The sequence below is a fragment of the Emydura macquarii genome, unplaced genomic scaffold (genome assembly GCF_026122565.2).
Source record: "Emydura macquarii macquarii isolate MOO-44397 ecotype Brisbane River unplaced genomic scaffold, CSIRO-AGI_Emac_v2 contig_1876, whole genome shotgun sequence".
Classification (NCBI taxonomy): domain Eukaryota; kingdom Metazoa; phylum Chordata; order Testudines; family Chelidae; genus Emydura; species Emydura macquarii.
In genome coordinates this window covers 31,790,585-31,862,673 of record NW_027132013.1, presented here as the reverse complement: position 1 = coordinate 31,862,673, position 72,089 = coordinate 31,790,585, and positions in this window count along the sequence as shown.

The following is a 72,089-nucleotide window of genomic DNA, read 5'->3' as shown; positions in this document are numbered from 1 at the left end:
AGTGTCCTCAGCTTTATTGCAGTGTCTGGAGATGGCTGGGAAGCACCTGCCTTGTTCCCAGGGCAAGTCCAGGGAGTTGGAGACCAAAGCCTGGGTCAGGCTGCTCCCTACACTTTGCTGCTAAATGAATGCTGCACCTTTCCCCTGCCCCCATACCTGCAGGCAGGATTCTGTAGTGTAGGATCTTTCCAGGTCCCTGAAGTAAGACAGACTCTCCTTCCTTACTCTTCCCTGCTCTTCATCTTCCTCCAGGCTGCACTCTGAAGCTCCTCACCTAACCAGCCAGGCATGTCTGCTGGGTGAGTCCAGCACTACGATGGGAGGGGAGCCTTGGTGGCATGGCTCTGGCTGTGGAAGGGAGGAAAGAAGGCAGAATTCCCCCTCTCTGCCTGGTGGCAGATGTGTTGAGGAGGGCAGGGGGGTAGTGGGAGAACTTTGGGTGGGGTTGGGTGCTAATTGGGTGGGCTATGGCCACACCCTTGGAACGGTGACCTATGAATGGGATTGAAAGACTGCTGTGTTGTAATGTTATTTTACTTTAGGGAGTTGGGAGGAACTATTTTAACCCTGAGGGATATATATGGACAACACCACTTTATATGCACTTAAGATTAAGTTAAGTTAAGGTGCAGTTTGCCACAGGGTGGTGCTTCAGGTTGAGGCTACTTTCTGAGACGGGGTCTGACACAAATCCTTTTGTGGATCTTGCCTCAGTTTTCCTTGGTATTTCAACAGTCCCCCTGGAGTGTCTGGCTTTATAGCTCCATGTGGTCTCCATATGATGTCTTAAACATTGTCTATGTTCATTTTTCTGGGGGGGGGAGGGGATATTGCTTACTGTTAAACACTGCAGCTCTGCAATTGGTATCAATGATGGGTACACTACTGTGGACACAGCACAGGTGTTTTTACTGTGGTGTAATATAGATTTTCCCCCATCAGGGTAAGACAGTGAGGTGATAAATATATGCATGCCCTATCTACCCAAGGGGTTTCTACCATTGCTAACTTCATGAAGCTGCAACAATGGAAGACTTCCCATAAGAAAGCTAGTGCAGATGTGGGTCAGATCCTTGGTAGGTGTCCATTGGTGTAGCTCCAGAGAGGTCATTGGAACTGCTGATTTACACCAGCTGAGGGTCTGACTCAGTCTTGGGGCCTGATCCTATTAAAGTCCAGAGCAAATCTCCAGCTGATCTAGGGTTGCGTTCTTTGGGGAAAGGGAGAGAAATCTAGGCCTTGCTTACACTATGAAACTTCATACCAGTCTCCTGTTGCCAGTGCAGCTGTTCTGGGATGGTTTCCATGACATGATAGTGAAAGGGTCCCAGACCAATCTATGCAACAGATTACAGCCTTGCTAATACAGATATAGGCGTATGGGTGTGGGAGATAACAGACAATTCAGCCTGGATCTACTTCTTCTCCCATCATATCTCATTTAGTAAACATAAACTTTAAAATGAAAGGATTCAGAACAGTAAAAATGAACCTTAAAGCTTTATCATTTTTATATAAACAAAGAAATTTAAACCTGGGCCTGCAAAGAGCTGGGTGTGAGCAGATCTCTGCACCTTTCGGTTTGGAAACTCTTTGCAGGACCACTGCCTTAGAGGAACATGCTGTGTTTTATAAAATGTCTCTAAACATTTCTGTCTCTCAGAAATGGTTAATCTTCTCTCCTTTTGTTACATATTTTATTTAGGGAAGGGAGAAGCTGGGTCTTTCATTGCTTTTCCCCATAGTCCTTTGGGTAGAGGGCAAGGTAGTCATGTAAAACATGTTTTTATACTATAGTTTCTTTAAATAACAGAATGCCTTATTACTGTGGCCAGTAGGGGCCTGATCCAAAATGCAGTGACATTAATGGAAGGATTCCAGTTGGCTTTGAGCCACAGCTTAGGACATTAAGAAATACAATTTTCCTATGTTATCAAACAGCCAGTCCCCCTTTTGTGAAAAAGTGATTTTACAATCTTCTCCTAAGATTTTCAATCTGCAGTACAAACTCTTCCAAATACAGCACGGTACATACTTCCCTGCACATTGATTCATTGCGGGTTCCTGAGAGGTCAGTTGCTTAATGACTGATATTACTCATAAGCACAAATTGAAAATAAGTGTGGTTGGTCTCCCCTCATGTTCTGTACAGTGGAACCCTCCTAAATGGAACAACCTGATCGAACTAGACATGTCCAGACTAAGCAATTAACCAGAGTATCAGAGGCTGACAGGAACATATTGCGTTGATAGCGTCACTTTTATAATGTGAATTGCTTTCTTGTTTTTTGACCCCCCACCACCATCAAGCACAGGGAGGAGCTGTAAGGCTGAGGAAATACACCTGGGAACCATTCTGTCTAAGAGTTTAAAGTCCCGACCCCTTACTACTGTGCACCTTGCATGGCCATTTAAACCTCTCCAGGGTGAATGGGAAGGGGCTCTAACATGCTACCAGATCAGAATGGTAGCACTTTACACTAGTGTAAATGGCTTCACAAGTACCAGGCAGTGGAGAATCATGCTCTGAGGGTATGTCTACACTGCAACAAAAGACCCACGGCACAGCCACAGCTGGCCCAAGTCAGCCCTGTCAGGCTCGTGGGGCTCATGCTGAGAAGCTATAGAATTGCATTTGAGCTTGGGCTGGAGCCTGGGCTTTGGGATCCTCTCCCCTTGTGGGATCTCAGAGCCCAGAGCCTGGTTTCCAACCTGAGCCCAAATGTCTACACTGCAATTCTATAGCCCAGCAGCCTGAACCCTGTGAGTCCAACTCAGCTGACCCAGGCCAGTTGCGGGTGTTTTATTACAGTGTAGACATACCTATACGTTGAGCTTTTGCTGATTGTTTGCATTGCTCTTCCTCTGTGTTATTGGAATTAGACATATCATGTCATTTTACAAGATTATTCAAACAATTAAATGTTTTAATCCTTTGTATTATGCTTTTTAAAAAATAATATGAAGTTTAATATCCACTCATTTGAGGAAACAATCTGAAGGGTACAAAGAGGGTTGTCTTAAACACCAGTTTTCTGCAAACTTCTGGATAGTAGTTCACACCAGGAAAGCTCTTAACCTAGGACTAGTCTACACTTGAAAGTTGTTTCGGATTAAGATTGCATGTGAATTCAAAGTGCAATAGCTGTTCCTGAATAACTCCACATTTGGCCAAACCGCTACTTTTTGTCCACTGTTTTGAGTCACTGAAACACTTTACACTGAAAAGAGCACCTGGAAATTGCCAAGTTAAACAGAACAAACTTTGTGGATGACTGCTAAATTAAATTGAGCCTAATTTATCAATATTTCTACAATGCTATTTTTTGTGTGACACCCACCTGCCTCCCATAGCTGGTCAATAGCACACATAGCAATGCTTAACTTTCCAGTCAGTGACTCCCTCCTAGCCTCTCGTTTAAAATACTCCTTAAACTGTTTGAAAATTGAATGATCTCCTCTAACCTTTTCCCTTTTGAGAGGAGGGTCCCACCCCACCATGTGTGAAACTTTCTGAAGTGGACAATGTTTGTAGAGTAGACAAAGTAGCATTTTCCTGTAACTTCCAAGACTGACCCTTATTAGTCTTCTAAGCCAGAGCCGGTCCAAGAAAGCTGAGTTATACAAAGCATAACTGATGGGAGAATAGGGCTGTTGGATTCTAGCCTCCTGGGAAAATAAAAAAAACAAGTAGCATTTCAGTATCTAATAAAGGTTGTTTTTTTAAAAAAAATTGTCACACAGTATAACCTTACTTCATCCCTCTGCGTTGGCAGAGGAATTCAGAACTCTTCCCAACTCTTGCCAAAGCTGTTAGTCCTTCACGCTCATGGGCATTAAATCCCCCCCGTAATACCTTTGTGAACCAGAGGCAGGAATGATGTTCCTCAGGCTTTTTTTTTTTTTTTCGGGGGGCGGGGGGGGGGAGGTTTGCACAAAGCAATTTTCTCTGTTTGACCCACCCATATAACCGCTCAATTTCATATTGGAATCTGACACAGTAGTAGATCAAATGTGATTGATTTAGTGTCAGACTAATGAAGTATAAGCTTTTATTCCTTTCTTATTCATTAGCTTATGCAAACTCCTGCCAAAGACCACTATAGCTTTTCCTCTGATAACTTGCTGAACTAAAAGGTCTCATGATGCAATTTTCCTCCCAAGGGATGATTTCACTTCTTCCTATTACAGTTCATTATCTCTTCAATTACATTATCCTCCTGGTATATATTTTGCAGTACCTAAGTTTGATATACTGTAGGCATTTAATTTTAAGTAGCAATTTGCTATAAAATAATCAATGAACCTCTATAACTAAAATACAATTCAGAATTAGGGGGAAAATATCTCTTTACGTAAAGGAATCTATGGTGTTAAATATTAAAAGCAAACTTCTCAAAGGTTTATTTTGACAGTATGCATCATTTGGTGTGACAGAAGCTAATTTCCTTGTAGTTCTGAACTTCTTCCTACTATAAATCTGTGCTAATAAGAAGAAATAAATGTCTTTTGTAGCTTAAACATTCTTTATCTTCCAGAATACTCAGATGACTACATAGATTTGTATCAATTCTGCCCAGAGCTCAGGCAGCACAGGCATATTCTAGTTCAGCTAGTTGCAGTGGTTTATTTGCTTTCTTTGGAGTTGTTAAATTAGGGTCTTTAAATATTTTTATTTGAAAACAAACTAATTTAAGGCCTAGATTTTCAAAAGTGACTGGTGATTGTGGGTGCACAAAATGAGATAACTTAAAAGGGCCTGATTTTCATTAGGTAGATGGCCAGTGCTTTCCAAAAAAAGAAAGCCCTTTTAAGGTGTCTCAAGTTGTGTAGCCAAAATCACTAGTCACTTTTGAAAATCTTGGCCTAAATGTTATGTAAATTATTAATATAATACAATCCAGATAATATGTAGGAAAAAGCAGCACTCTGATGGTTCAGTTCTCCTGTGCCTTGATGTAGTATCTAACTATAGTTGAGATTTGAGACTTGGTGAATTTTGCATATACAAGTTTGCTCTCTAGAACTCCCTGCAAAATAAGGGCTAAAAAGTATCAACTCACAAAATGCTGCACTACTGTTTGCCTGAAAAATTATTCAGTTCTTCAAATTGATCTAACCAGGCCAACTACTACAACTCTCTCGGTAAGTTATGACTCTAATAAACAGTGCAGGATAGTGTGGGATCTATCCTTAATGACATATCAGTCAAAATCCTCAAGATAACATCACATTTCTGATTAAAAAATCTATGTTAGGTATATATATGGTCCTCATCACCACAGTATCCGCGTGTCTCACAATCTTTCATCTATTTATCCTCACAACACCCCTGTGTGGTAGGGAAGTCCTATAAATTGATACTAGGGATAATAATTAGGGAATTGAGGCACAGAGGACCAAATGCAGATGGGTGCTGTTAAAAATCCCAGTCAGAACCTATCTGCATTTATAGGTATTTGAATAACTTTAAAAGTCTGGCCCTGAGTGACTTTCATGAATGCTAAGGCCAGAAGGGACCACCATCATAATCACTCTGCCCTGCTGCATATCGCCCAGAATAACACATCTCCAAGGTAACACAGGTTGTCTGTGGTGGAGCAGAAATTGAATGCAGGTTTTCTACAGCCCACGCAAATGTGCTAAGCACTGCTCCATTCTTTCTTTAAATAAGAGAAATTGCTAGATTAGGCCCTACACTAGTAAACTTTTAGTTGCATGGCTAATTTTGCACACATGAAGTCAAGGAGACAGCTCACATGCCTAACTTTACACACCTGTGGAAATGATCACCGGATTGGGGCCTTAACAGCAATTCTAAGGAAGGACTTGGTGGTGTCACTGATTCTTTGAACTAGTAAGAGGGGCAGGATGGTTTGGAGGTAAGTGGGGAGATGTGCTGCAGGGGTGTTAACTGGAAGTGTGGTGGATATTAGAGATAATATTAAAGAATTTTAAAAGCTAGAAAGTAAGCTGGAAAAAGAGGGTGGAATAGGTTGAAGCATAGAAAGGAAGTAAGGGGTTAGTACTTTGATTCTGCTGAGGATGTGTGTAGAAAGCAGGAAGGATGGGCTAAGGCTCTGAGGGAGAAGGAAAGTGGAAGTAGTCCTCCAAAATAGCCAGCTACTTTTGAAAATGTAGGTCCTTTACATTAAAATGCAGCCAATTCTGAGGCTGAGTAACAGTAACAGATTGAAGAACAGTAGGGAAGGGGGGAAATGGATTTTTCTATGTGATCCTAAGACCTTTAAAAAAATGGGAAAACTGTGTTTGATATATAGAGAGTTATCAAGATAAGAGAGAACATGAGACCTTCCAGACTGGTCACCTTTTGGATTTTTTTTCCTTTTCTGTGGGAGGGAGGAAAAAGTTGAAGAATCCTCAGTGTCTGGTATGTGATAAGTATCTGCTCAGAAATAAATCCAAGACAGCAAGCTATCAAAGAAGAGCTTCTACAACCCATGCTTTCTGTAGCCACAACTGTAGCACCCTGAGTTACTGCTGCACAGGAAACCTTCAGTTAGTGCATTTTAAAATATGGAATCATCTTCATGATTGGTAAATGCCAATAACTGGGTATCATTTAACCCATTGATATGTGCTCTGATATTGCCCTGTTGAAGGACACTGTCAAAGAGTAACACGTATGTTTCAATATATGAGCATCAGAGTAATGTTTCCCTAATTATAATGTCCATAGATAAACTCTCTGAACTGCTACCATTCTCACTATGTTTTAAAATAAATGGATAGCTTACGTATTTCACTGACTGATTATATGCATGAGTCCAACCATGAGGTCAAGCATTCATCAGTGCAATTAGAGGTGCCATTCCTTAATGTTGTGGCTACAGAAGATGAGCATCAGAATAGCCACCATCTCAAATCTGACAGTGAAGCCTGCTAAGTTACAGCTCTCCTCACTGTGACCAACCAGGTCATATATTGTCTAAAATGTGGCGTGTGCATTGATTACACTGCTCTGAGATACAAGCATCACTTTCTGTCACTTATTCAAACTGTAACAGGGATCACATCACTGAAATGCAATCTCCTTTAGTTTGAAACTCATCGTTGTTTAGATCTGCTCAGGCCACTACCAGCATGGATTAAGAAATAGGGCCTAGTACACAAGTTAAACAGAACAGGGACAGGCAGCACTGAAGGGTTGTTGTGGCACTCACTGAACAAGTGGAGAGACAGCCAGAGGGCACCTATCAGAGCTTCAGCAAAAGAGGGTTTAGTAGGCGATCCTTTTCGCCAGAATCATGGTGATCCCCTGCATGCCTTTTCTCTCCACAATTCCCAGAACAGGGTTTGCTTATTGTGTGCCCATCCCATATTTGGCTTGTGCCCTCTCTCATACTGCCTCTTACCCAGACAATCTTCCTGACCTCCTCCTTCATGCATTCTGTCTCTCTCTTTTCAAATTCCTCTGTAACACACCTCTCTAGAAAATCTTTAATTAGCAGTACAAGGATTTCAGGGTCTATAAATCTAAGAGATCATCTTTTTTATGAAAATGACACTTGTAGTGCATGCAAGAATTAATAAAACCCCAAATAAATACATATTTCTGTACATTTTCTCACTTTTGAGGTATGCATTTATGACTTTTTAGCATCCTGTTTTAGCAGCACATTTATAATTGATATGAAAAGTTTATTTCCTTGCGGTATCATATACTTTAAAATAAGTGAGCCTCCTTCCTAATTGGGTTCAACTCTTACAATCTTTTTACAATCTACTCTGAGAAAAATTTTATTGATAATTAACAGCACTTCAGATCATCTACTGATGGGACTTTAAAAAAATACATGAAAAGCTGACAACTCATTGCCTGAATTTAAAAAAAAAAAAGTGTACACAATTAAATATAAAGAAAATCTTGATTGCCTAAATCAAAGCTTGCTATGTTGCACAGATGATTGAAATCTGTTACATGAAGATTTCTTTTAATGTCCAAATTAGTATTTAAGTAGCAAATATATCAACCCTTGGTGCTGCATTACATGTTTCACCCTGTCAGAAGTGGAGGGGAGTGATGCAGCACATCATGACAGGTGAGAATCATTGCCTCCCCTGAGTTATGGATTCCAGCTGCAAGCTTCTGGAGCTAGACACAAGAAATCACAGCTTTCATACCACACAATCATTGATGAAGCATTCTCGTTTTGATGCTTGCAGAGCCCATTGGCCTCTAAGGCAAGAAATGAATTCCTTGTATTCCATGTCTGCTGTGTAGCTGATTTACCAAGATACCTGCATTTATGCATTTTGGGAGTTATAATAACAATCGGCACTCTTATTGTACTTTTTCTCTATGGATCTCAAAGCACTTGAAAATATTAAGTCTCGCCGTATCCCTGTGGGGCAAATATTATAATCTTCCATTTTACAGATGGGTAAACTGAGACCCAGAGGGGCTGAATGACTTGCTGCAAATCATACAATGTGCTTGTAGAACCCAGGAGTTCTCCCTCTTAGGTTGAGAGCTATTGAGCAGATTTGACTCCAATCAGAACAGAAAGCGTTGAGGTAGAGATGCTGACAACTTTGAATAGCAATGTCCCCCCAAAAGCAAAAACTTAAGCCCCTGTGGCGACAAAGCCGGGAGTCTTCCCTCTAGTCTCCTTACTTTTATGAGAGGGCTCGGTAATTTCTTTCTATCTATGAAAGTGTATTTGTGCATACTGTTCAGTGTGTCTGTGACATTCCTATGTGCCTCCTTTTAGCTCTGTGGGAAGATAGGCAGCCCCTTCTGGGCTAGGCAGGGAGTCTCATCTTCTGGAAGCATTAAACCTGAATAAATATGCTCCTTTTGTTAGCCATCTTTGGAGCTTCTGCCTATCTGTTTCCCTGCTGACAACACTCTATGACAAGTTCAACTACATAAATGAACACTGTGAAATAACTGGAGGACTCTTTCCTCTCATCCCCCTCCCCCAAAATGCTATTTTAATTCTATTTTATTTCAGCTGGGAAAATGTGTGTCATAAAACTCATTTATAAATCAGAACACTGAATAGAGAAATAAGCCCGCACAAGAAATGCATGGAACACCAATAAATGTAAATCTCATTTGTACCTTGCAAGCCAGTTACAGAAAAATGAGCTGTTAAAAGAAGAAAATCCAATAATATTACAGCTGACTTATTTAAGGACTTTGGGTGGAATCCACAAAGGGACTTAGGTGTTGCAATGCTAAGCGTCATGGCACCTCGGAAAATCACAGGGACAACCCTGTGATCCACAAAGCTGAGTTAGGTGCCATGCTTAGGCGACCTATACCATGAATAGGTTGTGAGAGGCACCTTAGCATATGATCAACAAAAGCCAGCATGGTAGGTGGCTTCCTGCCTAACTTAGCAGCACATCAGCATCTCCCATTGGCTAAGTCCTGCCTCTTTCTCAGAGATGAGTGCCTAGCGATCCACAAATGGGAACCCCTCGCCTGGCTGCAGGGACTATGTAGTTGCTTGCAGGAATGAGCCTGGCTCTACACAAAACAGACAGAAGAGGAAAAGGAGCTGCTATCCACCTTATAACTTTTGTCCTAGTGGTTAGAGCCCTCAGCTGGGAAACACAGGTTCAATTCCCCCTCCCTGGCAGAGGGGGAGAAGGGATTTGAATGGTGGTCTTCCACCACTCAGGAGACTTATCTAACCACTAAGATATGGAATATTCTGCTGGGGGAAGGGTCCCTCACTCTCTTCTGTGATTGGCCAGGGAGAGACAAAGAGAGAGTGACTGTAGTCCAATGGTTAGGGCACCTTTGGAGGAGGGGGGACAGGAGATGCTGGGTCCAGTTCCTCTGCTCCAAAACTTATTTATTTAGCCAGAGTGCACAGCTTGAACAGGAGACACTGAGGGACCCTCTTCATATACATATCAGACTATCCCATAGCTCCCTGGTTAGAGCAATTCTTGTAAGAGGCCCCTGTTCAAATCCTTTCCCTCCCCTGCCAGAGTGTGGGGAATTGAATCTGGGTCTCCTGCATTCCAGGTGAGTTTTCTAATCACTGGGCAAAAAGTTATAAAGTGGGCACCAGCATCTAATCCTCTAGCCAGATTTTGAATGGGGGTCTTTCAGATAGATAGGTGTTCAGAGGTTACCTCCCATATTGGGCCCCATGGGCGACTTAGGCGACTGACCACCTGTCTTCAAAAACCAGGGGAATGACTCTGTGGGTTAGTTGGGAATTAGGCATCCAGATGCCTAGAGAGAGATAGCAGTGCTTCTGCCCAGAGGCAAAAACTTAGAAACCTAGGGAATTTTTACTTTGAAAAACTTAGGTATTGCGTGAGTTTAGATGTCTTCAGGTTTTGTTGGGGGTTTTAAGGATTGCATTGGGGGATTTAGGCACCTAAATCTAGGTTTAGGCACCTATGTAACTTCATGGATTACACCCTTTGAGCCCAGTCTTGCACCCACATCACATTCAGAATTTACACTGACCTTTTGGCCCTAAACCCTATCCTAAGCCCACTGAAGTCAATGGGTGTCTTTCCATCAGATCAATGGGCTCTGGATCAGGCTCCTATTGAACAAAGAGATTGGGTTTATGTATAAATAAAAGTTTAGGACCTTTTAGAGCACTGATACAGATAGTGAAACCCTCATGAATTACGACAAGAGAAAGAAGTCTGATCATATGGTTGTTACTGAATATTCAGATATTGCATTTTCAAAGCCTTCTTTGTGTTATTTTTATTAGGGTTGGTCTGAAGCTCAAGTTAAGTCAGGAATTAAAAACAGTGTATATGGGGATTGCTTGTTCCTTTTAAATTCATATAATTTATTCACTACCATCCTCCACGTTCATGCTGCAGTCTGAATGTTGGCAGAAGGGAACCATGCTTTATTAGTATTAATTTAATACAACGTATTACTTTAAAATCAGATTCGGTGGTTTTGCTTGTGTACACTAACTGCACTCCAGAAAAACAATGTGACTGAGGGAAATGCAAGAGTGTTCTCTTGTTTGTTTCATTTATTGACTTTCCCAACTGCACCAACAGAAGCTATTTTATAACCATTAGAAATCATATAGAAAGATGATCTTTTCAAAGGAACCAAAGGGAGTCAGATACTCAACTCAATGGGGTTTGGATACCTAATTGACAGGCTCCCAGTATCTCTCTCATATGAAGTCTCTGTCTCTATGTCTCTATTAGACACACACATATGAAAGCGAGATTTCCTATAGTTTGAAACCAGGATTAAGGATTGTTGTTTGTATCACTCAGCAAGCAGATTAGGTGATGAATATTTAGCAGAGTAACACAATGTTTGAAATGACCAAATCTTTCTAAAGAAAAGGAAATAACATTCTGTCTGATTATAGACATTGTAGCTGAGCAAGCATGAGAGATGTTGTAAATCCATTAGAGAAATGCCGCTTGCCTTCATTTCTGTTTAATATTTCTTAAAGCTATAAAATTGTATTATGTTAATGTAATATACAGGCCAAGTGATAAAGGCAGCTAATGTGATTACCACTTGCTGTGTTATAAACCTTTCAGTAAAGCTGCAGACAAATCGGTGTCCAACTGTTTCTCGTGATGATGGTGTTACATAGAGCAGATCACATGTTGCAGACATCGTTTAGTTGATGGAACTTGCCTAATTGTCCAAAGGGCTACCTTGGTGCCAGGATAAAATACTTTAGATCCTTTTAAAGTCTCCATCCTATTAACAACATTAATGTTGTAAGCCAAGCCTATAAGAACACTTGCTCATCTTTGTCTCAAGCACTAGCAATATTCCTACTTCATCTACTATGCTGATGGTGTGCTAGAAAACCTTAAGATAAAGAGAGACACCCTGATTTAGCAAGGTAATTAAGCATATGCCTAATCTGACATAAATGGGACAACTCACATGTTTAAATAACTAGCTGAATCAGAGCCATAAATAGGAATGTCACAAACAGTGCTGCTTACAAGTCTAGACCCATTGATTTCAATGGGAGTTAGACTCCTAAATATCTTTGAAGATCTGAGCCTAAATGTATATGTCCAGCTACAGACACACCGACTACCCCTGAAGTAGCTGAGTGTCATTCCCATTTTATCTTTGGATTCTTTGTTTTGCACAGGAATGTCCAGTTCTTCTGTCTAAGAATGTAAGAATGGCCATATTGGGTCAAACCAACGATCCTGTCTTCTGACAGTGACCAGTGCCGAATGCTTCAGAAGGAGTGAACAGAACAGGGCAACTTATCAAGTGATCCAGCCTCTGTCATCCAGTACCAGCTTCTATGAGTTAGAGGTTTAGGGACACTCAAAGCAAGGGGTTACATCCCTGACCATCTTGGCTAATAGCCATTGATGGACCTATTTTCCATGAATTTATCTAATTCTTTTTTTAACCCAATTATAATTTTGGCCTTCACAACCACCTGACAATGAATTCCACAGGTTGACTATGCATTGTGTGAAGAAGTACTTCCTCGTGTTTGTTTTAAACCTGCTGCCTATTAATTTCATTGGGTGATTGCTAGTTCGTGTGTTATGTGAAGGGGTAAATAGCATTTCCTTATTCACTGTTTCTACACCATTCATGATTTGATCGTCCTTTACCTTACCTCTGCTCAGTCATTGCTTTTCCAAGCTGAACAGTCCCAGTCTTTTTAATCTCACCTTCTATGCAATCCATTCCATACTTCTAATAATTTTTGTTGCCCTTCTCTGTACTTTTTCCAATTCTAATATATCTTTTTCGAGATGGGGGAGACCAGAACTGCACACAGTATTCAAGGTGTGACCGTACCATGGATTTATATAGTGTCATTATGACATTTTCTGTCTTATTATTTATCCTTTTCCTAACGGTTCCTAACATTCTGTTAGTTTTTTTTTTGACTGCTGCTGCACATTGAGCAGATGTTTTCAGAGAACTATCCATGATGACTCCGCAATCTCTTGGGACGTTATAGCTAATTTAGACCCCATCATTTTGTATGTATGGTTGGGATTCTTTTTCAATGTGCATTTGTACTTTGCATACATTCAGTGTACTTTGCATTTATCAACATTGAATTTCATCTGCCATTTTGTTGCCCAGTCACCCAGTTGTGTGAGATCCCTCTGTAACTCTTCACAGTCGGTTTTGGCATTAACTAGCGTGAATAATTTAGTAGCATTTGTAAACTTTGGCACCTCACTGTTTACCCCTTTTTCCAGATCATTTATGAATATGTTGAACAGCACTGGTCCCAATACAGATCCTTGGGGGACCTTGTTATTTACCTCTCCCCACTGTTTAAGTTCTACCCTTTGTTTCCTATCTTTTAACGAGTTACTGATCCATGAGAGGACATTCCCTCTTAAGCAAAGTAAGGAGTCATGGGTTAAGAGCCTATGGTGAGGGACCTTGTCAAAGACTTTCTGAAAGTCCAAGTACACTATATCCAATGGATCATCTTTATTCATGTTTGTTGACCCCCTCAAAGAATTCTAATAGAATGGTGAGGCATAATTTCCCTTTCCAAAAGCTGTGTTGACTCTTCCCCAATGTATTGTGTTCATCTATGCATCTGATAATTTTGTGCTTTCCTATAGTTTCAGTCAACTTGCCTGATACTGAAGTTAGGCTTACTGGTCCGTAATTGCCAGGACTGCCTTTGGAGCCTTTTTAAAAAATTGTCTTCACATTAGTTATCCTTGAGTCATCTGGCAGAGGCTGATTTAAGTGATAGGTTACATATCACAGTTGGTAGTTCTGCAATATCAAATCTGAGTTCCTTCAGAACTCAGGTGAATACTATCTGGTCCTGCTTACTTATTATTCTTTACCAATTTGTTCCAAAATCTCCCCGTTGACACCCCAATCTGGGACAATTCCTCAGATTTGTCATCTAATAAAAGAATGGCTTAGGTGTGAAAATCTCCCTCATATCCTCTGCAGTGAAGACCAATGCAAAGAATTAATTTAGTTTCTTCTCAATGTCCTTGTCTTCCTTGAGAGTTTTTTTAACACTGTGATTGTCTAGTGTCCCCACTGATTACTTGGCAGGCTTTCTGCTTCTGATGTACTTTTAAAAATTTTTTAATTTTTGTGTATTTTGCTTGTTGCCCTTCAAATTCTTTTTGACCTACCTAATTATGTTTTTACACTTGACTTGCCAGAGTTTATTCTCCTTTCTATTTTCTTCAGTAGGATTTGACTTTCAATTTTTAAAGACGTTTTTCTGTTTCTAATAACCTCTTTTACTTTGTTGTTTAGCCATGGTGGCATTTCTTTGGTTTTTTTATGATTCATTTTTTATTTAAGATATAAATTTAGTTTGAGCCTCTATTATGGTGTTTTTAAAAAGTTTCCATGCAGCTTTCAGGCATTTCACTCAGTGCTTAATTTGTGGCTAGGGCTTGCCAGGGCTGAGCCTCGGCACCTCTAGGCTTTTGTAGTTCATAGCCCCAGCACTTCTGGGTTTGCTGCATCAGTTATGATGTAAAAAAATTGCTTGAGCCCCAGTACCTAATTGCTTGAGCCCCAGCACTTCTTTCGCTAGAAATTAAGCACTGATTTCACTCTTGTCACTGTTCTTTCTAATTTCCATTTAACTAGCATCCTCATTTTTGTGTAGTTCTCCTTTGTGAAGTTAAATTCTACTGTGGTGGATTTCTTTGGCATTTTCCCTCCACAAGGATATTAAATTTAATTACACTATGGTCACTATTACTGAGTGATTCAGCTATATTCACCTCTTGAACCAGATCCTGTGCACCATTTAGGACTAAATCAAGAATTGCCTTGCCCCTCACGGGTTCCAGAACTAACTGCTTCAAGAAGAATTAGACTAAGAATTAGAGTTTACTAACTCATTTTATATTGTATATTGAACAGCAATCAGATGGTTTCAATTTTTAATCAGTGCTCATTACTTTCTGTCTAAATATTATAGCACCACTTTGTGGGGTTTCTTTTGGGGGAGGCAGAAGGGTAAAAAAAGAGAAGGGGAGCATGTTATCCAAAGGTACTATTTATATCCAGTAAATTTCCCCTACCCTTTTTCACTATGCAATCATCAAGGTCATATTTTCCACCCTTATGTGCTTGCATACAGTTTCTCTCTGCTCCCACCTCAAGGCTGTGGCTGAAAGTGATTATTGAGTACAAAATAACTTAAAAACAAAATAAGGATCCAGGAGAACAGGCACATTAAGTATTTTATTTAAGGAAAGATGGGCCTTAACCATAAAGTCTGGATCCAGAACTAGATTCCTCCTGGTGCTCAGATCCAATGGTTTTGATTGTGGTTCATCTCTAATGTCAAACAAGCTACCAGTGTATTAAAGATTGAAAAGTCAGAGCTACACTTTTCAATATCTTTCTAATGATGATTAATTCCTTTTGTATTCATTCTAGTGACATTAATCATGATTAATTCATTTAGGATGAATGTGGATGGAACATTTAATTTCTCCAGCATTTCAGGAGAACCTATTGAAATGAATAATTGGACAAAAATGAATAACGGAAGGAACAGAGCTAGAAGTTTGCGTGCCAACCATAAATTGTACAATGAAATAGCATAATCTGTGAGTGCTTTAGTTTAATGCAACTTTAACAAGTGATTGATTCAACTGGATGCAAATATGGCCTAAGAAATATATAGTCAGACATTATAGGAAATGAAACCTTGAGATGCAGTTATCTGAATAGGCTCTTGCCCCATTTGTTGCTTTAAGTTTTAGTGGTGCAAATCAATAAAACAAAACAGGGCAATGCCACAAAACTCAAAGATAAATTTTAGCAAAAAAATGTTTTATTAAAATATTTTAGAAGATTCATTAGTTTAATGATATAGAGTTATGGGGGAAAAAAATCATGGTTTCATCAAATCTTTTTTGTAAGTATGTGGGAGCTTGCCATTTCTTTCCTAGCCATCTCTACCAAAAGAAGAATTATGCGACAGTTACATTATTATACCACTGAATCTTGAATAATACCCATTAACACTAAGCTTTCAGCTTTTAAGCTTTTTGTCTTAGCACATGCTACCCACATCTGCAATAATACATGCATGTGTGTGTGTTTATATATGTGTTTATATAGATATAATATGCATTCATATGTTATATGCAAGAGGAAATATGAGTGTGTATGTTGTTGCAATAGTCCAAAAATCCTTTATTAGATTAAAACAATCTGTTTGTTTAAACAATGCTATTTCTAATGGACATAACTCTGTTGTCCCTGAATCTATGCCATGTAGGTGAAATCCTGGCCCCAGTGAAGTCTCTGAGAGTTTTGCTATTGACTTCATTGGGGCCAGGATTTCACACTGTATCTTAAATAAATCCTCAGAACTCCCCTTGACACAATTCCTCAAACAAACAATGATCCTTTGATTAATTCTCTTGAAACAAACACGCTTTGCTCTGCACTACCCAATCAACTCCAGAATGACTTTCTCCTTCCATTTTGCCTCCATCCCTCTTTCCCGTTATCTATCCCAGCATCTTGTCTTGCCAGGATCAGTTTAGATTGTATGCTCTTTCGGACAAAAACTGTCTGCACTCACTGTGGGCCAGTTTCTGTGGGACTACTTTTAAAGTAAGGTGTTATTCAACATGAATATAGGTTCTGGCCCTATGGAAACACTATTTTATATACAAAAGTGAAATAATACATGATAATTATAAAGATATGCCGAGCATGTCTTGCTTCAGTTTAGGATTATTTTGGTTTGTCATGCTTTGGTTACATGCGAACTGGCTTCCTGAAGTACCCAGCAAATAGCACTAGATCAAGGTCCTTAGGTACTCTATTGGCAGTACTCTCACTTTTCTTTCTTTAAAAACAAAATAACAAGCAGATAGTGCAATATGCAGGCAGAAACCAAGCACCCGTGTCAGTAAGTGCCAAGTTAAGATGGAAAGATCCACCTTATATGCACAAGGGGCTAAATTTGTCTTAAAATATGAAGTGAATTCCTCACCTCATTATTTCTAGAGACAGACGGTGAACCCTTCAATCACCTTGGTAAACAGCTACTTACCTAGCTCTTCCCACTGGGGTCAATAGAGCAACTTATCACTAATATGATAAGGGATTTATCAGTCCGGCCCTTAAAATTATGTCAAGTAATACAATATCTAGTACAAACTGGGGTTTCTTATACTACAATGCATACAGTAAATAAAGTACAATTATACTACAGAAGTGTGAAAATTCCAACTTTAACACTTCAAAGCTGTTCATCTGATTTTCTTCAAAGTTTCTTACTCCTCAAGCCCACTCCCATATTTTTGGCTACAGCCATTGTTGTTATCTATGCGAGATATATATGATCAGCCATATTCTGGAATGTAATTTGTTTCATACTCGCAGAAATCAAAAATAGCTAATCAGATTTGGGTGAATCTTTAAATTGAAAAAAAAAAAAAAAGCCCCAATGGGAAGAAAATTGGGTATTTTTTAAAATGATGAAAACTAAAGTTGGATGGTCCAGCCATTGTTACAGCTTCCTGGGCTTTGTGATGTGTTTTAAAACAGTCATGAGGAGCTCTCAGCCAGTCACTCCAAAGCTTCAAAGGACCTAAGAGAAATGGAGCATCTACAAATCTGAACCATTCAAATTTAAACATTTGTATCTTTTAACCGACTGACTTTGCTCAGGCTTGGCTTATTTTACTAAATGTCACTAATGCTTACATATCAGTCAGCCTCTGATGCCTATACTGAGTTTGCTGATTGTAATGACATATTTTCAATTTCTTATGGTTTTGGACATAAAAATCTTCTGAAAGTTGCCAGGTTCAACTGAATTTTGCTTTGGGATTTTTGGCGTCCCCAAACTCAAAGTAAACTAAGCAGGTGAATTGAAATGAGAGGAAAATAAATATATATGCCATATGATCTGAAACATGTAAGTTACCAAAAGCTATATGAAACACATAGCTAAGGAATGGGGGTGGGGGGAGGGGAGGATGAGGTGTTAATGTAACAGACTTCTGAACAGATGTATAACATATAGTGCTGTTAATTTATTGCAGCTCAGACATATTTCAGGTTTAGATATAAGAGAAATAAAGCAAAAACCACCCATTATTACTTATTGTTGCTGGTGGCAAAAACACAAGCCTCTTAATACACTGTAGAAGGGGGATGGAATCAGCAGCTGTTTTTCCTGGGAAACAGACTTACCTAATAGGCTGATTCTTGATTGCCCAATCAACAATGGATGAGGCATTTACTACCTTCAAATGATGACAAGAGGCTAAGTTGGTTCATTACCAGATGTACCCAACCCTTAGCAGATCCTGTGACATTTTCATAACATGCAGTTGATAAGTCTTGAGGAATCTGAAAAGCGCTGATTAGAGATGTGTGTGCCTGTGTCTTATAAACAATCCGTGTTGGGGGAAAAAATTAAAACTCTGAAGGGCAATTTCTCAGATGGCAGCTTGCAATGACAGTTTGACAGATTGTGTTTTGGGGGAAATTCTCTGCAATAACTATATGTATCATTCACCTTTCTCCCATGAGTATATATTTTAAAGAGCATCATAAATGCAAAGCTGTGGGATGCGCTTCTGGGAAGGAAAATATGAAATTCATTTTTATTTCCCTTACAACCCATCTACATAACATAATCCGGAAGGTTGCCTTTATCACTTGTGGGAAGGCAGTTTAAACAAATGCTCAGCATATGCATATCATCATCAGTGAAAGGTCATCGTCTTAGCAGGCTGCTAGAAATGTAAACAAAGGTCAGTGTGTCTGCATCTTCCTTGCATCATATTGACAGCGCATAAGAGTTCCCTAACAAAATCTCTATCATCTTGAAACATTTACTGAGCATTTTGTTCTGTCTAGCATAGTGTTCAAGTGAGTCATTACTTCAGGAGGCAGCTACTGCCATTTCAAAAGGTATCTTGAGATTACAGCAATTTTATATTATTGTAATTCAACAGCAAAAAAAAAGTGCTACAGGGTCCATCCTGTATTAATGTTTCCATGGCAATCAGATGCTTGACATTTTATTGAAATCTATTAGTCTAGAACTGCTTGCCAGCCCATTAGAAGCTGTGTAGTACTCCTTAGACATTTCTGTCCTAGAACCAATAGATTGCCCAGTAGGTATGGTGAATAATTAGCTTTCATCATTTCCAAATCTATATCATGTGATTCTAGCGATACACACCACAAAAACAGCTTGATAGCATGTGTTTGGACTCCCTTTGTTCCTTATATTCAAAGAGAGTTGAAATGCATTCTGACAGCTATTTTTTCCCCTTCATCCTGACATGCACTAGTGAAATTACCCAACAAATTCAAAGCATATACCCTATGTAAAAGGGCAATATTCCCCAATGATACTGGACAGTCTATTTGCTGAAGGATTTAATAAAGAATTTCAAAGCAGGCATCTCCCAACAAAGAAGCCACTCATTTGCCAGTCTGTATGTTCTTTCCTCAGCTCGCAGTGATTTCTGGGTGTGAAGCAACTTTCCTTCATGAGAACTGCTGCAAAATGAGACATTCTAGCCATTCACAGGGAAAGAAAAAACTAACAACTCAATTCCATTGATAAACTAAACAGAGCATTAGAATAATTATTTTTTATGCCTGTTGTTACTCAACCCTTCTACTAAATAGTCCGTTTATACGCCAAAGAGCAAAAGACAGGTACTGGTTTTAATCTCATATTCCATCTGCCTTTAGAACTGCTGCTAAAGGCAGGTGACAAATGAAATCCTGAGCTTCTTTGGGGGCCGGATTCTGCCACCCGTATTCAGGTTGAGTAGTCTCTTACTAGGCCTAGGGGCTGCTCACAGAGAGTGTCATGTATAGGGTTTCATGCATATGTGACATGTACAACTTAATATGAGGCAATGACTTCATTGGGAGATTTTGCATAGTAAACTTGAGAAAGGTTTAGAAGCATTTGCTTCCTTAGCAGTGTCTTTAGTGTGGTGCCTGCACATACTCCTTATTCTCATTTATGTTGCTGCTAAAAGTAATTGTGCTATGTTAAATATGATGTTACAAATGGGCATTTCGAGTAAGAAAGATCTTTCACCAGCTTAAATTAAAAAACAGGAAACATCATGGTAACAAACAAAAAACCAACCCCAAAATAAAATCCAGGGATTTTTTTTATTGATGCATTTTATTAAATGCAAAACTCAAGGCAACCTTTACTATGGATCAATGCTGATGACTCCATAATATATGATGTGTGTGTGAATTATTCTCACACATACACACGCACACACACAATGTATGCATATATCAATGTCAGAGACAGTGAGGGAAAAAAGTAGATGATTTTCAATAGACTTATTTGACATACTCATCATCCATTGATCTCAGTGACTTATTGAGGGCTCATAGTGATATAGCCCAAGGGGAAGAAGCCATGCTAGGATCCCACATCAAAGGGGTTAGCTCTTTGCTCACATAGGTGCTGAAGCCACGGCTTAATTCCAAGTAAAAGTGCCTGCAGCAACATTTGCTAATTACAGGTTGTGTTCTACTGTTTCCAAACAGGGTGAAAGTGACAGAAGTTTAACTGTGAATAATTACACACTTGAATAAGTATGTGATTAGCCCTATTTGTTGTGGTTGGGACTAGAGTGACAGGACAAGAATGGAGTGATTGCATTATTTACAGCTTAATTGTAGACAAGTAATTATTTATGTAAGCCGGTTGTGAGGTCATAAAAATTCATATGATTTGAATTGAAACTTCAGAAATTGGATTCTTAAATAATATAGTGGAAGAGAAATTTCTGTGCATTTATCTAATTGTGGAGAGGTTTTCTTGAATTAAATGTCTTGGAATGTTAAATGTCTTGTTCTCTCTAAAATAGGGATTAGATGAAATATTTTAAACCATAGCTTCCAGAGTAATAAATCACAAATGCCACCTAGTGGCTCCTGGTATCCAGTGAATCATTGCATACATACCAAAAATAAACAGGTCAGTGATTTATCCGCTTAAGATTTTTTCCCCCATTGATTTGGATATGGCTGATGGGGATATATGTGAACAGTTTTTTCTACTTGGTTCTTAATTATAATTTTATATGCTTTGGACCAAATTGTGAAAACTTTACTCATGTTGCCTAGCAGTTACTCACATGGATAATCCCATTGAAATCTACTTAGATAAATTCCTTCCTTTTGGAACTGTCTTTTTATTCTAATTTATGTGTGTATGCAGTGCTTAGCAAAATAGGGTCCTGGGCCATGGCTGGGGTCTCTAGATATAAGTACAATATAAATATAAATAATAATATTTGTATGAATAACTGCTCATTCAGGTAAAAAAAAGCCAAAATCTGGCTCTTAATATATTACTGAAATTGGGTGCTGTTTCTCCCAAATATCAAAAATAGTCTGACAAGGTGAGAAACAATGTCCACCCAGAAACCATCTGGATACTTATAATTCTGACCAACTAAACTGATGGGAAACTAATTAATGGATGAGGGTCCCATTCCACAAGCAGTCCACAGGCAGAACTATCAGTAAAATCAGTGGGAGGAGGAGGGGGTTCACGTGCAGAGAGCATACAGAATCAGACTAACATGTTTAGACTTTAAATATTTTGACACAAATCTTGGTTCCTTGCTATTGCTAACTCTTTATCATGCCAAACAACTCCTTTTATTCCATTTCTGAAGAGGTTTGTACAGTGTCCAAGTATTAGAAGGCGTTTACAAGCCTGCCTAATATCAGAGTGTTTGTTTCTCTCTCAGCAAATTGAGGGTCCAGAAAACTCCTCTTCTGATAATGATAAATAAGGCAATTCTTGGTCTGAAGGGAATAAATAATGTTTACAAAATACAGCAAGAAAATTCAACAAGGAACTTAGGCCAGATTTTTAAAGGTATTTATGTGTTGCAGTGTTTAGCACTTCAATGCATACAGATTTAGGATCCTAAATCTCATTTTCAGAAGACCTTAGGCATGCAGGAGCCAAAATCCCATTGATAGTTGGAGAGATATAGGCTCCGAAGTGCCTAATTTTTTTTTTGAAAATGAGATTTAGGCTCCTATATCAGTTAGATGTTGCAACACTGAGCACAGCAATTCCTAAAAACTTTAAAAAAATCTAGGCACTTTTGAAAATCCCAGTAGATGCCTTTCTATTTCTTTAAGGGATAAAATACCTTTGAAAAATTTGGCCCTATGTACCTTGCTGAACTAGGGCCTTATAGCACTTTTTCATATCTACCATGAAAAAAAGAACCATCATTACCTTCATTTCATAAGAACATCTCTTTTTTTCCATGATAGTGAGAACTGGCAAATATAAAAAATACACCTTCATGACTATTATATTGAATTTCCAGAAAAATTTTCCTGTCACTCTTTTTACATTTTTGAACAATTGAGTTTTGTTGTCTTCAGGAAGCAAATTTCAAAGTCACATGTACAGAAACTGAATTTGAAATACTTTTCCAGAGGTGCTTATATTCTCATCCTATCAGAGAACAGAAATAATACCATGGTGACTTAGGTGACTAATTGCAACTGAGTAACACAGCTATACAGAATATTCATGACGACTCCAGAGCCTACACCACTTGAAAATGGTTTATTTTGAATGGGATTTCCAAAGGAACTGAAGGTTGTTCAGTGGTAACTGGGTGCCTTTGGAAATTCTCATCAGAATAAGAGAGAATCTGAGCAAATTGCAATCTTCTCATGGATATTCCCAGAGCAGAAAGAAAGGAAATGTTGGATAAGTTCTTTGTTACAGTGTTTTGGGGTTGTTTCCTTTTTTGCTCATCTCTAATAATATTAAGTAGAACAATTTGATAATTAACACTCTACACTTACTTAGGGCCTGCTCCAGTAAGGTGCTGAGCATTTGAGCCCCAACGCTGTAAACCTCTTTAAGCACAAGCATAGTTTTGTTGAATTCAATGGACCTACTCAAATACTCAGTCGCTTGCAGGATTGGGGCCAAATTGCTCAGGACTTTGCAGGATCATACCCTTGGTATCTTTCAGCCAATGGTCCCAAAGGGTTTCTACAAATGTTATTGTTCTTATTATTTCTATTTTATAGATGGGGAAACTGAGGCACAGAGATGCTAACTGACTTGCCAATGTCCCACAAGTCACTGAGATAATCTGGAATAAAAACCAGGTTCCTTGACAATTTAAACAATTAGGAGCTGAGTTTTTGTGAACATTTCAGTAGTTTAAAAAGGCAGTATACTAGGTTTAATGTAGTTGGGAGCTATGGGTCTGTAAAAGGCTTCAAATGAAAATAATGTTATGACCCTCCCCTGTCCCTCCCTGTTTGTAATATCAAAAAGCAAAATACTGTAAAGCAGTGAATGATTTATGAACCTTGTTATGGTAACTAACTGTGTCTTTTTATGAAATCCTTATTTTCTCACAGGGTATCTCCGTCTTGCTTTTATGTTTCTTTTATTTTATCTACAACAATGAAACCTCAGTAAGGCATTGTATCTCTGATCCTTTGGGCAGAGAGAGCCACTGAATGCATCCTTCAGAAAAAACACTAAATTGCTGTCAATTGCTAAAGCGTAAGATACCTTTTGCTCATTTACTTTGAAGTTTAAGATATAAAAATACAGCATATAGAAAAATCAAAATGGTGCATTAAAATGGGATTCAGTGTAATGTAGTTATTTTTTAAAGCAAATAGGTTTCTTTGAAGAGCCATAGAGAAAAAGAAAATTGCATAACAGGATTTGGTTAGAAAGTAAGAGGAAACTAACAGATGGATAGTTCCTTTTTGGAGGGTAGGATATAGCAACCTTTCCAAATTCCATTGCTAGAGTGGATTGTGGGTGACACTTTTCATTACATTAATTGTGACCCCGTCATCCTTCTTGATGAATTTCTATCTTATTTTTAGCTTCCAGCCTGCTCCTGCTTCCAGTCTGTCTCTCATACACACCGAGAAGCAATTTAAAAATAAAAATAAAAACTGATCATAAGCTTTGGGATGTGTCACTTCTTTCCTCCTGTACCTGCTTGCTATTTTTTATATCATCCCCTTCATTGTTCTGTGTCTGTTTTTTGAAATTACAGGGCAAAGATTGTGTCTTATTTTTTACTGTGAGGTCAGAGGCAGATACTTTAGTATTATTTCAATGTGGCAAACAGCCGGCTTCACCCTTGTGACTCTCACACTTCTACCCCTTGTAGTGGGCCAGGGAGTCACCGATTACCCCGTCTCCCCAGGCTGACCAAGTCTTTTGTCCTTTCCCCTCAGCGTGCCCCCAGAGCCGGGGGGGTACCTTACTGTGGCTCCCTCCTGCCAGCTGGGGCCAAGGGTTGTCTCCTTCTCTGCCCCTCTGGCTGCAGAGAAGCACCATCTCCTAGCCTGGGGGAAGTTTCTCCTCCGGCTGCCACAAGCCTTCTGGCAGCTTCCTTCTCCTGTGCTCCCCCCCCCCCCCTCCCCCCTTTAGGGAATGCAGGGTTTAAGTACACCTGGACTAGCCCTTCATTGGGTCCAGGTGTCTCTAATTGCCCTGCAATCATCTCTCCTCTGCTTGCAGGGAAAAGGGTTTTTGGCATTCTAGGGCTCACACTCTGGCCCTGGTATGCCCTTTTGAGGCCCTCTGGCCTGACTTTATCACATATCCTCTCACCCCTTCCTCAACACCATGGGGTTGAGCTACTTGGGTCGGATAACCATTGGCGTCCTCGCTCCGGATTTCAGGGTCGCTACCCATCAGGGAGTCTCCGACGGGGAGTAGAGACCCAAACAATGGGAAGTTTCCGGCCTATGAGGACTAGGTAGGGAAGTTTCAGGACAACCTCGACTGTTACCCTTGTGGTCCACCCCTGAATCCTAATCTGGACTGGAGTGGTCGGGTACAAATTGACCGCACCATACACACAGGTTATTCCAGTGCATTTGGCCCGGGATAGCTGGTCCTAGCCCACCACTTTCCCTGAGACTGGAATGACAGTGCTCCCCGAGTCCACTAGAGCAGTGGTCGCTATACCGTTCACTTTAACTGGCTGGGTGAATCTGCAGGGTCCGGCAAACTCACCCATCCCACATTGTATGGGTTCCCTTGCACTGGGGCATTGGTGGCTAGATGCTCTAGCTCCCTGCAGGCATAGCACCTGTACCCTGGTCGAGACAGCCCCCTATCTCTGGGCTTCCAGGCTTCAGGCCAGAACACCTTTCTCTGGGGTCCCCCAACCCCTTGCAGGCCCAGGCCACTCTCCAGCCCCTCTACTCCCCAGCATGGGCTTGCCCACTGTTTCAGGGGTCCGAGCCCTTTGGGCGGGGAATAGCCACCTGTTCCAACGCCCTTCTTCCCCGGCAGTCGGTGAAAGTTCCCTGGCTGCCAACTGTCTCCTCCTCTCGGGCCTCCGCCTCAGCCCGGTCTCGCTCCTCGGCATGGCACACCGAGACCAGCTTCTCCTCTGCCAGCATCTGGAGAAACTTCTTCTGGCAGTGCTCCAGGTTGGCCACGGCCTGGTGTTGCTGGCCCTTAGGGGGCGCGACCCCTCGTAGCCACAGATCAGAGTTTTCAGCTGGCTCACTATCTCCAGTAGTAGGACCCAATCCTGGGCAGCTGGGATCATTAGCAGGTGGTTGGTTTCTTTCTGCAACTGTATAGCCTCCCGCTGGGCAGCTGCCTGGACCCAGGTAGCCTCCTGCTGGGCAGTCATAGCTTGCACCAAGGCTTTTACCATGTCCTCCATCTTGGGAGTGGGGTGGGCTAGAACTGCCCTGGTAAGTCCACTGCGCGATAAATCTCACTGCTGACACCACACGTGGCAAACATCCAGCTTCACCCTTGTGGGTCTCACGCTTCTACCCCTTGTAGTGGGCCAGGGAGTCACCATTTACCCTATCTCACCAGGCTGAACAAGTCTTTTGTCCTTTCCCCTCAGCGTGCCCCCAGGGCCGGGGGGGTACCTCACTGTGGCTCCCTCCTGCTAGCTGGGGCCAGAGGTTGTCTCCTTCTCTACCCCTCTGGCTGCAGAGAAGCACCATCTCCTAGCCAGGGGGGTTCTCCTCCGGCTGCTACAAGCCTCCTAGCAGCTTCCTTCTCCTATGCCTCTCCCCCCCTCCCTTTATGGAAGGCAGGGTTTAAGTACACCTGGACTAGCCCTTCATTGGGTCCAGGTGCCTCTAATTACCCTGCAATCATCTCTCCTCTGCTTGCAGGAAATAGGGTTTTTGGCATTCTAAGACTCACACTCTGGCCCTGGTATGTCCTTTTGAGGCCCTCTGGCCTGACTTTATCACACTAATTAACAATAAATATTAAAAGCCATACACCTCCCACCTGTTCTCCAGCTGTTTCTGCTCTGTACTGTCAGAACACTGAGGTTTTCTAGGGTTCTTTTAATTATTGGACTTATTCTGAGTGAAGTTTCTGAAATAAACCAAGAGTAGTCAGATATGAGGCAGAATGATTTCGGGCAGGTTTATACTAGAAACTTTTGCTAATATAGTAATGGCAATTAGCGGTGTGATCTTTTTAAAATGACATTTCTATTCTGGCAAAAGTCCTACTGTAGATGCAGTTATATAATCAGAAAAAGTGCTTTTGCCAGTATAGCAGATTTCTTTTGGGTAACTGGTATAAGCTATATTGACAAGCAGAACTCTTTTTCTAGTACAAACTGTGTCTATACCAGGATGGTTTGCTGGTATAGCTATACAGGCAAACCTTTTTCTAGTGTAGACCAGACTTTAGAAGCAAATCCAGCTCCTACAGTGCGCTGTATCAACGTATAGTGTAATATTCATTTAGATCTAGATAGATATTTTAATAAGGAAAGTATCATCTCTAGATCTTCTTTCAGGATACATCAAAGTTATGGAACTGGCTTAAATACATAATATATTCAGTGTATTAGTGATCTGAGAGCTGTTCCTGTTGCCACTGAAGAGTTCAGGGGAAGCAAGAAGATGCCTACCTATCTATAGATCCTCTACTTTTTTAGCAATGACATTGTCCCCAGATACCCTGATCCACAATTTCAGCAGAGAAAAAACTGTCACTGATAGAAGACTAAAGGCTAATAATAATCATTAAAGAAATGCTTCTAGTACAAATAAAGTTGCTAGACCTGGGCAAATAACGGAAAACGTTTTCATGAATGAATCTGTGAAAAAAATAAGACCGCTAGGCTACATTGCTATTCATGAAACCATGTTATTTACTGTTCATGAGCATTTTGACAACCTCTAGATATTCAAGGAATATTTGTGGGTCATAAAAATTGCAAAAATAAGTTATTCATCTGAAAATAAACCATGTTCAGCAATTCCTATTTAAATTGCTTCTGCATCTGCTCTGCCCATTTCAGTCTCTGGCTGGCTTCTTCCTGAAGTTTCCTTTCTCCAGGCCAAAGAGCAGGGGGGAAAGCAGCACCCCAAGGGTATATCCTGTTTACAGGTCTGGATCCAGAGAAGCTGGGAGGAGGGAATTAAATTGATGTTAGCTAATTTTGTCACAAATAAAAATGAGATTGGTCAGTTCAATGTAGAATTTGGAACTTAGATCAATGCAACTCCTAATGAGTTTAAAATCATGAACCACCGTAGACACTTTACTGCTTAATACTAACCTGCTTATCCCCATTTACTCTCAGTAAATTGAACAACTTCTCACTTCTCCTCCAACAATTGCAGTCATTGAAGGGTTGCTACACTCTACCCAGGTGGTGGTTACCTTTCACTTTTTGGGGCCTGATTAACAATTGGAGGCCAAGGCTAATGTTTTTGGGAGTCCCTCTTTTGTGAACATGGTATTAATGAAAGCAAAAAAAAATTACCCAGATTATGACAATCAATATTGTCACGTATATTACTGAATAAACATGAAAGGAAAATCAAAGACAATGAACAGGTGATATATCATCTTGATAAAGGTAAAATTTGAAAAATCAAATGAAATGCTGTGTATTTAAACTGGTAACTTGCAAGCTTTAAGTGCTGCAATTTAGTGATTGTATCCTCAAACGATAGTATGTGAAGTAAATCCCATTCAACTGACGTGATAGCAAGAGCATCAAGCTTCATTTTTACCATTGTTGATTGAAACCGATATTTTAGTAAGACAAGCTTACAGAACAATTGCACTGCTTCATAGTTGGCAACGGGCACAGTCCAATATAGTCTCAATGCAATGAAAATATTAGGAAAGACATTACTCAGATCTTTGTCATCTTTGTGCTTTGTATTTCTCATGGTAAGGCTCATCAACATAACTTCCCAATTGTTTTACTTGGTCCTCAAAATTGTCAAATTGAGACCGTAGGTTTGTGACAAACTCTTGCAAGGAAGTCAGCAAATTAACATCAATAACAAGATCCAGACCTGGCTTTTGAAGTTTTACAGTAGTTCTGTCAAACCTGCCTAGTATACATTCCATAAAATACTCATAAATGCAGTTTCTAGCTGGTATATTTTCTTGTAAAACAATCATGCTTCCCTTTGAGTTTCACCCTTTTCCTTGTCATTGTCCTTTGTTTCTTTCAAATAACACTGAATGCCCTCAGACTTTACTGCAATTGTTTTACAAGATTCAAGAGGACTGGACCATCTCATATCTGACAGAACTTCTAGGACAAGGAGGGTTTACTCTTTATTGGTAAGATTGTTGTATGGAGTCTGCTATTGCCTATGTGATGCTAAAAAAAAAATTTTTGAACAAAAAGTTTATGGCTTCCATGCAAGCATCAATGCTGCAAGTTCCAACTAAGTTCAGAGAATGAACTGTGCATGGCATGTAAACAACTAGTGTGTTTAGTCTTTTGATCTGGGCTTGAAGACCTTCATACTTTCCAGACATGTTGCTTAGACTCATAAACTTTAAGACCAGAAGGGACCATCATGATCACCTAGTCTGATCTCCTGAACATCCCAGGCTACAAAACCTCACCCATCCACTTCTGCAATAAGTCCATAACCTCTGGCTGAGGTACTGAAGTCCTCAAATCTTGATTTAAAGCTTTCAAGTTACAGAGAATCCACCATTTACTCTAGTTCAAATCAACAAATGACCCATGCCCCACACTGCAGATGAAGATGAAACCCCCCCAGGATCTCCACCAATTTGACATGAACAAAAATTCCTTCCTGAACCTAATTATGTTTAATAGTTAAACCCTGAGCATATGAGGGAACCAAACACACAGACACATAGGAAAGAATTCTCTGTAGTAACTCAGAGGCCCTCCCCACTCTCATCACATCCCATCTTCTTCATAAAGGTATCAATCTCTGACTTGAAACAAGGTAGGTTTTTTGCCTTCAGGCTGTTACAGACCTTCACTCCACTGTGGGTCAGAAACCTTCATTTAATTTCAAGCTTAAATTTGTTGATGGCCAATTTTTATCTATTTGTCCTTGTGCCAACATTGGCCCTTAACTTACATAATTTCTTTCCCACCCTGGTGTTTATCCTTATGATATATTTATAGAGAGCAATCATATATTCTCTCAGCCTTCATTTTGTTAGGCTAATCAAGCCAAGCTCCTTAAGTCTCCTCTTGTAAGACAAGTTCTCCATTCTTCTGATCGTCCTAGTAGCTCTTCTCTGCACCTGTTCCAGTCTGAATGCATCTTTCTTAAACATGGGAGAACAGAACTGCACATAGTATTGCAGATGAAGTGTCACCAGTGCCTTGTATAATGGTAATAACATTTCCCTCACTCTACTGGAACTACCTTGCCTAATGCATCCTAAGATTACATTAGCCTTTTTCAGAGCCGTATCACACTGGTGGCTCATAGTCATCCTGTGATTGACCAATACACTCAGATCTTTCTCAACCTCTGTCACTTCCAACTGGTAAATTCCTAGCGTATAGCAAAAACTCTTGTTGCTAGTCCCCAAATTCATGACTGCACTATTCAATTTCATTCCAATTCTGTTACTCCAGTTTTCAAGGTTGTTCAGATCTTCTTGTATGATATGCCCATCCTCTGCCATATTGGGAATGCTCTGCATGCCATAAAGAAAATATTCCCCTACATGGGCATATTTGACTACCCTGGGCTAGCTTTTGAGATTGTAACATCATTTATTTCAATAGATTTACCTCCGATTTACACTGGGTAAAGATCAGAATCATGCTCTTTTTCCTCTTTTCTTAAAGGGATTATCAGACTCTAATTTAATTATAATGCTATCTATCTGATCTATTTATTCAGTTTTATCTAAGCTTTAAATTCAGTGGTTTTGTTGGAGGGAGGAGTAGCAGATCTCCAGGAGCTATTTTCCAGGAATCTGAAGAGTAGCAGCTGAATGACTCATAGTATTTTCCCCCAACGGCTCTGCTTTGAAAAGCAATGCATAATATGAAAGACATCAGCCTGGAAACCATTCCTTGCTTGCTGCCTAACTCCATTCCCAGGGTGCCATCTTTCCCATACTCATGGCAGTGGATATATTTCACTTCCTTGTTGCTTTTCAGCACTAACAGTAAATAAACTAAAATCCTTTTCCCTGGTCAGTTTCCTAAACATGCTTGCTGCCTTTTCTTATCCAGTGTGCCTGGGAGCGTTGGCGCTTTTCCCAGCAGTAGGAGGAGCATGGAAACAGTAAAAGCTACAGGACTATGTCATGACTATCCAAGATGATTTTTCACATGTGAATACAAATGCTCAGGTCTCAGTTATGAATCCCAAGTCCTGCAAGAACTGCCATACAGTTGGTCTGCAATGTTGTCAACCATTAGCTCTGTGGCCAGAAAAACATAGCCTTTATAGGCACAATGGGTGAAAATCATGCTTGATGTCAGTGAATTTATCCCAGGGATGATAATGACCCATTACATTTTCTAGGTACTACAAATGACTTAAAGCCCAACTTCTTTAGCTTTCATTTCTCTTACATGAGAGAAGCAAGTCTCCTCCCCTGCACCATGAAGGTTTTCTCCCTAAATCGTTTACTGTGATCATAACTACCTTCGTTGGCAATATGGACTTCCAAAGACTTCCATGGTCCCTACAAAGTCATTTTTCTTAATGTTGAGCATGAACTTTTCTGAGTTAAACTTTTGATCCCTATTCTTTGTTTTATTATTTTCAGCTAATGCAAGTAATTCCCTTTTTTGGTGATGTGCACTGACAGGTATTTAGATAAGTATTGTGTTCCTCCGACTTTAATTGCCTTTTACTAGGCTGTATAAACTGTGTTCTCCTCTTATTTTCTCTTTGGATGTTATGCATGTCCTGACATTTTTATTGACTTGTAGTTGCTCTTTTTGAAATTTTCCTGGTTATTTTCAAAATATTCCTTATAATGTGGAGAGCAGAACTGGATGTAAAATCCAGCCATGGAAACAAATAGCAGGATGGTCATAAAGTTTGGGCACTGAACTGGGACTTGGGACACCAGGGTTCCTTTCCTGGCTTGGCTGTATAGTTTCTATGTGACCTTGGGCAAGTCACTCAATTGCTCTGTGCCTCAGTTTCCCATCTGCAAAGTTGGGATAACAATATTTCTCTACCTCACAGGAATGTTGGGAAGATACTACAAGTGATGGAGAGCCATATAAGTATCTAGATACAAATTAACTGCACTATTAGTAGTTACCTCCTTTATCTCTTGTCATGGTAGTGGTGTGTGTAAGGGGTCATGTGCATCCTCTAGTCTTGAACGTAATGAGGGAGAATGAGCATTCACTAGCCCCTGAAATCTAATGGTAAGGAGCACAGTGTAAAGAAATTAGCTAAGGAAGGCCCTTGCAAACTGTAAATGTTCAGAGGAATTTATATAGCTAGAACATGAAGGCTTTGAGGAAAACTACGTACAATTTACATGGTCTAAGAAGGACTTGAAAAATAACTCTAAATATGAATTCTACCTTTCTCTTCTGCCACCTGAAACTTAATTGAATGATTTCCTAGTGTATCTTCTGATTTGGGTCTAAAAATAAACCTCCTTTAAAGAAATATATAGCATACATAATACAATAAATTACCAAGCCATAGAAATATTTTTTCTTTCATTTGAAGTTCACAAAGCTTATTTTTGATTAAAATGAACGTAAACCCCTTTCTACAAATGTTAAATAAAAGAATGATCTTCAAAGGCTGAGTTTACAATGGAAATGTGTAGCCTGGGGGTGCAGTGGAAAATATATTGGTATTTCATGTTACAGATACATAGTGGTCATTTTCCTTCACAGGAACACATGGTATGCAAATGATTTTCACACCAAGCTAAAAAGAAAAGGCAACCTAAGTGTAATCTTTAAGTGAATAGCAAAGACTCATCATAGCTGGATCTCACTCGGTCCTGGACAAATGCTCCTACAGGGGGTTGTTCTCATTGTGCTTATATACATATTCTACCTACTTAATAATGATCAAGTTCCAGAGCTGTGTTGAAATGCATCTTGGTATTCTGTTTGCAGTGCACCACACCTTTGCATGTTAGACGTTTGCCTTTCTGCCTGAGTGGGGGCAGAGTGAAGCTGTGAAAAGTTTCAAGGCGGAGGATCACACAGAATGAGAGAGAAACACTGCATCATCTCACATAGATATTTATATGTGTTGTTTGTTTGGCTGGCTTTCCTTAAAAGTAAATCCAGCTGAAACCACACATATTGCTCTTTGTATGGAAACCTAACATATGTGAAGTTGGAAGAAGAAAACCAGAGTTTCTCTGTGATGCTCTGAATAGTGAACCTTTAAAAATTAAGTACCAATAAGCAGGTTTTTTACATTTCTTTACATGTTTAGGGTGTTTTTTTTTTTTTGATGTGTTTGCCTTAAACTTTCTTCCCAGATGTTTCCACTTCTGTGTCCATTTAGTGATGCAGCCTGATTTACTCCTGGCTTGTCTAGCACTATGGCTGTGATTCAAACACTTTCCTGCTCCTCCAAACTAATGAGGACCAGCAGATCCAAATTAGGTGAAGACACGTTGCCACTTGCATTCCAGAGATGCATCATGCGTGAGCTCTCACGGAACACAGCACAGTTCAAAGGTATTCTGGATATAGCATTTATTCTAGCCTGTTCACAAACCCAAAACCCAGTAAGAGGACCATAGAATAAAAATAAATTGTACAGAAGTCTCATTGCAGCAAAGCTAACTGTTGGGAATGCTAGCATGAAAGCTATGCTATATTGTGATATAGAAGAGGCTATACTTAATAAAACTTCCATGTGTATAAACTTCTCAGAGACAATAGACTGTCTAATGTTGCCATGGTATCTGGAGGCTGGTGGAGAAAAAATGAATCTTGGCTAAAGGCTATTCCCTACTTTCCCCTCTTTTCCCTAGGAAGGTCCAAACAAGTCAAACATTTGTCAGACTTTTCTAACTGGTAAGTTTAAAATTACCTCCTCTTGCACTCGGCTACCTTGGAAAACCAGAGGGAAAATTGTCATTAAAATGGATGAGGCCTATCCACTCCTATATGGGAGTTTAGTGTCACTCCTTTGTATGTAGACTACAAATGTAGGGTCCAATCCTGCCAGGATTTGCACACATGCTTAATTGTACACATTGTGAGTAGTGCCATTGCTTTCAATGGGAGTACTCATGGTGCACAAAATTAAGCACGTGTTCTAATCTGCAGGAATGGAGCCTAAATTGCTTCATCACAGTTTCACCCTTGAAACAGTGAAAGATCATATTAACTTTGTTACCCAGGCTTTTTGTTCAACCCAAGGTCTTTTCTCTACACCTCAAATGCAAGTGACCAATCCCATGAGAAATAACAGACTATAAAGCCAAAATGACAGAAAACTGTCTGACAAAAACCTATTCTGTGAAAGTGTTGCTGTAAGAGGATATATTATCACTGAATGCATTTCAAGAGTTACTGTATGGTTCAAGGTAAGGTTCTCTGATCATGGACTAGCTTAACACTACTAAATGGGACCTGAGAGAAGGGGAGCAAAAGGGACTTCCAAGATCCCTGACTCTGGGCTAGCTGGGGAGTTAATACTGCAGCCAGGAATAGCTGGAGTTCAGTGATGCTGTGGTCATACCCCTGCTGTCTGGCCACACTCCTCTGATGGATGCTGACTGGTGGTAATATAGAGCTGGTACACTGCTTCTATGCCTCCTTGGATGTCCTGTGAATCTTGATGTGATAATCAGTGTCCAGACACTGAAAGGTAAAAACAGAAGTTTTAAGCCCCAAGAATAAACGGTTAAATCATCCGATTGTATACTGTCATTGTATTACACAAATATATCTAGTAAAAGTCTTTTATGAAAGCTTGTATTGTTCTGAACTTGATAGCCATTATGAGATATGTCTAGAGAGCTTGGCTATGAAGTTATGTATTTGTGCAGAAAACTGTGCTCATAAACTTCAACTACACTTCACAGCAGGGTAGGGTGGCACTTCAAAAGGCAACTTGTGTGTGTTTTCTGTGTAACTTGTATATGTTTCCTCTCCCTTACTATTTCATCTTTGAATCAGTGGTTTTTCTATTAAATAAACTTTTGGTTTATTTTTACCTCAAGCAGGTCTCTGACATGCAAACTGTGGAGAATGGGGGCCAAAGGGAGCTGATAACTGGGGAGCTGATTTCACGCCTTCAGGGTGATGAACCAGATAAGAATGGGTCTGACTGGCTGGTAGTTAAGAACTCAGGGAGAACAGATTTGGGGAGACTCAGGACTGGAAGGGCTATTGATGTCACTTGGCAAGGAGTAAGTAGGCTGGTGAGACATTATGCTTGTAGATCAGGGGTCTGAACCATAGCTGCATGGCACTAAGGCACCCTGAAATTAAAGGGCAGGCAGGGACAGGAGCCCTAACTGATTTTGGTGGATTTGGGGGACCACCCATATTGGTAAGGGGTGATTATATTGGGCCTAGAATCTTAGGCAGAAAGAAGCAAGATAGAGAGACTCTAGTAATATGCATTAAAAAACAGGGCCAGATTTACAAAGGTATTTAGGCACCTAAAAGCTCCGGGTAGGTCTATACTGATGGCGGCAAAGTCGTTGCCATCAGATCGATCTTTCTGGATCGATTGAGCGGTCAGTGTAGACCCACTCAATTGATCAGGAAGTCGATGCAGTAAATCCACCCCCTCAACTAGTGTAGTGCTGCGTCAACGGGAACGCAGTTCCCATCGGCGCGGCGCAGTGAAGATGGCGTGCAGAAGGGAAGCACAGCAGTTGATCAGAGTTACGCAAGCTACTCTGCGTAACTTGTGTGACTCCCGTCAACTGCTGCCGAATTTCCAGGTAAGTGTAGACCAGGGCTCAGATAGAGGCATCTAGTGGGATTTACAAAAGCACCTAAATAGGGTACGTGACTAATGTCCATTCACTTTCAAGGATTAGGCTTTCAAATTGATTAGTTACCTGACCTGTTAAGGCACTTTTCTAAATCCCATTAAGTACCTTTACGCTCCTAAATACCTTTGTAAATCGGCCCCATTATGCTTTAAATTCTACTTTTATCCTCAATAGTTTGTAGACATTTTAGAAAGTGCCCCCAGCTCTTTGTCATCTGAGACCACTTTGCTGAGGTATGGGCCAAAGGACGGTTCCACCAGTGCGGGGTGGTTTAGTGCTTTCTGGCTAGTGTCTCATTCTTCTTGCTGGAGGTGCTGACATTAGGCAGCCCTATCCTGTCTCTTCAGTGCTGGAATAATTTGGTGAGTGATGTGGCACTTAAATCCAGCAGTGGATCCATACAGCTTTTTTTGGCTAGAAAAAAAGGGCTTAGTCTGTGAATAGACTCACTTATTCTTAACACCGGAAGAACACTTTAATGAAAAACTTTGAAGAAAAAAGGTTGGAATAAAAAGTCATTAAAAATGACTCCCATATGGAATTCTGTTACTTTTCTATCATGTTTTCAGACTCCGGAATGGGGTGTTTTAAGAATTCCAACTTTTCATGCTGTGAACCTTTCACAGCTGTAGGATCATGATATTTTCTAGTGGTTGTCATCGTGGCTGCATAAAAATTGGGAATCTGGAATTAAATCTGAATCAAGTATATACTCTGCAAACACACTTTTTGAGATGGGATAATCAACTAGGATCTCCCGTTTTTCCCTTCTTCCCACTGCCACTTCTATGTCACACAAAACGTTGTTCATTACACTGTTCATTACATTTTTATTTAACGTGAAAATACACTTCAGATTCTGCAAGAACCTTAAAAAGTCAACTACTTTAGAAACAGTAGTTTAAGAAATTTTCTGTAGTTGAGAAATTCTGATCTATGAAATTTTACATCTTATTTAAAGAAATAAAATGTATGTAATAGTGAAATTTCTTGTGGGACAGCTCTATTTGTTTTCACCCTGAATTAGGATGAAATGTCAAAATATTGAAAATTTTCACCAGCTGAAAGTTACAAAACCTTTCAATTCAGAAATATTGAAATAATTTGTTTTAACATTTTTTATCAAAATTTTTTGATGTTCACAGATCAAACATTTTACTTTGTTTGTCAAACTGAATTTTAGCTGAACTGCATCTGCCTAAATTCCCATAGTCTCTTATGTCCCCATTCTCCTCTATCTGCTGGGATGTCTGGCCAGATTAAATCTCTGATAATGCACCACAGCAGTTAAACCAGAGGGGAGACCATTGTTCATGATAGGAGATGTAGTCCAACCCATATTGGAGAATGAATCATCCAAACTACAACGCTCCCAACATACCACAATTAATGTAGAGCTGACCTGGAAAGGAATGTTTCCCAATTTCTTCTGACATACCAAAATATTTAGATTCTACATGACCTAACCCCAAACAAAATATTTAATTTCCATTTTCCTGCTGGACAATTACTTTTTTTGGCAAAATCAAAATTTACTGTTGGAAAATTTTCCATCAAGAAAATATTTCAGCAGAAAATTCCCAAACAGCTCTAAAGTGCTGCTATTTCCCTACCTGCCCAAATTAAACCATGGTTAGATATTGATCACTTTAATCCACTTCCCTTCTAGTAACAAAGTTAAAAGGAATGTATTAACAGATTAACTACTCTTAGACCTCATTCTATCCCCTCTAACTGTCTTCATTCATCACAAAATTAATGAAGGGTAATTATTAATGATTTTCTCCAGTCTTTGCAATTAACACCACACCTCAAATTGGCTCAGAGCAGGGAAAGTGAGACATTTCTCATCTTACATCTCCCTAGTGATGTAAACTGGCAGGAGAGATAACAGCATGCTTTAAACTTGTTAATGCTAAATACGCAAATCTTTGGATACAAATTAGTAAGAGGTGCCATGAAAACCACTAAATCACTTGTCTTTAAAATTCCATTGTGTCGTGTCATGGTTTTGCATGATTAAGTTGACTATTATCACATGTATACCTCAGGCATGAAATAATTTTTCATATTGCCCTGGGATCATACTTCTGGCAGGAGCTCTTTTGAGCTACCAGCTTGTTTATTATTATTATCCTCATCATTATTAGCAGTAAAAAAAATTATATTGTGGTCGCACCCAAAGGCCCCAGTTGGGTCTTTTAAGGTGATTAGCAATGTTCTGATAAGCAGGTCCAGATTAGTGAGCCAGTGGGTAGCTTCAAAAATAGGTTGGTGTAAGTCTGAGATGCCACCATTGTACTGCACATTGTACAGCAGTGTACTGCATATCCACGGATTTGGTATGTGAGTTGCTGGCTCAGACTGTTGTGCAATATTCAGTGGTCTCCTATACTAGTACTTAAATAGGGCTCATTTTGGACTCATTGATTGCAAAAGGTGACATTAAGTGGTTTCTTGGTGGATTTATTGTTTAGGTGAAATGCTGTTACAAATGTTTTGAAAGTGTTGGGGTGGAGCTTCCATTATTAAAAGTATTTTGCCATTATCTTGTGGTTGGTGGAGAAGATGTCACTAGGGGTGATGAGATCTTTGCCTTGTGCCACAAACAGGGATGGAGAAGGAGGCATACAGTATGAAGTTAGAGGAGGGATGGACCAGAGTGGGATTTTGTGCTGGGGAAGAGTGAGGGTGGAGGAGGGGATGGGGATGGAAGCAGGACTAAGGCTGAGAAAAGAGGAGGAGTCACAAGTGAAATGTGGATTTGTGGATGTAAGAGGAAATATAGGCCGTGCTCCTGCTCCCATTGAAGTCAATAGTGAAATAATGAATCATGCCCAATAGGAAATGGAAGGGGATCATGATAGTGGTAGAAGGGGACCCAGGCTGGGGAAGAGGGAAAAAAAGATAAAGCAGAGGAGAGCTATGGTGGAAGTGAAAAAAGCAACAGGAGAGCATGGCTAGATGAGAGAAAAAGAAAATACCCACAGGAACACAAAACTCCAGACTTTAGAGTCTGCTGCAGACGACACTGCTGATCATCATGTAAGGATTCCGATCGTAGAAGGGGGTTGGAAGTACTTGAGAAAAACACACATTTTTTTTTTCAAAAACAGATTAGGAAAGGAGAGAAGTACATGGTGGAATAAAGTCAGAAGGTTAGTGTGCCATAACTAAATGTATTATCAGCAATTTCCAAGTACATTACAAATATGTTTTTTGGTGTATAATATATTAATTCACTTGTGGACCTGGTAAGGAATTTTGCATCAGAATGAATTTCTGACAAAAAATGCCTTTTTTGTAGAACTTACATTTTCAGTAGGAAAATTTGCCAAAAATGTGATTTTTTTCCTATCAACAAACTCAGAATGACAGTTCCCTCCTGCCTACCTGAAAGAATATTTTAAATTTCATTTTCTGCCTCAAGGCAGAAAATTTTCCACGCATGCAGCTGGGGAACCACAGCCAAGATGGTGGCTGAGGTTGGAGTAGGGAGATGGGGAGTCTGAGGTGCTTAGCCTGGGCAACCCACCTAGCAAACTCTTGTCAATTTCACTTTCTGCTGGTATGGAGACATTGACAAGAGCCTAGTCCAGGTGGGCAGCTGGCAAGCTGAAAGATTGCATTTCAGTTCTTTTGAAATTGAATTTTTCTGGAAATCCTTTCTTATGAACAGTTTTGTAGTTTTGACTTTTTGTCCCAATTTGATACAGATAAAAATAAAAAATGCGAATTTTTTTTGCAGGAAAGGATTTCTATTTTTTACCCAGCTCTCCTCACTTGCACATTCTGTCACCCTAAGACTTCACCTGTTCTAGTTCTAGTTCTGAGTTCAGTTTTTTGTTCCTTCCTCAACTGTTGTGCAGAATTGCTGTCTGCCAGTAAATAATGGCTGTAATCCACGGCTGATTGTTCTTTGGTACCAGGTAAGGAGTTGAAGTCACTCATTCACACACATGTATGTATGTATAACTTCTTACTGCTAGTACCTTCCAAGATAGGTGTTATTTATTTTCTTAAATTGTACCTCCTGGCGTCATGTATTCAGCAGGAGGTTTTATTTGATTGTCTGTTTCTCTGTTGTGCAGAAGGGTGAGGAAGAAAAACAGAACCCTCAGGTTTGTAGAGAGAGTCCATACACTAACTCAAATGATCTCAGGAATAGTGCTGGTGCCATAACCATTCACTTTGTTGTGATCAGTGGTCTGTGACATACACTTTTTTACTAGTCTCTTTCTGTTTGCCTCATTCCAGGAACACATTCAGTTTCTTGCGTGTATGGAGATGTTGTGGAGAAGATGGTTGAGGAATTTAAAAAAAGGCTTCCAGAAATTGTCTGCGTGGGGTGGAAAATTCTGGCCTGGCCTGGAGAAATGCATCAGCCAATGTGGATTCATTAATTATTTCCATTTCTTGTTCCAGCAGAAGCCTCTGAATCATACAGGTGGAGGGAGGGAGGGAGGGAAAAGGAAGGCTGAGATCTTTTAGCAAGACACAAAAAATGCTAAGGAAAAGGTAAAGTTCTGCTAAATAAACCCACTATAGAGTGGCTTCTGTCTTGCTACTTATTAATCATTGCTTACACCTCCTGCAACTGTCATTTGCTACCGAGCTATAATGTGTATCAGATGCTCATTATCCTATCTAGGTATCAAAGAAGTATGAAATCATATCAGCTCTTACACCAAGAAGGAAGGATGGTGGATGCCAAGGTAATATGTTTTTTAATTTAATGTAAATGGGGAAATACAGACTCCATTAATAAAATACCATGAGAACAAAGAGCCTAGGATTGGCCATAGACTGTAATGGTGAGGCCCAGATTCTGGGTTCCCATCCCATAGCAAAAAGGAATTTTGTAATTTCTCACAACCATGTATACTGATTATGCATAAGGTTTACTCATCCTGTTGATCCTGAGGTTAGTTGGCACTGAATCACAAGTGGGGAACACAGGAGAGTCACACATCCTCACAGAGTGTCAAGGCTGAGCCACGGATGGCTTGTGTGCATTGGTTAGCTGCTCAGATGTGGTCAGGAGACGAATAGTGGCATCAGGAGCGAGCTGGGTCAGAATTCTGGGAAGTCAGGCAGTAAGTGGCAGGTGGCAGGCAAATAGCAGAATCGGGGTTGAGCCGGGTCAGAATGTCTGGAAGTTAAGGTCAGGCACCAGGTTATAGACCACAGTCAGATAGCAAAGTCAAGGACAAACCAGCAACAGAAGCTGGAGTCTAGCATCAACAGCAAGCAAGGACCCAAGCAGCACACAGGCAGTCTGCATTGTTGCTCAGACAGCTCCAGATGCTGGCTTCCTGGTTTAAATACTAGCATCAGTCAATCAGTGGGCTGTGAGAGCCCACCACGCAGGCCCTGGTGGGCAATACATCTTGCTAAGCCTAGTTTCACAGGGTCCTCCAGCAGAGACCTAGCCTAAGTTTCCAGTGGTAATGTAAAAGTGTTAGTGGTCTACAGCCCACAGAGTTCTAGTCTTGTAGGTTATTACAGCAAGACTGAGAACATAGGACCAGGGCCCCCACATGGAAGAGGGGGAAGGGTACACTTTACTGGGGCCCGGAGGCCCTCGGGGGGCCCGGCCCAGGCTGCAGCCCCCATGGATATGTGTGTGGAGGGGGCCCATGTTACAAGTTTGTACTGGGCCCAAAAAAATTATGCTTGGGCCCTGCACAGGACAACAAGCAGGGCGCTGTTGGGCTTCTTCTTCCCTACTGGCTCATGGAGACTATTGTAATCCCTACTGCAAAACATTCTCCCCTAGCATTATTCCTGTTGCAATACATTTCTAAGATTTAATGCCAATGTTTCTACTGATAAGAGAGCATTAGCAATATTAAACCATGTATCTCATCAGAAATGCTTTAACTTTCTCCTTGGTTTCCTTTTTCTTCCACATTGGTTCCACTGCTGCTGCACGTGCCTTTAAATCTGGAAACTTGCTGCTAATGTCAAAGATTTTGGACTTAAACACCGATGGAGCTATGAGAGTGAGATCACAGGTAATCAACACAACAGCTGCTTCTCAGGGTTTTCCTTCAGCTGTGTAAAAAGGGCTAAGTGTTTAACAACAGAAGTTGCTGTTAGCACAGTGTGAGCAATACACAACTAACCAAGCTTCTTCACATTAAATTAACCTGTGGCATTTACTGAATCCCGATGAATGATAATGAATATAGTCACATGACTTTCTCTGGAGATGAATCCAAATTATGCACAATTTAGTTGCATGAAGACTGAAGCCATTTTCAGACAAAATAGCCAAGGAAGGATCCATGTGAAATGACTGACCCAGTGATTGTTTCTTAAGCCAAAGAGGTGGGATTTGGTTGATTTCCTGTTTAATGAAAACCTGCCACAGAACTGAAACTAGCTAATCATCTTCTATATTTTAGAAGCTTTTCATGTGCAAGACATCTTAGTTAGTTCCTCAATGATATCTTGCTTTTGTGGTGAAACTGTGGTATTGCATAGATATTAAGATTCTGTAATAAGCATTTTGGCTGGTCAGTCTATGTGATTATAAAAAAGTGCTGTCAAAGTAATTTAAACAGTGATTTATTATGTATTTTTCATATTTAGTGTGATTGTGATTTTGCACCACAGTTACATGAATATTAAAAAAAATATAGATTCTTTTCAAAACAGGAACTCTTTGCTACCCTTTCCTTCCAAAGAAATTATGTCGGAATAATACTATTGGAGCTGCCAGTCATTATCTTAGCAGTCATGTTGTAAGAGTCAAATCATGGATTGTACCCTAAAAATGGAATAACTCAAGCTCAGCCTGACCTCAGGCAGACCATAAAAGAAAAGAAATAGAAGTGGATTTATGAGAACTTAAATGTAATGCTTAATTAACTTGTTATACGTATTTTTCATTTTCAGAAAGTCCAGACCCTCTTGGTTTCACCATTAATATCCCATTTATAGGTTAGATGGAATGGACTCTCACATCAAACAGGAAAAGATTTGTGTTCTCTTTTTCCTCAGTGCATGGTTTTAGTTTCAGAAGACGATGACAGTAAATCTAGTCAGTGTAATCAAATTAAACTGAAGTTCTATGTATAGGCCTAGAAAGAGTATATCAGATATCTTATCAGATATAGTCACTGATTAAATAAATAATTAAAATGTTTTATTCAAAAATGTTATTACTGCCTTAACACAATATTTACTGTAGAGGGACTTTCTGTTATAAGAAGAGGATGCAGTAATTCTCCCTCTAACCTTAACAGAGAATTTTAGGAAATGAAGGCCCATATAAACAAAGAGAGAAAGAGGAACATAATATTGCAGAGAAAGCTTGATCTTGTTCCATTGAAGTCAGTGAGAGCAGGATCAGGGCCTAAAGCAGTAAAAACACATGCACCTATAAGGAGATATACTTAGAAAGGCAGGGAGAGCCCTAATGATTATAAATAGTATCTTAGTTTTATTTCTTTAGTCTAATATATTAAACGAACACAAGCATAAATGCACACACTCATTTATGTACTGTGGCACACTGCTGGCTCTATTCCACTGGTCTTGTGCTTTTTCCTTTTGTAGTAGGTCAGGGCACTACCAGTCACCCCATCTTCCAATAAAGTCCTGTAGGGAGGGCAGGGGGAAGGGACCCAGGCCCGCCCTCTACTCCAGGTCCCAGCCCAAGGGTGCTACGAATCGCAGTTATGCACTGCTGACAGTGTCCAAGTCTGCAACTCTTTTCCCTGGACTTTTTCCTTCTCTACTGCTTCAGCTCCTTGTTCCCTGCCCCCTCTCTGCCTGGGCAGGCTTCTTCTCTCAGGCCTCAGTGCCTGGGGAGTGTCTCCACTCTGCTTACACCAGTCTTCCCCTTCCTGATCCTAGTACCTTTCTCAGGATTCTCCTTTGCTCCTTCACACAGTCTAACGTTCCTCCTACTCTACCTCCAGATCGCTTTCCAGTCTGGCCCGAGCAGGGGTTTTTATAAGGCACCTGGCTGGGTGTTAATTAGCCTCAGGTGCTCCCAATTGCCCTTGTTGTAATCCCTGCTTAGTCAGCAGGGAACAGAGCCTGGATCATTCTAGGGCTTATATATCTCCCTTCTACCACTCTCAGGCTGCCATCTGCTGGCTCCCTAGACACCTTTTGGGAGCAGTGGGTGCTGTCTGGGGCTCTCTGCTCGGTGTCCCCCTCCGGTTTCCTCTTTTTGACCCTGTGACCCCCACGCCCCTCCCTGTTTTTTCATCAGTTGTCCCCCGACGTTAGTTGTCTCCCGGGTCCAGCGACTCCTCCCCTTAGGCTGGGGGAGGGGCCTTTAGCAGTGGGCGGGCTTGCGCCCACCCACTTCCCGGGTCGCAAATAGGACCACTCTCAGGCTGCCATCTGCTGGCTCCCTAGACACCTTTCGGGAGCAGTGGGCGCTGTCTGGGGTTCTTTGCTTGGTGTCCCCTTTCCTGTATGCAGGTATAAGGGGATCTATGGGAGAAAGAGTAAAAGAACGGGGCAAGAGAAGGAGTGGGGATGAAGTGGGTTACTGTGGAACTCTCTGGTGAGGATAAGGAACAGAACAAGAGGTGGTAGGGGATTCATGAAAAGCAGGATGAGGGTCAGGTAAATGTCACAGAAACCAAGGAGGAGTAGATGGCACTTCCCTCATCATCTTCTATTGGCCCCCTGTGAGTGTTATACTTGCAGGATGAGATGTGGAAGGGAGCAGGGGGCCATAGAAAACTAATGGCCATGTTCTGTCCTGTGACATATAGATTCATATTGCACAGCTCCTCCTAGTGCCTCCAGTGGTAGTTGCACATGTATAACTCAGGGCAGAATTTGGGCTGAAAGGGATGCCTGCTGAAGGAATAAGTTAGAGATCACCTAGAAAGAGAGCAGGGGTTTTCAAACTTTTTTTTTCTGGGACCCGCTTTGAAAATATTTCAGGCTGTAATGACTCTCCAAAAAAAGGGATGACCCCCCCCACACACACACACAATGCCATGCCACCCCCTCCCCCCCCCCCCCCCCATGCCAGGCTACCCTTACTTCTGCGCTGCTTCTGGGGGCAGCACTGCTTTCAGAGCACCCGGTCAGTAGCTGCTGCTCTCCAGCCACCCATCTCTGCAGGGTTCTGGCTGTCAGCCATGCACAGCATGTCTGGGGAGCTGACAGCTTCTGAATTCCCCCCCGCCCCCACATAATAACCTCACAACCCCTTGAGTGGTTTCGACCCCTAGTTTGAGAACCCCTGAAATAGAAAAACTTCTCCACTGATTTTGATGCAGAGGGCATTTAAGATTACAGGGATCTCCCAATGCTGACCTTCCCCTTGAGTAGCTCTGGTATTTTAAGCTTTCCTGCAAACAGCAGGTGGTTTGGGTTTTCTAATACCAGCCTGTATTAAGAGAAAGTGTACATAATGTGGTGTGCATATTGTTTTGGGTAACTGCTAGTCCTATGACTTTGTTTTCTTTTTCATTGTTTTCTTTGTTCTCTGAGATCTTTGTTACGGTGGCATTTTCATTGCTAGAGTTCTGTGTCTCCTAGGCCAGTTGCTTTGCTAGTGGGTTTTGACTGAAAGGTTCAGCACAAAGAGCCTGGTGCTCCATTGCCTACCACCTTCTGCAGTCATTTACTTTGGTAGCCTTTTGCACTTGCTGCACTATACAGTACACTGAGTGTGCATTGTATAAGGGCAACCAATAATTCAGCCCACAGTGTTTTAATGTATGTTGGGGTTGGGCCATTGTAAGACACCAATTTCAGCAGTGCCTGGAAGAAGCAGCAGACAGAGGAGCAGTTTGTCTGGAGATATTTGAACCCAGCGATATGTGTGTAAGTGTTGCAGTAGTCCTGCAGTGAGGCTACATATATTTATGTTTTTGCTACTTTTTGTGTTACTCATTCTTCGTGGAAGTTATAATAGGGACTATGTTTATTCTGTAAATACAAATAAACTGGGAAAGACGATCTCAAATCTGTGTCCACTCATTTGTCTCTCTTTGAGGAATGAATGTACTGGAATCTAAACTCCTCTATGGATGTAGTAGGTAAATATATATTATTATGTGATAGGAGAAGACATATTTTTAAAAGAAGAAGCCCACTTGTGCATAGCCATAAAGGAGATCTAATATCCTGCCTCTGTACACATTTTTTAGTTCAAGGGAGAAAGTATAACAATGCTAATGAAGTTCCACACTATACGTCTCTGACAACTGAAGAATAAAAGACAGACCAGACCAAAGCTAAGCCTAAAGATATCATCACAGAAGAAATGATGGAGGCGTCGTCTCATCAATTTCCAATGTCAGGTGACTTTCCTGCACTGGACGTTCCACATGACTTTAGGACATGCCAAGGTCCCAAACTAGATTTTCTTTAGGAAGATGCAAGATGGTGTCACAGAAGGAAATGCTGGCTCAGCAATAGCATTTAAATCACATTATTTAGGAGATTACACTTGTCTTTCTGGTATTTTGAATCTTCTTCTGTAACTTGTCAAACAGCAGCTGGGACCTAGAGTAGTGTTTCTCAATGACCAGTTCGTGGCCCAGCGCCAGTCCCTGAGATCTCCCTGAAACCATTTAGGAAAGCAGCAAGCCAGTCCCTGGTATCAAAAAATATTGAGAATCACTACTGTAGAAGAGATTTAAATCTCACAGAACTAGTGTGGTAGAAGTGCATTAGCACTGATTACACAGTGGCACTGTCTGTCATTTGGCATATATCATATATCTTTGCTTTAGCTGCCTGTTGCACAGTTATCACTACCATCTCTTCCAGTTTTGACCATTCGATGCTCTGCTGTTTTGGAAGTTATTGAACAACTATTCACTGCAAGGGAAAAGGAAACTTTGTGCTTTGTAATGGCAGACAGTCTGAAATTCAAAGGTTAAATTAACTTTTATGGAAGAGACTGTAAATGAATTTCAAATATGATGGCATATGGTTTAGTAATATAAAGAGTATACAGAATAAGTTAAGTAAAATGTTTATTACGTGTTAAACATTACAATTTTTCATTCTTATTTTTAAACCACAGAACTGAAAGTGTTACAAATGACACGGTGCTTTTGGTTTGCAAATAAATCATATTTCATATTGGGTGTTTCATGTTGGGGCATCAGGAGGACTCCTTTAGATATCACTATGACTTTTAGAATGAATTTGTTTTCACCATTTGTGACTAACGTGAATCCAGTTTACTTTGACGCTGTCCTAACTACAGTCACTTAGTTAGCAGTAAGCACTGCAGCAAATAGAATATGTATTAACCTACAATCTCTCAAGATGCCTGGAGTGCATAGCCACAAAGGGCTGGATTAAAGTTGACCTGGCAGCCTAAAAACAGCATTTGCTGGCTTTCTTTTATTAGTCAGTCCCTTACCAGCATTTTGAGGGGATTTTTTTTTCTATTTAATTTATTTGTCAGCGGATGTGGTATTGAATTATTAACATGTTGTTGCTCTTTTTGAGCAGCTAGTTCCAGTTCACTCTAGGTTAATGTTACCCCAAGAGTAATAATGAAAAGTAATCATTAGGTTGTTAATTTAACAATGTCTTCATTTTTCATATGATCTGGTACAATTTCCAGAACAAAGCCATAGATGTGACACTTAATTTTAAGATTAAAGAAATGCTGTCATGAGTTGCAGTGCAGGAAGCATAAATGCCAGAGGCATCATAACATCTACTTTTTTTTTTTTTTTTTAGACAAAAGAGGTTTACAATTCAGTATGTGCTATACAATGAAATGTATACAGTTTTATTTTTCGATAACACAGCCATACCTACAAATATGATGGATTGCAGTTTAAGCACAATGGTTATTTGCAATGAGGGTGGGGGGAGAAAGGCTCTGCAGATGAATTGGTACAGGGCTCCATGCTGTGACTTATGCATTAATCATGAAGCATCATGCTTATGCAAATGTGTAGGAGCCCAATTAGGCATACAGCACAGAGCACTGGGAATAATGTTATGGGCTATTGGGCCTTTGAAATACACTCCTTGGCCAAATTTTCTAAAGCAAAGCAGATTTGAGATGCCTTTTACTTTTCAAAACAGGTGTACAATTGTCTTCTTAGTGCTTATTTCATGCCTTCAACCTTAAAATAAAGCTTTATCCCAGTTGGCATGAATTTCCCTAGTCACTGAAGAGTAGCAGTGGAAATTCTGAATCACTGACAAGAAAATAAAATGTTCATTCAGAACATAGACGTGCTGAGAATATTGAGAATCCTTCAATATTTGGACATTTTCACTGTGCATTTTGAATATCCCACACTCTGAATATATTTAGGCTTCATCTTGCAGTTTATCTATTCCTTTTACAGTATGCAACTAATCAAAATATTCTGATTTACACCCTGAAAATCCAATGCACGAAATGTAAATATGACAAATATTAAACATGACACTATGGAACGTAAGCTTTCATTACGTAGACTTATTCATGTTCTTGCCACAAATTACTCTTTCTAAGAAAACTACCAGTGAATTCCTTTTGTTCATAAAATGTTTGTCACGATTTCTTTACATTTATTAGTGGGGTTTGATCAAAGTACAACCATTTGTTTATCTTTTGAAACTGATCTGTACAAAAAAAGGCCATTTAAAAACGATCGTTGTGGAAGCAATCCGGGTCATTAATGGGCAGGCAGCTGAACTGCTGACATACACAAGAAAAGTTCTATTTTGATTAGGCAACACTATAATGATGGGTGTTTCTGGGCTGAAAACACTTGTCTGAGTATCCGTTTTCTTTAGACTTGTGGTCTTTGCATTCCTCACTTGTTCTGAGACTTGCCTGTGGATCAAGTTGTTTCTATACAGAACACTGAAATGAATGCTGTTTTATGTGCGAGAAAGAAAGACAATCTAAAATCTTTGGCGTGAGAAACAAATGCCTGAAAAACTCCCTCAGGAGCACAGGAATGACATTGTGTCCTTTTAAAAAAGGTGCCAATACACTTAGATATTTCTCTAAATGCTCGCCGCTAACATGCCTGAGACTCTGGTGGAAATTTGGCTTGCTGCTGCCTTACAGCGTGCCCAGCAGAACCAGAATACTTCAATGTTGGCTTGGCAGACAAAGTATTTGCCCCCTTGTTGGATGTCTCAATCACATTCTGATGTTAAATTGTGGAGCCAGCTTTGTCACCCATATATCATATTTTCATGAGAGGAGGAGGCTGACACGTAGTTGGCCCAGAAGCAGGCCCGTGGAGCACAGCTGGAAGGGAGAGTCTGATTTTCTTCTTTCCTCCTTGCACGTTGTTGCAGTTGCAGCGTAACTGGACTTCTATCTCTCCCTCTGAGGTCCACTTCAGGAGTGCCCAGTCCGGTCTCCAGCTGTCACCTGTCCCTGGGCAGGGATCTTGTCCCATTCCATTCTGACTGGAGGTTTTAAATCTGCACAGCTCCCTGCCTTACACTGAGATCCAGTCTGCCTAGCACCCAGCATAAACTTAATACAATCTGATCCCCAAAGACAATGCATAAGGTTGCAATATCTGCAACACATATCACCATTGTTTCTATGCCTCTTAGTGGCAGGTCCAGAAGAACCCTGCGCTCTGGGATTAAAACCAGTAAAATGATAGGAAAGAATTAATCAGTAATAATAATAATTATATCTAACTTTACAGAGTGGCATAGCTTTACATTTAAATACTTCCTGTCAAGCGTAATTCCCTGACAGTGGCCTGAGGGGGAGGAGGCAGGCACCAGCACGGTAGGCACAGATGCAGCTGGCTCTGTTGCCAACCAGCAGGAAAAGTCTCTTACCAGACTGAGTCCAGAGTGCTGCATCCTGCACAACTGACTTTGTACATGTCCCCTACTGCTTGGATTCAGCCAAATTAATCATCTCCCTTAAGTGTAATTCCGCTTTTCTGCCTACAGGCCTAGCTAACCCTGGTAAAGGGAACGCTCCCCCTGCTCCCACTTCTGCTGTACTCTCCTGACAACGTCAGAGGCTGGAGTCTGGCTCTACTCTAACCTAACAGTTCCCAACTGCCGCTGCTGTCCAAAAGGGCTGGCATTTGAAGGGGGAGTCAGGACAGCCATGGAAGGCAACGGGAAGGTTGGGCAGACGCAGGAGAAGGGGAATATTAGCCAACACTGGAAGAACACATTTGAAGAAACTGATATCTCTTATTTAGGGAACTGCAGTAGGGAAAATCGTCAACTCCTGTTGACTTCACTAGGAGATGGTGGTGCAGAACACCTCCCAGGCAGCACTACACACCTCAGGCCCATGGAAAGCAGTAAAATCCAAGCCTGACCTTTTATGGGTTCACCCACACTATTCTTAATCTAGCTTGCCTTACCCATATACCAAGCTAATGGCTGCAATAAAGATAACCCACCACCCCCATGTTAACTTTCCCCATTACTGAACTTTTCAGTATAGCTGCTCAGTTCCTTATTTGCCAACAAAAAACTGTTAATGCAGAGGTTGCCCAATGGTTGCTTGTTTCCTTCCAGAATGTCAAGTGCAGCAAAACTCAAATCTCTGAAAAATCAGGAAATACAGAGTTAAGATGCATGTCAATGCGATCCTAACGCTCCCCGGGAATTGGCAGTGGCCATTGGGAATTATCTGCACATGCTCCAGCTTCACTCACTGTGTAGCTAAACTGAATGGTGGAGGGATTAGTGGCAGCAGCTTGACAGCACTGTGATTATATGAGGAGATCTGGGTCTGAGCCTGCTCCCTCCCTGTGTGTGATCAAAGGAAAGAAGTGCATATGTCCCTGGAGGGATCAAATCTGCATAATTTCAGCTCTGAGTGCTGAAGGTTGTGTCAGTAGCGGGACACATGGATCTTCTTGCCCTAGTAATTGTCAGCAGTATGGTGGGACATGGGAGCAGTCTCTGGTTTAACAATGGAAGAGGGAGCATTTGTTACACTGAGAGACTACACAGCCTTTGCAACTTACATTTAGCTATTAGTTAACTTCTTTAAACTTGTATCCTCCTGTCGCAGTTAAAGAGACTGTGGCAGCATTAGTGAGGTGAGGGTTTATAAATTCTTGCCTGACTGAATAAACTTATGAAGGGAAGATGGTGCTCTGTAGCACAAGAGCCCTATAGAAGGCAGGGGAATGGATATTTTATGTGCTGAGCCAATATCTGCACCACTTTGGATACCAATTTCTGTTTCACCAACAACCGAGGATCAATCTGCCATTAACACCAGAGCTGGAATACTGCTTGCTGTGGAGATCCCCAGACTGTTTGCTGACAGACTCTGATGTGTTTGAAAGAACTAAGATTCTGCCATTCTTCTCAAGCACTGACGACACATGCTACATATTATGTTACATACATATGTTTCGAGGTGACACATGCTACATATTATAGCCACACTGACTAAGGACTTGTCTTCACATACAGCACTATAGTACTGCAGCAGCACCGCTGTAGTGCTTTAGTGAAGATGCTCCCATGCTGACAGGAGAGCTTCTCCTGTCAGTGTAGTTCATTCATTTCCTTGAGAGGCGGTAGCTATGTCGATGGGAGAAGCTTACTGTCAACATAGTGCTGTCCACACGGGGGTGGGGTGATGTTAAGTCGCTATAACTGTGTCACTCAGGGGAGTGGATTTTCCACACTCCTGAGCGATGTAGTTACGTTGATATAGTTTAGCATAGACCTCACCTGAGAGAGAAATCATCTTTGAAAAAAGATCAGAGGCGAATGTGTTTATGTATATTTTAAAGTATAGAAGTGTAAATGTTATTTGGGAACCTTGAATTTAAATTTAAAGATGAAACAGCAATGAAGTGGGGAAGTCTGTATGAGGAAAACTAGATTTACTGCCTTAATATCTTTTGTTTAAAAGTTATTCATAGCATTCCAAGTACTATTTATAATACTTTATAATATATTTAATGTTTTTGTAGACATTAAATGTTTGTTTTACTAATAAACTGTATGATGGTTCTCTCACTGAAGTTGAGTAGGACCAATTAACACCTATTTTTCAAGGTTTTACATACAATAGTCCTGAGATTCAACCCAAAGTAATGTTTTCTGGGGAAAAGAAAAGTCCTGCAAAGACAGAACTCTGGTCTGGGTTTTAGCAAGAGTTAAGATGAGGTGCAGGACAAAGTGGAGTGTAACAGAATTATTCATAATATTGCCTGAGCATCCTCCTAACCCCATTATAGTCACATCTATTTGTCTTTTGTTCTTTTTTATATTGAGATGCTACGACGTTTATGGGAATTTATTGAATAGCTATCAAAGTAATTAGTGATTTGCATCAGGTGACGGGAGCCCTAGAATACAGACACAGCTCTCTAATAGAGACACAGACCCTGTCTACACTTATCTGTGAGATTCGGCGGCAGTCAACGGGAGTTACGCAAAGTATGCAAAAAAACTTGCATAACGCTCGTCGACTGCTGAGCTTCTCTTCTGCACTCCGTCTTCACTGTGCTGTGCCAACAGGAACAGCGTTCCCGTTGACACAGCGCTACGCTACTTGTGTAACTGGTCTTAGTATGTCAATTTCTGGATCGACTGAGCGGGTCTGCACTGACCGCTCAGTCGATCCAGAGAAATCAATCTGACAGCGGCGACTTTGCCGCTGTCAGTGTAGCTGTAGCCATAGTGTTACTCAAAACTACTTGTGACATTCTGATTCCGTTGAACTCAATGCAAAACTCCCATTGACTCCAACCTTGTTACTTAAAAACTTGTCTAATGTCCAAAGTAATTAAGCTTTGCGGTTAGCTAACTTCTGTATTTACTGTATTCAATCATTTGCTACAGTAAGCATAAGGAAGTACAAGGAAATGCTACGAATATTGAGGTAATCATATCTATATCTTAACCACCACTCTAGCTAGATCCAACAGTTAAAAAAAACCTGAATGTTTTTCTTCTCTGAAATTGCTTCACTTGAAAAGGTGCAAAAAAAGAGAAATAAATTTGTAAACATATGAGGACGATATATTCCATATGCTTATAGTTAGCAGAATAGAAGTGACTCACATACATTTGTATTGTTTATTTCCTCTGTACCCTGGGTACTGATCCTTGCAGAAAGGTTAGGCGAAACTGAAATGTAAGTGATGTCGAAATTGCTGCATCTCTTCCCCACACACATACACACATTCGCTTACATGCTATATATTTAATTTTGAAAAAAAAGATCAATAAACCAAGAAAACATTTGAGAAAAGAAAATGTTCTAGTTGAATCACAGTGCTCTGTGCAATACACATGTCAAATATTTGAGGAAACAGATGGATTTTTACAGCACGTTCTTTAAAAAAGAGGGATGGAGGGGCCTGTCCAGGGGAGTCATACATTCAACAGGGAGAAATGAAGCCTAGAAAAATTAAAACAAAAGCTATAACTTTTATAAACTTGTACAAACATCCACCGACACCTCAACAAAAACTTTGAAAAATACTTTGCTTAGAGCCAGTGCTCCTCAACTGATCCTTCTTTTAAACAAAACTTTGTTTTATTCGTGATCATATTTGCATGAAAGTAAGGCTTTTGTGACACAACTAGTTATTGTGGGTATGATTAGTGTTCCTATACATGTGGGCGAAATTCTCACTCACGACTGGCTGAAAACATCAAGTGATGTCACTAAGAGTTTATTGGTTACCTCATCAGAGGTCAGTGATACTTAGACCTGAACCCAATCAGTTTTTATTGTGATATTTTTTACCCTTTTCTTCTTATGCATTACTTCACAAATGCTCCATTATCCTGGAACCCTTCATTTTTCAAAGCAATTCTTAACTGCTCAGCGGCTTCTTACTACTTTCCTAATACTCTTTCTTCAGGGCTGCCGAAGATCCATTTCTTCACATCTCCTCTCTCTCTTGTCAGCCTTCTTCACTGTGCACAACTGGTCAACAGTTTGGTGGCAGGTATTAAATGCATGCCAGTTGGCCACTGGCTTCCCTTGCTAAGTTTTGGGCTTGTCTAAATGGGGAGACGGTGGGTGACAAACTGGTGTGTAAATCTATAGCTCCCTAGACTGCCCCACACTGACTGTCTGTGTGGACCCTGCCACTGTGCACTTTGATCCTCTGTGGTTTCAGTCAGCACCTGCTTCTTCACTTCTTCAGTACACCAACCCTCAGAATTGCTGCACTATAAGCTTGTGCCTTGTGGGCCTTTTGTTGATATGAATTATATCTGGAACTATTATTCATATTGAATGACTGAAACTGAGATTAGTGAAAAAAATAATTTTTCATTTTGAGTTTCTAACTTCATCTGCCCATAGTTTCCAATTTGAAAACAAAGCCTGCTGGCAATTTATGCAGTTAGAGACAATTCTAACCTAGCTGGATGGGAAAGACTCAGAGTAAATGTATACAACAATACATACACTGACTTTGTGTACTGGAGAATAGGAAGTTTTTGTTTTTGTGCTGATGAGTGAGTGGGAGCTAGGTGGTAGAAAAGAGGAAAGGGACATCTGCAGAGATCGTGATGATCCTCAGTTTAAAGGGAGTGGCTTCTCTGGCTTTGTCTGTGCAAGATAAACCACGCTTTCCCGTCTCATGGAAGAAGGAGTAGGAAAATTCATGCATTGAGACTTACAGGAATTGCTCTCATCTACATTGCAGATCTGGCCCCCAAGGTTAATTGAACAGAGGAATCAGAAATAACAAGGTAACAAAGCAAGCAATAGCTACCATGCACTCTAGTTAAAAAACTGAATATTAAAGCAAATCTTATGAAAAGCAAAGAACCCAGAATATGTACACTCTTCCACTTCACATGCATAATGCTTAATTATCTTGTAATATTAGGGTTGAGTGAATTTAATTCCACCCACTTAAATAATGAAACCAAACCAAACCAGCATCTTGTTTTTTTAGGCAACATTCTGATACGGTTCTCGTCAATCTTTTGAATTAATCAACAATCAACCTTCTGAAAGAAAATAACTGGTATTTCTCTCTTAGGTGGTGTGGAAAATATTTTTCCTGCCTTTCACTAGGACAGAACTGAATGAAGAACCTGGAGATGTTTCCTTCTTCATGTGGCTTGATTTAAAAAACGTGGAACAAAACGAAATGAAAAACATGGGGCACATGTTGTTTGCTAAGACCATCTGGGTATATCTCATGAAATCAATTCTCTGCCACTGCATGGGGCCTTGGACATTGGTGCCCATCAGTCCCACCTATTCTCTGCTTGTGGTACTCAGCAATTTAGTCTCACGTTAGTCTAATCCAGGTTATTGGGCTCAATGCAGCGGCAACTGGGTAGAATTTAGTGGTCTGTAAAGTGCAGAAGATCAGACTAGATGATTTGGTTATCTCTTCTGGTCTTAAATTCTATAGAAAAGCTTCCCTTACCATCTTGATTTATTTCTAAACAGCTTCATTCTACAATATGTTCTTCCTTTGGAAATGTCACCACCAGAGCGGTTCAAAAAGCTTTCATCAGAACTTTTTTCTCACAATAAATGCATTTTTGATGGAAAAAACAGTTTTCTTCACAATACTTTTGGTTTTTCCCTTGAAAAATTGAAAAACTCAGTTAACTTTTTTGATGAAAACGTATTCTTTCTAAATTTTCAATGGAAAATAAAGTGCCTTTTTTGAGCACGTCAAGTCGTTATATACTGCGGTCTTGATCTTACTAGCCTTGTGCATGCAAACAGGCCCATTGAGTTTAGCTGAATCTAAAGAGGAAGTAAGTATCCTCTCTACTTTTCACTCTCAGTTATTTTTTACAGATGTTTTAAAATTTAAACTTGACAGTCATATTTCATAACAGAGATGATTATTGGAATGTGAAGGTGTGTCAGAATATTATTTGAGCCTTTACAGAATGAATTTATAAAGAGAAATGAAAAATTGAAGGGGACATGTTATTGTCCATTTTATCTAGGGAGGGAGTGGAATCTCCATCTCTAGAGGTTTTTTAAACCACGGCTTGACAAAGCCCTGGCTGGGATGATTTAGCTGAGTTAGTCCTGCTATGAGCAGGGTGTTGGACTAGATGACCTCCTGAGGTCCCTTCCAACTCCAATCTTCTATGATTCTATGATTTTACAATCCATTTAAGAGAGCTGTGTACTATACCATGATTCTAATTCCATTCTCTACAGTACTGCCCATAGAAACTCTGACTCTTGTCCTTATACTAAAACAGGGGAAACACTGGGTTGTCAGAGCTGTATGACAATTACAGGAACGACCAGTTTCTGGAAGTGGAATATTTTCTAGTTCTGCATTTTAGTATGGCTATTGGTCATGGCCAGTTATTTTAAAGTCCTAAAATAAGTTAAGTAGCCCTGTAGATCCCAGGAGCACACTTTAATGTGAAAATTATGCAAAAATATGTTTTCATAAGGCTTATGCCTCTGAGGTGTCCTTCTACACTCACCTCTGTGCCTTCTTACCTGCAACTCCATACGGCTGCAATTCAACAGCAACATACCAAGCTGCAGACGCTGAACCAGAAAACCCACAGAAACTCTGTGTCTTGAATTCAGCCCAGCAAACGAGAAGTGCAGAGGCAGTGACATCAGAGTAGCCTGTCCCTTGATGTCAGCATAACATACATCACCAGCAACTGAGCCCCAGTTGGTTGCGGGGAAAGGAGTGAGATTCTTCACTACCAGCTAGATCCCTAACTAATTAGACAGCTAGCAAGAAATCCCACTCCTATTTCCCACTGGCAGCTCTCTTCAATTTAGGAGATGAAAATGCCACTCTGTAAGAGAGTGAATCATGTAAGCAACAGGTAGGAGCCATATGCTGTACCAAAGCACATCATGCCCAGGCACAGCCTGAACTCAGGGCTGGGATACAAGCCCTGGGAGCAGTTGGAATGCATGGCTACTATAAGCTTATATTGCACACACGAATCGGCTGCAACCCCCAAAGGAAAAGGTATCCCTAATCTGGGACTAAAGGACTAATGCTTTGGTGCAGTTGGGGCTGTCCAGTTACTGATTCAGTTAAAGCTCCTTTCTTAAACATCTGGGATTCATTGCATTGTACTGTCAGCATGTAATTGCTGTGCTTAGTTAACCAGGTGTATGATTCTCTGTACTCGTTCCTCCTATTGTTCTGTCTGTGCCACTAGGTGGCTGATCAGGGTGTTTGTATATATATATACTTGTAGTTATTCTTGGGTAAATTCCTGCCTCCTCAAAAGTTGTCAGAAGGTTCTTCACCCCTAGGCCAGGGACAGGAATTTGGGATAATTCAGCAAAGAGACAACTCATGCTACACAAATTACAGGAATTGAGCCAGTGATATTATAGAGATCTGTCCCTTGATATCAGACTAGCAAGTAGCAGTGTTGAACCAGCAATCTCAATGAATAAGAAAAACAGAGATATTGCAAAAACAACGAGAGTCCTGTAGCACTTTAAAGACTAACAACTTTAATTTCTGCAGGCATAAGCTTTCGTGGGCTGCAACCCACTTCGTCAGATGCAACACATAGATATAGCACATTCTTCATTTATTCAGCATCATTTTACTCACCAGTCCTCTAAAAGGCAGCAGAAACGGTGACTCCTTTTTGGATTAAACCCTATGAGACAATGAGAAAATTAATTTGCTAATGTCTACAAACTGTTTGCTAAGAATAAATTCCCATGCAGTCCACTTTGCAAATATGTTCAAACTGTTTGCGTAACAGTGAATAGATCTGGCACTTTAATTTGTTTAGAAAGCAATGCACGATGTTTGCTCATTTGTGACTAATTTCTAAAACACTGGCATACTTTTGAAACATATTTGTTCAACTTTTGCAAAACTCTGCCTGAGCCACTCTTGCAGACTTATGTTACTAAAGCTGCTCTTCCAGCTTTCATGGAATTGCTGTCCTTTTGGGTCAAGACTCCCACAGTTTGAATGTATGATTGCCAGCCTAGTTGTCATTAGTGATGGGAGTTAAATATGTGTATCAAGAGGAAAATACATTCCTTACTAGGTGAAAAGGGGAAGCCAGGTCTGGATAGCAAGCGGATGCTTCGCCTGCTCTCTGAGTTCGTAACATTCTGTACGTTGTTCAGTTGATTTGCTTTTGTGTCTAATTATACGTTACTGAAAAAGGCACAGCTTAATCTGTAAGTACTAGTTTCCATAGAAAGTGACTTTAGTGGTTCAGTAGGTGGCACTCATCTCACCCAAAGTCTGTGCTGAATCAATGTTATATTATAGTGCTAGTGGCCAACTCAGTGCTGGAGGTGCTAAATGAAAGCTGAGATGTAAAACTGAGCTTCTATCCATTTGCATTGACTTAGGTATTGCCACTCCCAAATATTCAAAAATCATTCGCCAGGCCCTCACCCCCCAAATCATGAGATTAGCTTTAAAAATCTTAGGATTTTTTTTTTTTTTAAAGAAATAATACGTATGAGGTGTATTTGCTTTTTGGTATTTGAGTTTTTAGGTTCACATTTTCTAGCTGTACTCCGGAACCATAAAAGCCAGAAACTTTTTTTTTTTTAAATGAAATCTAGGATTTTTACATAATCACCTGACTTGTCCAAGAGCTGGGGCTTTAACAAAAACCTCAAATATTTCAAAAATTACAGGAAAATCACAAGAGTTGGCAACATTGCCCTTAAAAGATCTCATGATGGTTTTCATGAGAGCAGCATAGTTGAATACAGCTTGGGTAATTACATCCTAATGTCCACCTGCAAATTTTTTAAATAGATTCATAGACTTTAAGACCAGAAGGGACCATTTAGATCATTTAGTCTGATCACCTGTATAGCATAGGCTATTGAATTTCACCCAGTTATCTCTGTTTTAAGCCCAATAACTTGTGTCTGGCTAAAGTATATCTACCAAAAAGACATCCATTCTTGATTTGAAAACATTGAGAAATGGAGAATCCACCAATTTCCTAGGCAATTTGTTCCAATAATTAATCACCCTGATGGTTAAAAAATTATGCCTTCTGTATAATTTGAACTTGTCTGGCTTCCGTTTCCAGCCAGACAATTTTTGGTTCTTGCTATCTCCGCTATGTTAAAAAGCCCTTTCATTCTCGGCATTTTCTCCTTTGAAGGTACTTATACATACTAAACAAGTCCCATCTCAGTCTTCTTTTTGTTAAGCTAAACAGATTGAGCTCTTGAAGCTTCTCACTGTAAGGTATTTTCTCCAGCCCTCAGATCATTTTTGTGTCTCTTTTCTGCACCCTCTTCAATTTTTCAACATCCTTTTCTAAAATGTATGCAGTATTCTAGTATCAGTCTCACCAGTGCTGTATACAGAGGTAAAAACACTCCCATATTCCTACTCACTAGTCCCTTCTTTATACATCCGAGGATCACATTAGCCCTTTTTGCCAAAGTGTCACACTGGGAGTTCATGTTGCCCCCCTACGTTCTTTTCAGTGTCACTGCTTTCCGGGATACAGTTCCCCATTCTGTAGGTATGGCTGCATTCCTTGTTCCTCAATGTGTAACTTTGCATTTGCTGTATTAAAAAATATTTTTAATGGGCCCACCTTACCAAGTGATCCAGATTGTTCTGAAAGACTGCCCTCTCCTCGTCATTATTTACCATTCTGTCAGTCTTTGTGATTTTATATTTACTTCGAGATCAATGATGAAAATGTTGAATAGCATCAGACCTAGTACTGATCTTGGCAGAACCCCAGTAGATAAACCGTCATTTCATCATGACGTCTCATTGATAACTACTTTTTGAGATCTGTCAGTTAGCTAGTTTTTAATCCATTTAAAATGTGCTTTATTAATATTGTATAGTGCTGCTTTTTAATCGAAATGTTACACAATAGTAAGTCTTACAAAAGTCTAAATATATTATGTCTATGTAGTTAACTTTTTCAACCAAACTTGTAATATTATCAAAGAATGAAGTCAGGTTTGTTTGACAAGCTGTATTTTCCATAAACCCACACATGCACTGACATTAATTATATTCCTATCCTTGAATTCTTTATTAATTGTATCCCATATCAGATTTTCTATTATTTTGCCTGGGACTGATGTCAATATAAACAGCCTATAGATACCTCAGTCATCTCTCTTGCACTTTTTAAAACATTGGCACAACATTAGTACTCTTCTAGAATATCCCTAATATCCGAAGATTTATTAAAAATTAACATCAGTGTTCCAGAGATCTCCTCAGCCACCTCTTTTGTACAATTTAGCCAGTCCTGTTGATTTAAAAAAAAAATTCTAGTCACTAAGCTATTTTTGATCACGTCATGTCCTAAACTGTCATGTAGCATTGCTGTGCCCTGTTAAACAATTGTTGCCTTCCACCTCAAAGGTGGCTGCATATGAAAGGTGGCCCTTTTGACACGTTCCATGTGTTTAATTTACATATTGTTTTAGTTTGTAAAACACTCTAGGAGGTTTCAGGATACATGGAAATATATGCATTTCAGCCTCGCTCAAATCTGGAAGCACAAAAAGGCTGCCTATAAATCTAGAGAGACAAGGTGAATGAGGTAATATTTTTTATTGGGCCAGCTTCTGTAGTGTAAGAGACAAGTTTTCAAGCTTGGGTTCTTCCGAAGACTGGAAAGATGCCTGGTATAACTTAGGGGCTTGTCTAAGTTACAACAGCCTCCTCAGTGCTGCCTTATGAGTTGCAGCACTGCCTGGAATCTCCCCAGCGCTGTATGCCACAGCCTTACCTCTGCCATGCTCCTACTCTGGGTTTGTGAAGGGGTCTTTGAGGACAGACATGTCATTGTCTTTTGCAGTGCCTGTGCCAGGGAAATCCTTACTGAACCAGCATTCTTTTTTATGCTTCTCCAGCATTTTTCCTGGCTTAAAGGAGCCAGAGAGAGGTTATATACCAATAGATGTAGAAAGGCAGGTGGATTCAGAAGCAGCAGATACCTGCAGTAGTAAGAAAATAAGAACTTAAGAACGGCCACAGTGAGTCAGACCAATGGTCCATCTAGCCCAGTATCCTGTCTTCTGACAGTGGCCAGTGTTGGGTGCTTCAGAGGGAATGAACAGAACAGAACAGAACAGGTAATCATCAAGTGATCCATCCTGTCACTCATTCCCACCTTCCGGCAAACAATAATCCCTGCCCACTTACACTGTAAGTCCATAACTGTGCCAGCCAGTCACTGCTTGGAGAGACAGTTATCTGTTGGCCTTGAGGCCAGAATGATCCGAAGGAAAGGAGCAGAGTGGTGAAACAGCTGTGTTAGCAGCTGAGTGTGCTAGTGATTAAGTCTCTGGAGTGCTAGCGATGGAGTCTAAGGATTGAATCCATCTGCCTCTCAATAGGATTTAGGTAATGGTGCTGTCCTATCTGAGTATCCCTTCAGGAGAAGAGAGAGAGAGATGGTGTCAGGAAAGAGTCTGCCTTTGCTGTTGCAGGGAATCTTCTCTTGTTGCTTTCCCAATGAAGTCACTGACCCGCCCCCGACTCCTGTGGTATTGCTTGGTTATAGAGATAGTTACAGTGGGTGGACTGCCAGCAGCCTGAGGCTACAAATTACAGCATCATCCTTATCCTAACTGGAAGGCTCTTGCACTAAACAGACCGCTCATAACATGAACTAGCAGTGCTATTTCTCAGCTGTGACTTCCCATATCAGTCTAGGTTCAGACATCTTTAGCATCCAGCTGGTCACAGGCTGCAGAGCTCCTGTTCAATATATCATCTAGTCTGACTGCCTGTGTAGCACAGACTATATGACGTCCCCAAGTAAATCCTGTACTTGTTCAACTTAGATGTGGCAAATTGGTAAGCCAAGCTCTTTCTTTTCTTTTCTTTTCTTTTCTTTTCTTTTCTTTTCTTTTCTTTTCATGGAGTTTTTGGGAGAATGCCCCTAAAATGAAGTTCAAGCCATTTTATTGGGAGCCAGATTTTGCTATTCTTGTTCATGCTGATGTTTACCAGAGTCCCATTGCTTTCTGCTGTTGTTGAATACTACTCAACATGAACAAGGCTATCAAACCAGGACCTTAGTTAGGAAGTGTAGTGACCAAAGGAATATTATGTCTCCTGAATCTGACTATAATTAGTGTCAGAAAGGGTGACACGGGGTCATATTATATCATATTTGCCAAGTATCAGTTTGTCATAAATTCTGTCATTATTTCTAGGACTGTTCAATAAAATCTCAAAGTAACAGTAAACAGGAATTTACTGCATTTATAAAAATTAAGAAAACCATTTGCAATATACACCCATTTTCCTCTTTGAAGACAACAGCGCCTTTATTTTGCTTTCTTTATAAAGGAGTGATAGTGTTTATCGTGGAATGAGTTAAATACCATGACTTTCAGCTTAAGTTTAGGTTTTATACTAGAACCAGTCTTTTCTCAATATGTTTGCATAGGTGCTTTGCATTTTGAGTGAATATTTTTCTTAGATGGAGCGTTACAAAGTATTCTCATGACCTTTCAAATGTGTAGTTTGCAAAGTCCCAGAAGAGACACCACAGTGGCCAGTGCACTGCTACAAATCTGCTTTGCATTTATAATGCTATTTGTGACCATGATGCCTTTAAACTGCTGTCAAATTTACCTCATGGGTTTCTGGAATGTCTGCTAAAACAGAAATGGTTTGCAGTAATCTAACAGTAACTTAAACGTTTTTCTCACTGTGCTAAATGGGTTATACTTAAAACATTGATTTTAGACCTTTAAGGTTGGGTACTGATCTGATCCCTTACTCGGAGAGAATGGCTTAGATCTAAAAATAAAATAAAATAAAATAAAAAAAATAAATAAAATAAAAAGTTGGTGAATGATCCACTGGAGAATACAAAATTCTGCTTGTTAGCACTGCTAGATATTTGTGTACTATTTTCTGCACCTAGCAAGATGTTGTCAGCAACAAGAGAATTTGAGGGTACCTCTTTGGTAAGAGACCCAGATCATATTTGCTGCTAAGCACCATTAATCCCTGATTATACATGATCTTTGTTTCAATACATAATGTCATCCTTTCCATCCAGAACAGCATCTGGTGGATAAAACAGCACATCTTTAGAGGGAAAATTGCTTTGTCTGCCCAATTTGGAATTATTTCAATAGGTTCTATGGAGAACAAAAATGAAAGGATGTAGGTATTTTTTCTAATGTGCTTTTAAGAACAAAGGGCTAAATTTAGCTCTAGTGCAATTCCAATTGGTGCAATTCCAATTGCATTCGCTTACACCATGGCTGAATTTGTTCCAATATGATTATGAACATTTTTATAAACAATAGTACCCAAATAAATGTAAAATAGACTGAGATAGAGTAAGGATAAGACTGGTGGGAATATAAATTTTAATGTATGGCCATTATGTAGGTATGAATAATGTAGGCTTTGCAAATATGTTACAGAGGTAATGAGACGTATCAGTCCCATATACCTCTAAAGCTGATTCTAAATTAAAATAAATTAAGAATATTAAATAAAAGGGTTTTAAAGAATAAAATGGCAGCATCAATGATCATACAAGGTCAAAGATGTGCCAGGCATCAAAACACAAAGAGTCATCCGTACATAAAAATCAGTTAAGAAAAGATTAGTTCAAAAGAAGCCCACAGGTTTCCAGGAGTGAGAGAAAATAGTTACATGTGACACTTTTTGGCATAAATTCTCCAATTTTTTAGTTCAGAACATGGTACTAATGAAGGCTATGCAAAGTGGAGGTCTCATATAAACAAAAAATGTGGGTTGGATCCTCAGTGGATATAAATTGATGTAGCTCCAAATAGTGGCCCCGTTCTACCTTTTTGAGACTTAAGGCAGTTAATTATTGCGTACATAACACAATTTTGATTCCTCAAAAAGCATGGTATCTAAACTTGATAGATCTAGAGTATTGGGTCTTATTGAGAAGCCATCAGAAAGGAATAACTAGGATGGGCGTATTTTACCTCTCATATGGCATTAGACTCTGAGCCATTCTGCATGCTGGTATGTGGTACTGCTTCTTCCTTTAAGTAGGATGGGTAAGGCTGCTTTGCACCCCCCTCATGCAGGTGGGTGGGAAGGGAGAGAGGAGGAGGACCCTTGACTCTGTCTTCTTTCTCCGCCCTCCCCTGATCCCCCCACCCCCCATGCCTGGTGGTGTGGCTATGCAGGCATGTAGAATGATATGTAGACCTGAGACAGCATAGTCCTTCTCCAGATCAGCAGGGAGACCAGAAAGGTGATTGTGACTCCTAGGATCCTTCAGAGGCAATATGATTGTATACGCTTCTCCTTACTCGGGGTTAGATAGTAATGTCACAAACTAGCCCATTTTTATATTAGTGACTCGATTCCTCTGATTCACTGGAGGGTTTTTGCATTAAAAGAGGGCGCTGGGTTTAGCTGAGTGGAACTGGAAGGAGATTGCAAATATTGGCTGCAACATGGGGGAAAAGCACATACATTTGCGGGGGAAGGTGAAGAATGGAGCACTGAGGCTGTGAAAGGAATGGGGCTGGCACATTAAGAGACCAGGGGCCTGATCCTCCAGTGCTTTGGACTTGATCTAACTCTCTACACCAGTAAAAAGCAGATGTGAATGCCACCATTACGTTTTATTTTACATCCACTTTCCACAGGTGTCAATGACTTCACAATGTGCAAGGTATGAGGGAATCAGGCCCCAGGTCTGCAGTGAAGTTTGGGACACGGTTATGTGTCCATTTACATGAGGGCTCAACTCAGCATGTTAAATTGTACAGTCTTTGCTACCTGTGAGATAGGTACCTATTATTATCACTGTTCTATGGATTGATAAACTGAGGCACAAAATGTTAGCTGACTTGGTCAGTGAATGACTAACTGGCAGGGCCAAGAATAGAACTCACTAGTTTGGTGTCTCAACCTTGCTCTCTAATCACCAAACTGTGCTTTTCCTCCTATAAAAGGTTATAATAGCATTAAACTAAATTGCTCTATCATGTCATTGGAGTTCTAGACTAGAAATTAATGAGTGTGTCTCAAAGTGAAATATGCATGGACAGAGCTGTGAAGGAATGTCTTTACGAACCATTTTAGTAAACCAAAAAAAAAAAAAGATTCAGGGGTTGTAAATGTTTAGTCCATACAATTTTTTTTTAAAAGACTATAACTTTTCTCATATATATTGGATTTATTATATTTCTTTAAAGCAATTTGAAAGACACTGAATTATGCTCCCTTTCAGCTTCTAAAAGAACTTTAGTAATAAAAACAGAGAAGTTGCCTCTGAAATTCATTTTCATATAGATTTATAGGAAAACTGCTTTGATGTCTTTTGCATTCCCTTGCCAGTAAAAAAAAAAAGAACTTCTATTAAATTTAACAACACCCTTCCTCCTTTCCCCCCCTTCAAACCTCATTTATCTTTTATGAGCCCTGTGCATCTTGCCATAATAACGCTGCACATAATACCAGAATTCTATAATCATTCAGTGTTTCTTCCGTCTTCACCCCAATCAGCATAGTGTGTTATTGACCTTCCCATTTAAAAATTTAGTGCGAATGGTCTGACTCCTTTAAGCACTTCAGTATGCTGTTCTAGATGGAACAAACAGCTGCTTGAAAAGATGCTGTTGTGAGGAAAGCAAAAAATTTTTGTTCTAGCTATACATTGCTGATTCGTTGGTTTTACAAAGCTATGGGACCTGATCTTCAGAAGTACTGAATACACCCACAGCTCCCACTGAAGTCAATAGGAGCTGTCAGTGCTCAGTTCTCTGAAAAATCAAGCTCTCTGGAGCTTAGGACTTATTTCCTTTGTAGAAAAGTCATGTAGAATTTATTAGAGAATGAAAACCTTTATTTTCTTAGCCTGCCTATGGAATTTAATAAATACTTATATCCCTGCTATAGAATCTCTATGATGGTTCAAAAACCCTAAGGAAAGGAATTCTATGGAATTCTATAAGTTTCTATGGAATTCTATAAGTTTGTGGAGTAATTGCCATAGAACTCTATTAAACGCTACTGATTCTGTCCTTATTAATTCTATAGCAATTTCCCATAAGGGTCTTTTGGGGTCTAAATTTTGTCATTAGCTTCATGGAGAACTTCATGGTGGTAGTTGAATACATTTTCCTTCAGGCTTCCAGAAGAATGAACCATGGCCTATTTTAGGATGCAGTCCAACTCTTTTAATTCATTGTGAGTCTTTCCATTGACTAAGATTCTGATCCAATTCCCACTGAAGTCTGTGTCAAAATTTGCATTGACTTCAGTTGGAGCTGTATCAGATCAGTGGTATCTCCTTTCAAACCAATGAGCTTTTTGCTTTTGATTTCAGTGGAAGTAGGATGGGGCCCAGTGATACTGTGAAATAGGTGTTAGTCCTCCAAGCACAAATGTTGATGCCTGCACACCATTTGTTTCATATAAGAGAAAAATAAGAAGGAAAAAGAGAAGTTACCTATGGAGGAAATGCTGGATGATGTCTAGGAAAATAGAGCTATAAATGTCACCAGTAACACAGTGAAGAAGATCTGCATTCCTAGAAGGAAGCTGTGTGCCACAGGAAGAAAAAGAAGTAATAATAGCCATTTATGAAAATTTTCATGTGGTGATAAATAAATCTCAGGATGGAAGGGATAAATATGTATTGCAAAGGCAGAATATTTAGGCAAGTGCGATAGGATGTGACTGCACTAACTGGTCTCTGTTAAACAAAGGGTTAACCTCAGCTCAGTTCCCAAGGCCTCTTGCACAGGTGGTTAAGGGAGGGACTATAAATTGGAGATTGCCTGCAAGAAGGAAAGAAGGGTCACAGAGCTGGGCTGAAATTTGGGGAGAGAAAAGGGGATTTTTTTTTTTGAGTTTGTGTGTTAGTTTCTGGTTACAAACACTATCCTCTGATGAAAACCCTTGCTAACTGATTATTTCTGGGTTTTGTTTTGATTGAGTCAGCTCACCAGCATGCACCATATCAACAATGATTGACTCTGTGTGACTTAGTCCTCAGACAAAATATTTAGGCAGGAGCCCAGAAATATCTTCCTTGGATCTTATTTAAAGTTTATATTCTGTTCATGGTCTTTGAAAAGTATGTCCTGTGTTTTATTTCCAAAAATCCTTAGAATCCCTGTTTTTAAACTGATAGCTATCAGTGAAATGGGAGCTGATTAACCATAGGATTGCAAAGATCCTAGCCCTCAAACTGCTGTACAGGAGAAAGTGGATTTTATACGGAGGTTTTTTTCCTCAATCAGAAATTTAAACCTGGGTCTGATTCTTCTCTCACACTGATGTAAATCAGAAGCCTGGAGAGAGAGGCTGCTTTTGCAGGTAGCAATCTGAGATTTGGTATACCTGGATTCAATTCCCTGCAGCCAGAGGCTTTCTGTGTGTGTCATTGGTCAAGTCACTTAATCTCTCTGTGCCTCAGTTCCCCATCTGCAAAATAGGGATAATAGCACTTCCCTACCTCATAGGGGTTCTGTGAGGATAAATGCATTGAAAACTGTGAGGTGTGCAGATACTAGGAGATTGGAGGTCACATAAATAATTAGATGTAAATTTAGAACACATGAGAGAAGAATAAAGCCCAATATCTTTAGGATTTTTGCTACTCACTAGTTCTCCCTTACCCCCATAACATTTGGATTTTGTTTGTGTTATAACTTTTTCCTAAATCAAACTTTACCACATACTTTCTGACCTGAATTCCAGCTGTTTGGGCTCTCTTAGTCAGTTTTGGCACCAATCCATGGTGTGGCATTGATAAAAGAAAATGAAAAAAACACAGAATGGAACTAGCTGCCCACGAGCACTCACATTTTCAGCTTTGTTTGATTTGTTACAACCATGTTATAGTGCTTATCACTGAGCCCACTGTACCTGTGACAGCTGTTTACCACCTGAAATATTTTTTTTTTATTTTTACTAACAATAAAATGGACATCTCAGCTATGAGTTTCTGAGCTCTGCCCGTAAGGAAGTTAAATAATTTATTTTTCAGCTATTGACAACAAATGGTGGAATCAGTGAAACCAGAACTCCCAACCAGGCTCCTCTCAGAACAGCCTGTCAGAGTGAAGTGACGGGTTAGTAATTTTGACTGTTCTGGAAGGCTCAGCTCAGTCCAGCAGTCTGCGGACTGAAGAAATGTCAAAGATTCTGTTCCCCATCATACACCCCATTAAATATGGTACCCTATAAGGCCAATTATATTGCCTAAGCTTAAACCCTGCCTTAGACTGTAGAGCTCCTGCAATGAATTAAGTGAAATGCAGCTTGGAGTTGCATTAGATTTATTCAGAAAACTCTCCTAATTTTATTCTCCTTCCCCATCTACAGCCCCATCCTGAGGGTCTATTCCAAAACACTTCCTGTTGTTTTGAGTGGGAAGTTGGATGATGGTGCTGAGCCTTCCTAACACCCATCTTCCAAATTTGATCATTGCTTTAAATTAAAAAAAAAAAATCTAATCATCCACATAGTGTATACCATGCAAAATTTGAATGCACCAATCACCTCTTTGTGACCAGGTGACTGACTGACTGACTTGTATAGTTGGCAACATACACACAATTTTAGTTAGTGTTGTTTCCTATTGGCACATCAATGGCTCAAATGGAAGAAGTTATGTTTAGAGCCATATTTTAATTGATAAGAAGAGAAGGCAGTGCTGTTTTAGATACTTGGGACTTCTGAAGTCAATGGATTACTGCTATATAAACAATTTTATATTTGTATTTAATCAAGATGTCATAACAGTTTCCAGGACAGCATCACTTCTAGTCTAATCTTTCTTAGGGCTAAGCCCATCGATATATTCTGCATTTGGTTGTTGCTTGGATTCTTGTCTATGCTGTGTATATGTGTGCTATATCAATGCAACGCAAATCAGGTAAGATACAATATACACATTCCCAAAAGGAATAGAAGCAAAATGAATTAACATAAGTTGCCAACCTTGCTGCAACATTGCCAACACCAGTTAGTGTACAGTGACCTTCATTTTTCTCTCTTTCCTTTCAATATCATGAATAGGTCTTGCAGGCAACATGCTATTCTGTGCAAACAAGAAACACTTCTCTGTCCATTACTCCATTACTAATCCTATTTGTCCTCCAACTTTAGGTTGGTTTTTAAAAAACCTTAGTCAAATTATTACTGATTAGTTTTGTTGTTTTAGGTGGAAATTACCATGAAAGCTGCACCAAGGATTACCTTCTGTAGACAAGCATTGGCCATGATTCTCTACAATGTTCAGGCTGAGTTTGCAGTGGACAAAGGCAACTATTAGAAGCTGGTTCTAGCTCTCTGAGCCTTAGTTACCCATTATCAGAGCAGCAAGGGGCTGAGATTAATGTCTGATACCGGAATAAACTCAGTTTGCTTGTGTCAGTGGGAGATCAGGCATAATTTGGCCCCACTCCATCCCTGGCATAATGCCCACCCCTCTTATCTGCTTACATGGTGCAAGGTGAAGTTGGTGGATCCGCTGAATCCATTCCTCAGTGTCTGAGGGATCCTCAAGGTTTTTCATTCTATTGTCTTCAACCTTTTCTTTAAAAAGCATGAGAAAGATTCACAGCAGCTTGCAGAAGGAGACTGATTTATATCAGCTGACTATTTTAAAGCAGGAGTTTGGACTGTGAACTCCACTTAATTGAGGAAGTGTCTCAGGAATGCCTTCTTTCCCATTCCCAAATGAACAATCACCTCCCCTCCCAATCATCATCGTGCAGGCCAGTTTCTCTCCTATTCACATCCCTAAGCATCCTTATGCATTAGCATTCCTATGTTAGCTAACATAATATTTACATAGCGATTAATAGAAAAGTATATCATGGCTTTCAACTGACTTTAATTTGATGGAGTAGGTGAAAATGAGGAGCAGAGTAGGCACCAGGTGACCAGCCAGTGCCTTGTGGACTGCCAGTAGTCCATGAACCACAGTTGAAGAACCACTGTTTTAAAGGTTTAGGTACACAGAGTACAGTTGTCCAGGCTGGAGTTTTGCCAGGATGCTAACTGTCCTTTTCTTAATACCCTTCTTCTTATGTAATTGATAGTGGATTTTTAATGAATGTAAGTGGTCAGGGCCTAGGTTTTATGGCTCATATAAAATATGGAAAGACACACTAACCTTCGTTGAGGCCATAGAGGGAACATGCTATGTTGAACACGTCTATTACCAGCATATTCCCTGGATGGAGAAAAGTTCCAGAATTCCTCTTTCCAGAGCTCACACTCTTTTCTCTGTCACACCTCCAGCCTCTTCAAAAATTTTATTTGTGTTAATGTGAGGCTGGGAGCTAATTTTCAAAACCAACATTGAGTGTCACCAAAGCTTCCCTTCTCTTTGGCTGGTGTCTGATATATTACATAAAGATGTATCTTCAAGAAAAGAAATACAACAACAACATTTTAACTTCTGTTGTTTCATTTTGGTCTCTGTTTTCATGCTCCTAAGCAAATGTTTTCCCCATGTTCTCTCCTAAACTGCCATGGAATAAAATAAAATAAATCCCTAAGAACAAAAAGAAAACAATAAAGCTCTTAAGAGGCCGTTTGGTATCTGTTTTAGGATCCTAACAGCTGTTCTATTCTTCTTCTTCACTGGTTAGAAATTTAATAAGGCCAAATAAGTCTCTAAGAAAACAACACTTGAAAGTAGTTGCTGAGGTTTTTTTGTTTTGTCTTGTTTTGTTTCATTTTGTTCCTCACTCAAAATGAAAAGGCTTTTTCCTCTGTTTTCCTCCAGATTAATCTGAGATCATAACAAAAAGGGAAAAGCAGCAAGAGCCAAATTTTGCCCCTGGAATATACGCATTGCTGTTACAAGTGCTGTTATATTTAATTTAGTTTGCTTCCGTGTTGGGAATCTGAAGCCACTCCATTGAAATCAACCCGATGGCTCAATATGATTATTTTGTCTCTTCTATCTTGTTTGGGCAATAAAACAAAAAAAATCTTCCAAGAAGTAATAAAAAATAATTGAGGAAAAAGCCACCTATTAATGTTTTCAGGTGCTCCTAAGTCATTTATCAGAGATTAGTGGCTTCCAAATATTGATATGTCAGGATTTACAGAATGGTATCTGGGCTCCCCTCCAACGGTACCTTAAACTGTAAAAGGTGCTAAGTCCTGGTGCTGTTCTGCTTACCTCAATTCATCTGTGCATGCTTTATCCTGCCACAGGGTTTAAGTTACTCTTGATCCCTTTGACACACTGTTGACCTAAATTTGTATAAACCAGTCTCCAATGATGGATTAGAGCCCACCCATTTGAATGGGATTTAAAGAGTATAGGCTGAGAAAAACAAAGGAAACTGGCTGGCTGGATTAGAAAAGTGGTACAACTGTATGGAAAGTCTGGTGGAATCACTGAATTCTCTCTGTTTTCCTGTGGGGAACAAGCCCTCCAAAACATTGGTTTCCCCCTCTTTGACTTTCTCCCTCTTTCTTCCAGTGCAGCAGTTTTTCTGAGCCCTGGGATTTGTTCAGTCTGCCAGAGATAAATCATGAAGCAGATATTGCATTTTGAATATTGCAGTAAGTTCCTGCAGAACCACTGGCTCCCCAGTGCTGGGACGCTTTCGTTTGCATGATGCTGTTTTTTATTTTCAGGCTCACTCACTATTTCGTGCCTGATAGGTTTTTTCAGGCTTGCATTGAGGAAAAAAATTGGGGGAATGGCACCTGTGAAACTGGGAACCTTTAGAGACTTGTTTGCTTCTCCGGAGATCAACTCATAATTATAATGATAGTGGGGCACTAATATCCTAAGGCAGCTAAAAAAAAACATTTGACTGGTATTCCATCATCACCCTCCTACTGCTAAATCTTTAATAGCATTTGTAATCTCTCCTGTCATCATATAGGCTTCCAATAATAATTTATCTTTATTCCTCCCCATACTGCTCAGCTAGAAGCAGGTAGAAATGCACAGCACACAGTTAACTACCCAAGGAAAATCTCCCTGTGCTACCCCAAAGATGTATTCTTGGTAGTCTTAATTATATCAAAATTAATACACAACTATATTACAATGAAATGAAAATTGAATTTTAATTCTAGATATATGTGGTAGAAATTAAACAGGAAATCAATTGGCATTAAATCATTTTTATTTGTCAATTACTTTTCATTAAGAGGATAGTCATCTTAGTTTTCCCTACTTCTGGCATTCTAATTCTCCAATTCCAGTACATGCTCTCATGTTAAATTTTCCATACACTAAAGGCAACTATATATTTTCAGTTTAAACAATTTGTAGCTTAGAGTAAGAGAAAATAAGGAGACCTGTGTTCTGTGAACAATCATGGTGTGTATCCCCTTGGTAACTGACTGCATCCAACTGCCTCACAGAATGGCACAAATCAGACTCCCAGCAAAGTACAAGAACAATATAAGGAGAAACAAGTCTTTACTGTTACATAGCTATCTGCACCACTCTCCGCACCAGTTTAAAACAGCAGTTTCACTAGTAGTTAGTTAGTTATCCCCTATTACCCCCCTGGCATTTAGGGCAGCAAGGAAGCTTCTCCACTCCTGTCTGTTTCTGGCAAGTCTTTCAATGGTTCCACAGCTGTGCCCCAGATTTTTCAGCTCACTAGTAGTTGGGGTGGAAAATATTTTGGACCAGATTGTAATTAGCTTTGGAAACAAGATTGCAAGAATCCTTCCGTTCTCATTGCTCCCCTGAGTCTCAGGCCTTATGCTTTCTGAATGCAAGGACTACTTTGGCTAGCCTTTTACTGCCATTGGCCTAGCCAGAGGGAAAGGGAAAAATTAAGGCTTCAGCTATGGCTGCAAACTTCCCTCTACACCAGCTAATGATGGGAATTGTTAAATTGAGTTCTGACTGCACCATGTCAAAGGGTCAAGTTCCAAAATAAAAACACCTCACTATGAAATGAGGGAAGGCTGAGTAAGAACACCAAGATTTGGCCCAAAAGCCTCGTTTACGGGTAATCCTCTTTTGCTGAGCATTTTTCCAAGGCTAGCAATGTTGCTGACAATGTTGAGA